The sequence below is a fragment of the Lampris incognitus genome, chromosome 2 (genome assembly GCF_029633865.1).
Source record: "Lampris incognitus isolate fLamInc1 chromosome 2, fLamInc1.hap2, whole genome shotgun sequence".
Taxonomy (NCBI): domain Eukaryota; kingdom Metazoa; phylum Chordata; class Actinopteri; order Lampriformes; family Lampridae; genus Lampris; species Lampris incognitus.
The window spans coordinates 113,336,944-113,409,032 of NC_079212.1; the positions used below are offsets into that span (position 1 = coordinate 113,336,944).

The 72,089-nt window shown below is 42.6% G+C and overlaps 2 protein-coding genes across 2 annotated transcripts; both read left to right on the forward strand.

Moving 5' to 3' along the window:
• The first annotated feature begins 3,678 nt into the window (after nt 1-3,678).
• LOC130107020 (immunoglobulin-like and fibronectin type III domain-containing protein 1) lies at nt 3,679-31,615 on the forward strand. The gene is made up of 16 exons (XM_056273412.1): nt 3,679-3,697; nt 3,843-4,026; nt 4,523-4,636; nt 4,953-5,121; nt 5,388-5,660; nt 11,245-11,369; nt 11,803-11,944; nt 12,184-12,477; nt 28,191-28,370; nt 28,528-28,656; nt 28,780-29,088; nt 29,507-29,592; nt 29,688-29,880; nt 29,986-30,282; nt 30,926-31,252; nt 31,397-31,615. Exons 2-16 carry the CDS (start codon nt 3,874-3,876, stop codon nt 31,399-31,401), a joined length of 2,796 nt encoding a protein of 931 aa, XP_056129387.1. The 5' UTR covers nt 3,679-3,697; nt 3,843-3,873; the 3' UTR covers nt 31,402-31,615.
• A 10,571-nt stretch (nt 31,616-42,186) lies between these two features.
• On the forward strand, nt 42,187-51,951 carry igfn1.3 (immunoglobulin like and fibronectin type III domain containing 1, tandem duplicate 3). The gene is made up of 23 exons (XM_056301231.1): nt 42,187-42,238; nt 42,498-42,620; nt 42,714-42,853; nt 43,012-43,111; nt 43,214-43,255; nt 44,000-44,045; nt 44,215-44,401; nt 44,538-44,648; nt 44,822-44,972; nt 45,101-45,373; nt 45,959-46,522; nt 46,627-46,751; nt 46,852-46,993; nt 47,417-47,710; nt 47,842-48,138; nt 48,268-48,447; nt 48,681-48,809; nt 48,908-49,216; nt 49,327-49,412; nt 50,306-50,498; nt 50,902-51,198; nt 51,462-51,788; nt 51,947-51,951. Exons 1-23 carry the CDS (start codon nt 42,187-42,189, stop codon nt 51,949-51,951), a joined length of 4,173 nt encoding a protein of 1,390 aa, XP_056157206.1.
• Nucleotides 51,952-72,089: the final 20,138 nt, after the last annotated feature.

Below are 72,089 nucleotides of genomic sequence, written 5' to 3' on the forward strand. Positions count from 1 at the left end.
TACGACGTGTGTTGGTCACATCATTTCCTTCTCGAAGTTCAATGCTCCGTCCTAGAAAAAAAGCAGCATTCTCCAGTGCAGAGTAATAGTCTAAACTTGATTTTTGATCTCTGTCAACATGTCTGGTTACAGACGCCGTTTCAGACGCACCATGACTACCACCGAGGCGTTGCAGTATTTACAGGTGTTGGACAGCGGCCATGTTAAACTACAAAATAGTGTAACGATCACGGATGAATAGGCTCGGTAGCACTAGCTAACGGGGCGGACCCTTTAGTCGACTAGTTAACGTTGTCACCCGTGTATGCGGGAAATCTGGGTTCGCGTCCCGGCTGTGGCGGTTCCCGGACTGCCCCCCGAATTCGCTACACTAGCGAATTCGGGGGGCAGTCCGGGAACCGGGACGCGAACCCGTGTCTCCCACTCCGCCAGCGACAACGTTGACTAACGGGTCGGACCCTTTGGTGGACTGGTTAACGTTATCACTAGTATTAAAATTGTTAAATGTTCATTTCGGTGTGAGTCGTTTCTTAACAGACACATGCAATCCATTAATAATCTCAACTGGGTATGTCTCTTGACAGAATATAGAGTTTAAAAACCTTGGGTCGTTCTAGTAGTTTTTAAGTTTCGTTCATTGTTTGGGACTGGTTCAATATTTATTTTCGGTTCTTTTTTTACATTTCACGTTTTATAGCCCTTGCTACCTGTTTTAGATTAGCAATATGTTTTCCGTTTTGTTTTTCAGGTAATATTTTCACTTTAAATTTTGCTATTCAAGTTCTCTGAAGTTTAAATTGTTTAAAAATGGTATCATAGTTGTTAAAATGTTAATTTTGGTGTCAGTCGTTTCTTAGCAGACATACTAACATATGCAATGCATTAATATCTCAATTTGGGCATTTATCTTGACAGAATACAGAGTTTAAAAACCGGCCGTCAATTTGATCGCCCATGGTCGTTTTAGGTAGGAGCGAAATCCCGGTCGTTCTTGTATCTTCTCTGTTCCATCTAATAAAGATAAAAAACATAAGAAAGAAAATCTTCACTTTACCATGGAGCATAGCTTTCTTTACTGAAAGAGAGGCATTGAAAACGGAAGCTGTCCTTGGTAGAGAAATTCCTAGTTCATCAAAGTGTTTTGTTTCCTATTTCAGGTAAACTTGCCGTGTTTAAAGCCATCGTAGTCGGCACTCCAACGCCCACTGTAACATGGGCCAGATCAAACGGAGAAATATATTTTCACTCTGAGACATGCATTGAAAAGTATGACCCGGCGTCTCATGAGCATACACTTGAGGTAAGTATTACAGCAGCATCCACTGGAGTCAGAATCAGTCTGTTCCCCTTTGTTATGTCATATCAGGAAATGACTTCATGGGTTTACTCATTAAGATATTTGGACATAACAAAACATTCTGAGGCGTCCGGGTGGTGTGGCAGTCTATTCCGCTGCCTACCAACACGGGGATCGCCGGTTCGAATCCCCCATGTTACCTCCGACTTGGTCGGGCGTCCCTGCAGACACAATTGGCCGTGTCTGCGGGTGGGAAGCCGGATGTGAGTATGTGTCCTGGTCCCTGCACTAGCGCCTCCTCTGGTCGGTCGGGGTGCCTGCTCAGAGGGAAGGGGGACCTGGGGGGAATAGCATGATCCTCCCACGCGCCACGTCCCCATGCTGAAACGCTTCACTGCCAGGTGAAAAGAAGTGGCTGGCGGCTCCGCGTGTATGGGAGGGGACGTGGTGTTCTGCAGCCCTCCCCAGATCGGCAGGGGGGGAGCAGCAGTGACCGGGACAGCTAGGACGAGGGGGGGGGGTACAATTGGGGAGAAAAAGGGACAATCCCCGCACACACAAAAAAAAAACATTTTTAAAGTTACATGTAGATTAAGATGATATTCCCTGCGTATTAAAATTTTGATTAGAATGTATAGATAATGAGTGTGAGTGTAGATAATGTCAATAAATTGTATATTCGAGTGGTATTAGGACAGGCTTGCCGAGCCAAAAGTAATACTACGCCAAGAAGTACGCATGACTCGGTTTTATTGAAAATGGGTAAATAAAATACCAATCACTGAGAAATTGAAATTTAACTGAAATGAAATAAACTTTTAATTGTCTTAGTTTCCTAAGGTTTCCCCAGAAGATGCCGACACCTACAAATGTTACGCAACTAATGACCATGGAAGGGCTGTTTGCCCAGTCGTCTTGAATGTTATTGAGGGTAGGATCCCACACTCTTAAACAGTCACAACTGAATTTCTAAAATGATGATTAAATTATCAGCTCTTGCCAGTTTGGCATTAGTTAAAACAATTATTGTTTATTTTCAATGCTGGTATAAAAAATGATGAATATTAACACCGATGTTTCCTTGCAGTTGGATTTCATAAAAATAAGGAGTTTCAAAGGTCCCAAGCGGAAGCTGGTAAGACTCTACACATATTTTGAATGACTAGTTTACACTACAAATCAGAGAGCCGAGAGCCCCCCCCCCCCCGCCCGCCCGCCGTAGATGTCTATGACACAGTTTTGAGTTATGCAAAGTGGATCAGAACTACCGATTCCAACACCTATGATGTAACAGGTAAAGTTCACTGTAAGCCCAAGGCTCACCCCCATACATTTCAGTGAGAGCTATTGCATTGCAATTATATATTTAAGAACTCGTAGCAACTTAAACTTTTTGCAAATGTATTTGGGGAAAACTGTCTACAACAACTCTACACTGATCCAGTGTCATCTCTGGACTTATATGTGGCAATATAAGCTGCAATATCCTGGACTGTTTTTGTTAAACAGCTTATACACTTATTTTCTACAAGGGGTCCTTTGTCATTAAGTCAAAAACGTATGTAATGATTTGAATCTGTACAAGCATTAATCAAATGTCATCAGGTGACATAATTTGAATATCACATGTTGCAGTTTAGTTTGCTGCCTTGCAAAGTGGTGAAGACACCCCAATAAATTAAACTGATTTGAAAATCTGGCGTCGGGCTGGCGTGATGGTCGATTCAGTTGCATACCAACACGGGGATCGCCGGATCGAGTCCCCATGTTACCTCTGGCTTGATCGGGATGTCCCTACAGACACGTGTCTGCGGGTGGGAAACCGGATGTGGCTATGTGTCCTGGTCGCTGCGCTAGCGCCTCCTCTGGTCAGTCGGGGCGCCTGTTCAGGAGCGACGGGGAACCTGGGGGAATAGCGTGATCCTCCCACGCGCTACGTCACCCTGGTGAAACTCCTCACTATTAGGTGAAAAGAAGCGGCTGGCGACTCCACATGGAGGAGGCATGTGGTAGTGTACAACCCTCCCCGGATCAGCAGAGGGGGTGGAGCAGTGACCGGGATGGCTCGGAAGAATCGGGTAATTGGACGGGTACAATTGGGGAGAAAAAGGGGGAATAATAAAAAAAATTGTAAATACATTGTTAATATTACCTAAAGTGGAGATTCCCTTTTATCTAAAAACTCTATTTAGTCCCAGTGGAAAAATAACCAAGTCCTATCTTTTTCATTGGCTTACATATTTACCAACGGAAAATCAAACAGCTAACTGAAATGGTTTATAGACAGTACATCTATTTAAGAATAGATCAGATAAATGCCATGTTACTCTCTGTCTCTAATTCTATTTTTTCCAATGTTTCCTCAGAGCCCATCGAGTTCAGAAAAATACTAAAAAAACGGTGAGGGAAACATTTCCAAAACAATCTATTTCACCTGTTTAAAAGCAATATGGTTTGTCTATGGAAGTAACCTGTGTTAAGGGGGATCTGTTTAGCAGATGCGTGTGCAGTTAGAGGTTTGATGCAAACCCTTTTCATACCTCAGCAACCCTGATGGCACCCGTGAACAGAAGCTAATGGAGCCCATGGAGAAAGTGTGGGAAATTCTGCTTAGTGCTGACAAGAAAGACTACGAGCGTATCTGTATTGAATATGGCATCACAGACTTCCGTGGCATGCTGAGGAGACTCACTGAAATGAAAAAAGAGAAAGAGAGGGAGATAGCACAGGTACCCCCCCCCCATTTTGTTCCAGTCAGCCAATTTCAATGAACTTTTTTGTGAACCGTTATATAAAGTTTTTTTTACTGTCCAGGAAATAGCAACTGGTTCCATCAAGTTAATGCATGGTTCACTAAGTTGTGGTTTAATGTTTCAGCAATTTAAGACTGTGCTGATGTTTTTTTTTTCATGGGTCGTACGTCATATTTCTTTTCTTTTTTTTAGAGGTCTACCAAAGATATAAAGTAAAAGCATTGTGTAATTACTTTTATAAATGAATCTTTTTGCTAATTCATGTTAATGTTTGTAAATGATAGAAAGCAAATTCATTTTTTAAAAATTATTCTTTTTCCATTGTCATAATTATCATTATCATGGTTTTATTTGTACTGCCGGTGGTAGCATTAAATTTGGATTTATTCAGTTTGAACAATAACATTTTGAATACCTACTGAACTCTGCTAAATATAACTGTGTGACATTCATCTGCTTATTTCTACCATAGTTTATTTCACACATCAGTTCATTAAAACCAATTGAAGTCAGCCATGATGACTGTGCAACAATCGAGCTGGACATGGATCTCAAGGATCCCAGTAGCAAGGTTTTCCTCTACAAGGTGAGTGTTTAGCTCCAAAATAGATATCTCTCTCTCTCTCTCTCTCTCTCTCTCTCTCTCTCTCTCTCTCTCTCTCTCTCTCTCTCTCTCTCTCTCTCTCTCTCTCTCTCTCTCTCTCTCTCTCTCTCTCTCTCTCTCTCTCTCTCTCTCTCTCTCTCTCTCTCTCTCTCTCTCTCTCTCTCTCTCTCTCTCTCTCTCTCTCTCTCTCTCTCTCTCTCTCTCTCTCTCTCTCTCTCTCTCTCACTTTTTAATACACTACAAAATGTGAATGTGTCTTTATGAAATCTCGACATGGGTATATTTATAAATGCTGCAGGATGGTGTGATGGTTCCATTCAGTGAAGATCTGGGGACGGAGCAGAAGCATTTTCTGAAACAAGTTGGAAAAAAATATGTTTTCACCATTAAAAATCTTAGTTCACAAGATGCTGGACTCTACTCAGTGGATGTAGAGGGTGTCAATGTGTTCTCCACAGATTTTAAAGGTAGGTTACTGAAGGTCTTTATTCAAAGGATTGTACATATGATGGGAATTACTATTCAAAATGGAGTTACTTACCCAGCATTAACTGTTCCACTACACCATAGCCCGTTAGGTTTATTTAGGTTTGTGTACACTTGAGTCCTGGAAATTTCTGAGAAAATCAAAACTAAAACCCCTACATATACTGTAACTGGTCATAACTGCCCTCCCCATTTTCCATTAATTATCACTTGTTCTTGCTCTCTGTCGCATTTCTGTTTCTTGCAGTTCCCAGTGTTGACTTTGCAGTCAAAATGCTGGAGGTTAAGGCAGAAGAAAGGCAAGACGCCCTCTTTCAGTGTGTCCTAACTGCACCTTTGGATGAATTAAAGTGGTTTGGCAAGAATGCTCCTCTGATAAACGATGAGAAACATGAAATCATCGTGTCTGAAGATAAGCTAATCCACAAGTTGATTGTGAGGGATTGTATGCCTTTGGACGCTGGTATCTATGCAGCTGTGGCAGGAATAAAATCATGTAATGCCTGGCTTATAGTAGAAGGTGAGCGCAATCTTTTTTAGATCTATTTTTGCTCATATTGGAGTATTCAAATGACAACCACAGAAATGTCTAAATGATAGTTTGATCTAATGCAAAATATTGCATCTTGAATGATATAATCAGGCAATTAATATCAGTCATATTTTCTTTATCATATTCATTGTAGTTGACAAGGAAGCTGCCAGCACGGGGAAAAAACCATCTCGCAAAACCACCATGGCTGGAGGCGATAATGATGAGGAATTACTGAAAATAGCTAAGGAACAGCAGGAGAAATATCAAAAAGAAATGGAGGAAAAAATGAAAGCTGCCAAGAAGGTTCAAGAAGAGAGGGAGGCAGCTGACGCGGTTGCCCGTGCCGAGGCAGAATCAGCAGCAAAAGAGACCGCTGAGGCCAAGGCCACTGCTAAGGCTGCAGCCATGGCTGAGGCTAAAACTAAAAGAGAAGCAGCCAGCAAGGATGCAGCAGCAAAGAAATCTATAAATAAACCAGGCGGGGCAGCTCATGGTGCAGCAGGTGTTGGAGCTGCCGGGGCAGCTCATGGTGCAGGAGGTGCAGCAGGTGTTGGAGGTGCCGGGGCAGCTCATGGTGCAGGGGGTGCAACAGGTGTTGGAGGTGCCGGGGCAGCTCATGGTGCAGGAGGTGCAGCAGGTATTGGAGGTGCCGGGGCAGCTCATGGTGCAGGAGGTGCAGCAGGTGTTGGAGGTGCCGGAGCAGCTCATGGTACAGGAGGTGCAGCAGGTGTTGGAGGTGCCGGAGCAGCTCATGGTGCAGGAGGTGCAGCAGGTGTTGGAGGTACCGGAGCAGCTCATGGTGCAGGAAGTGCAGCAGGGGTTGGAGCTGCTGGGGCAGCTCATGGTACAGGAGGTGCATCAGGTGTTGGAGGTGCCGGGGCAGCTCATGGTGCCGGAGTTGCAGCAGGTGGTGGAGGTGCTGGGGCAGCTCATGGTGCAGGAGGTGCAGCAGGTGTTGGAGGTGCCCAGGCTGCTGGTGGTGTCATTAGTGCCGGGGGTGCCGCTGGTGTGGCCTCTGATGGTGCCGGGGGTGCCACTGGTGTGGGCTCTGATGGTGCTGGTGGTGGAGCTGGTGGCGGAGCTGGAGAAGGAGCTGGTGGTGGTGCTGGAGGAGGAGCTGGAGGTGAAGGAAAAGTTGAAGGTGCTGGGGAGGGAGCGGATAAGGACCTTTTAACCTATTCTGATGAAGAAATCGAGGGAGAGGGAAAGGGAGAACGACGCAAAAAACGAGAAAGAAAAGGCCCTCTTGTGCCAGACACGGTGATAGGTAAGAAATCATTTTACCAAAATATATATACTTTGTGGCAACATTTCATTGAATATTCACTTGTCAAATGTCAGTGTTTACTGAGATATTTCTTAAAAAGTATATTATTTTGAATGTTGACTGAGAAAAAAAGGCATTTTTCTTTTTTACTTAGGATGCTATTCTAGAGTTAATACCATATTCACAGCAGCTCATAAGCAGAACAACCCTGAGGCTTATGATTTTAAATCTTCATTCCTTTTGGAATATGTTTAACATGACCTACATGACCAGAATTTTTCAAATCTTTTCTTCATATCTCTTCAAGTCTTTTCCACATTTACTTCCGAGACACTACCAACGAAGAATTTGGTAACATCGCATAAAAAGTCTACTTTTCGGAGGGAAATAAAAGCATTTCTTCTTTTCCCTTAACGGCAGCAACAGATGGTTCTACTGTGATCTATATGTGCATTTTCTGCTTGGGTCTATGTTTTACATGTTGCTCTTGTCGCTGATATTTTATTGCTATGTTTGTTATTTACTCTTTTTCCAGAAAGATTGTAAATACTTTTACTCCAAAACCAATCAACAATTGTCCACTATGCAATATAACATAACAACTTGTAAATCACATAGTGTTAATTTTAAATAAGGCAAGAAAGGTCACAACAAACAACAAGAAAACCACCTTCTTTAATTTTTAACATTTTTGCTCACTGAACACCAGCATAATTTTGCTTTCTAGTCCATATTTTTTGTTGGTCATGAACATTTTATTCATAACATCAGTATGACCACATAAATAAATCAATGTATTTCCCAAAATGTGGAAATCATTTCATATACATTTGGTATATATGATCTCCATTAGGAGATGATATTGATGAGGAGGATCCAAGTGAAAAGAGTGGAAAGTCTGAGAAAACCAGAAAGCGTCGCAAAAAGGGAAATCCGGTGGTCGAAGAAATCGTCGTTGGTAAGATGTGTAAAAGGTTGCATGCTCGTAGCGAAGAATAACTTTGACATCGCCTTTGATTAAAAAATGTAGAGAGCCGCAAAACTTTCTAGCTCTTCTAACTTTCATGCAGACATATTAACATTATGATAGACCAAATTAAAGTACTGACGCATTCCATACATGCGCTGAAATGCGCTGTTGGTTGCTGCATCTTGTCATAATACAGTAACAGAAATGGGCTTCTCTCAACTATGATGAATTACAGAATCCTATGGGAGAGATACTGGAAGAGTGTAATCAAGCTTCAGTGATCAAATTTGTCTGTTCCCTAAGCTCTGAGACAGTGGTGAGGGTTCAGAATTAAGTCAGTTTTCATAGACTCATAAAGAGTAAAAGAGTTTCACAAAGAATTTGGTTGTCAAATTGAGGGGTGAGGGGTGAATTGGCTTGAGGCAACAGTTCTGTTTGGTTGCCTTATAAAAAGGATACCATCATACCGGTTATTTTTATCAGCTTTTTGTGATTCCCAGGATAAGTGACTTGATGATTTATACCACAGAACTAAAATCATTTAAAAAGCCAACAATTAGAATATTAACCTTGAATGCCAAATTACACTGTGCTGGTTAGAGCACGCAACATAACAAAATGTATGTTTACTGCACCTTACTCTACACTACTGTGTTTTCTGAGAAATTAGAACATAATATGGCATGCAAAATACAAAAAAAACCCTATATTTGTGATTATGTTCTGTGTATCCTTTCATGCTTGTAGACATGTTGTGTTTTTATGTTGTAAAAGTTGCCATGTTTCATTGATATGTCAGCATATGTCATGCAGAGGGTGAACAATGGTAAAGTGATGAAGTTGAGTAGATGCAATATGTTTGCATCTTGCTCTTAAATAATTCTTAAAGAAAGTTCTTAAAGAACACACTCTCTCAAGAGCAATAAATAACACAAAACTGTTCAGAAAAAAACAGGACTTGGCCTTTCTTCATTGGGGGAATCCTTATTGCATTCAAATATAATTACCTTCTAAAAAGGCAAGCCAAATTAATATTATGTACAGCGGCTGCCTTTCCTTTCCATTTTAAATCAGACTTTGATTATAAGTTGAATAATGGTGGCACGGTGGCCCAGTGGTTAGCGCTGTCGCCTCACAGCAAGAAGGTCCTAGGTTCGAACCCCGGGGTTGTCCAACCTTGGGGGTCATCCCAGGTCGTCCTCTGTGTGGAGTTTGCATGTTCTCCCTGTGTCTGTAGTGGGTTTCCTCTGGGAGCTCCAGTTTCCCCAACCATCAAAAAGACATGCATGTTAGGGTAAATACTCCTGTCTGTGCCCCTGACCGAGCCATGGCAGGATGAACTGGAGTTGGTCCCTGGGTGCTGCATGGCGGCTTCTCACTGCTCCTAGCTACACAGCTAGGATGGGTTAAATGCAGAGCATAATTTCCTCATGGGGATCAATTAAAGTATCTCAAAAAAAAAATCTCAAACACTTTGGCCACCACCCTCGCTGCTTGCAATGAGACTGACATGTGTTGTTTGTCTTGCTATTTTTGTTGGCTATGTAATTGCTGTTGTCAGTTTTCATTAATGTTGTCCATAAGGCATATCCTAAACCCATCTAAAAACCAGTGACATGTGATTCATGGTAATGATAATATGAATGGTTATGACAATAGGAAGCCATAAAAGTCAAAAGGTGAAAAACAAAAAAGCAAGTGATAAAGGTGATGGGGCAGAAGGTGATGAATCAGCTGAAGATGGTGAGGCGGACAGCAAGTCAGCAGCAGCTGACAATCGTTCACGACGTGCAAGGAAAGACCCGGTGGTCCAGGAACAAGTTGTTGGTAAGACTGAGGGCTGCATTAAATAACTGCATGTTAGGCACAGTCACATGTGAAAGTCATTTGATAAGTAAATGACTTTTTTTATAGGTTTGAGGGTTTAAAGAACACGTGTTTGAACCCTCAGTAGAATAGGCCTACTACATTTGATTTCTAAATGGTTAAGCAGCCTTTTAGAATGATCCGAGATTCCAGCTAGAGTGGCTTTAATCTCAGCTGTGCCTGTAGAAAGTGCTAATCAAAATCTTATGCACTAATAAGTTTTGTTTGTAGTGCAGAGCCCAGTTCTTTCTTGTTTTTGCCAAGATGGTGGGATAAATGCAAATGCGGCAAACAATATTTTAGTTATAAGATTACAGATATAAGAAAAACATTATCTAATTTGATTTCTATGCATTACAGGATAATTTTATTTCAGCAGGCAAATCAAAGGATATATAGAATATCTATGTCCCCGCCTCAGTGATTTCAGTACGCTTGTATGTTTGTCATGTGCACAGGTGTGTCTGTGCTTTGTTTCAACAATGTTGACAACTCTTTGTAAACAATCCTGAAAATTTGAGACAAGATATTGCATTCCAAAAGTGATTGCTCAATGGAATAACTGAAGATTGCCATGAAGCCACATTTTTACTAAATCAATGCAAGAATTGGGAATACTGTAAGGATGTGGAAGGAGACGAGCAATGGATAGCAGGAAGAAAGTCACAAGAATAGGAGAACATCTTATGCGCTGGTGCATAAACTGAAGATGAGCGACGACCCATTGACTTTGGAGAATGACATTGGACATGCAGCAAATCGATAGCTGCACATTAAGTCCGTCTTGCATTCGATTCTTGAATCAATACTGTCTTAACCTGACCAAGGAACCACCAGTTCTAAGTGGGAGTCTGTACCATTGATCAAATAAGATGATGGCTTTTAAGAGTAAGTATAGCTTTGACCAACAGCTGAACTAACAAAGGCAGAGTAATTCATTAAACATTTGGGAAATTACATTCTATAGATCTATTGTAAGGTTTTAGCCCTCCAACCTATGACGTGGAAATGGGTCAACCAACAACAAGCTCCAAGTGCGAAGAGATAATCTATATACTCAAGAGTCAGGAAGACGTTTTCAGCAAGTTTCAAATTGAGAACAATAGCTGATTTCTTGATTGAATTACCAATTTTATTCACTAGAAGTAGCCATTGTTTTAAACACTGTACATTCAAACATCAATATTTACATTTCATCATGTTTTATATAAATCATTGCCACAATAAAATACATGGGCTTCAAAGCAAAATGTAATTGTTGATGTTTGGCAGTGTTAAGAGTTGCGATAAGTTAGTAGACTTTGACCACATGTATACGATGTATACATGTATGCATGAATTTGCTGTAATTGTACTGTTCAATCACTCTTGTACCTAATGCCTCTGGAAATGGAGAAGTAAAAAAAAAAGAGGTATGAAATTCAACAGATGATAATTTATTAACTTAGTTGCTAATAAATCCACAGACCCGGGTGTTCACTTTCATGCTGCGCTTTCTGACTGCAAGGCCATAGTGGGCGAGGCAGCAGAGATTCAGTGCAAACTGAGCCGTGAGGATTGTGAGGGCAACTGGTACAAAGATGGAGAAGAGGTAAGGCTCAAAATCAAAATCATTGTCTGTTTGGTCATGAAGTAACTACTTTTTTTTTTTTTTTTGCTTTGACATGACCAGGAATTCCATTTGGTTCTGTGCTCTCTGTGCCCTTTTCACATAACATAGGAATAAGAAAATAGTCATATGAGTATGAAATTCAAGAGTATTCTGAAAACTAAAAATTATAAAATTTAAATGTTATTATGTTAAGATGTTTAGAAAATTACTTGATAGATTTATTTATTTCTAAACATGATGGTCAGTGTGCAATAATAATAATAATGATAATGATAATAATAATACTTCTATTTATATAGCACTTTTCTAAAACAATGCCAATGCTGTTTTAATAATAGCTATAAAGTGCAATTTCAATCAACAATTTCATGTTTACAGTTGTGTTGCATTAACCTATCACATGTTTTTCCAGCTTAAGTCGTCTGAGGATATAACCATTAGTAAGGAGGGAAGCTTCCACAGACTTAAAATTCACAAAGTCACAGAGGAGCATGCTGGGAAATATCGATTTGAGGCAGATGGCCGGAAAACTGAGGCAGTGATTGTTGTTGAAGGTAAAAACATTTTCCTTCCGAAATAGTGGCACATAAAAGATGTCTCTGAAAATTTACTGAAAATCATTTATTCCTCATCATTCTCTGAATGTCTCTGAAAGGGATTGCACTTGCACTAAAACCAACTTATGATAATTGTCCATTTTACTATTTTGCAAAATTTCAGATGGCATCATTTATTTTGCATAAGTTTTTTTTGTTGCTAATTTCAGTTTTTGTTGTATACTTTAACATTTTAGATCCACCTAGATTTGACACTGAGGAATTGAAGACTTTTACAACTCCGATAACTGTGAAAAAAGGCCAAAAAGCAACCTTCAAATTAGCTTACATCGGACGGGAGCCTTTTAAGGTTCAGTGGTACCACGAGGGTGAAGAACTGTCTGATGAAACAAACATCAAGATAGAGCACACAGATGGTTGCAGCCGTCTGCTACTAAACAAGCTACAGCGCAAAGACAGCGGTGAAATCAAGATAAAAATCAAAAATGAGTTTGGCATTATTGAGGCCCTTAGCCAGCTAACTGTGTTAGGTAAGTATAATCAATTCTCCTTGAAATTAAATGTATATCTTTATGAACTATCCAAAGTTTCTTTATTATGGATTTCCCGACAAATTTGAAATCCTTCGAAATGTTAAGTCTTGCATTGTTATTTGGGAGTAATGTGCATCAATGAATGTATTCATCACAGTGCAATGCCATCTCATCTCCGCTTTTCTATTTTAAAAAAGATAAATCTACTCCTCCAATGGGACCATTGGAGATTGTTGAGGCCTCCTCATCTGCAGTTGAAATCAAATGGAGACCACCGAAAGACAATGGTGGCTGCAAGATAGACAACTACATCCTGGAACGACAACAAGTGGGACGCAACACTTGGAAGAAGCTAGGTGCGATCGGTCCAGAGGCAAAGTACAGGGACGTAGATGTGGACCACGGCAGGAGATACTGCTACCGTATCAGGGTTGAGACTGAAATGGGCATCAGCGAGTTGATGGAAACAGAAGACGTTCAAGCTGGCACAAAAGGTAAACTTTGATCGTTATTCATTACACTATGTTGTATTTATTGGATGTTATTGTGTTTTACATGCATGTTACAGTTATAATTTTATTGTTACGTCATTTGCATGTTCCACTAAAGACCCCAATCAGCAAAAATCAAGCAATAAACGTTCTAGTATTTGGCCACTGTGAGTACTACAGTGTTATCAAATCAGTCTCATAAAATGTATTAATTGATTTTGGTGTTTAATATTTTATAATTAAACTACTAAAATGGATGGAATAATCAAGCCAGTCTCATTAAATCAGTCTCACAAAATCAGTCTCATGAACCAGTCTCATAAAAATACTAACCATTAATTTTGGGGTTCAATAGTTATAACCGAACCATTCAAATTGATGGAATAGTTGATGTTGCAACAATTGGAGTACTTTAATTGGTAGAGGATGGCTTCAGAGAGTACTGACACAAAACAGGACGTACAACGATTTACTTCAATGAAAACAATTTATTAGAACAATCAATAAAAAATCGATTAATACTAATCCGTCACAATCAATAACTGAGCAGCAATGTGATGATCAAGGCTCAAAAATATGTGATAGAGGCTTTTGCCAAGATTGTATGTGTTTATGTATGTGTGCACACGCACGGGTGCTGCCGTGCACTAAAGAGAGGAGATGTGTGAGTGTGCGCGCGAAAGGAGGTATTTGTTAAAGGCTGCTTGCAGCTGCGCAGGCGAGATGGCGCACAGAGAGAGAGAGAGAGAGAGAGAAAGAAGGAGAGCGGGAGAGAGCGAGAGAGACAGAGAGAGAGGGAGAGAAACAGAGAGAGAGATCATTGTTGCTGTTGTGCTGCTGTTTTACGTGCTTTGGCAGTATGTACAAAAACGTATGTCATGCCAATAAAGCAAATATTGATGAAAGTAACAAATGAACAGAAGGAATATACACTCACTGGCCATTTTATTAGGTACACCTTGCTAGTACCGGGTCGGACCCCCTTTTGCCTTCAGAACTGCCTTAATCCTTTGTGGCATAGATTCAACAAGGTACTGGAAACATTCCTCAGAGAGTTTGGTCCATATTGACATGATAGCATCACGCAGTTGCTGCAGATTTGTCAGCTGCACATCCATGATGCGAATCTCCCAGTCCACCACATCCCAAAGGTGCTCTATTGGATTCAGATCTGGTGACTGTGGAGGCCATTTGAGTACAGTGAACTCATTGTCATGTTCAAGAAACCAGTCTGAGATGATTCGAGCTTTATGACATGGCGCGTTATCCTGCTGGAAGTAGCCATCAGAAGATGGGAACACTGTGGTCATAAAGGGATGGACATGGTCAGCAACAATACTCAGGTAGGCTGTGGCGTTGACACGATGCTCAATTGGTACTAAGGGGCCCAAAGTGTGCCAAGAAAATATCCCCCACACCATTACACCACCACCACCAGCCTGAACCGTTGATACAAGGCAGGATGGATCCATGCTTTCATGTTGTTGACGCCAAATTCTGACCCTACCATCCAAATGTCGCAGCAGAAATCGAGACTCATCAGACCAGGCAACGTTTTTCCAATCTTCTATTGTCCAATTTTGGTGAGCCTGTGCGAATTGTAGCCTCAGTTTCCTGTTCTTAGCTGACAGGAGTGGCACCCGGTGTGGTCTTCTGCTGCTGTAGCCCATCTGCCTCAAGGTTCGACGTGTTGTGCGTTCAGAGATGCTCTTCTGCATACCTCGGTTGTAATGAGTGGTTAGTATTTGAGATACTGTTGCCTTTCTATCAGCTCGAACCAGTCTGGCCTTTCTCCTCTGACCTCTGGCATCAACAAGGCATTTTCGCCCACAGAACTGCCGCTCACTGGATATTTTCTCTTTTTCGGACCATTCTCTGTAAACCCTAGAGATGGTTGTGCGTGAAAATCCCAGTAGATCAGCAGTTTCTGAAATACTCAGACCAGCCCGTCTGGCACCAACAACCATGCCACGTTCAAAGTCACTTAAATCACCTTTCTTCCCCATTCTGATGCTCGGTTTGAACTGCAGCAGATCGTCTTGACCATGTCTACATGCCTAAATGCATTGAGTTGCTGCCATGTGATTGGCTGATAAGAAATTTGCGTTAACGAGCAGTTGGACAGGTGTGCCTAATAAAGTGGCTGGTGAGTGTAGACGGACTGTCTACCAACTCTATGTGGGTCAGTGTTCGCAACTGAATAGCCAATAAATTCAACCAATGGTACTTTTCTCAAGTAACAAGCGAAGGTTCAAACAAAAGACAAAATTAAAGAAAAAGTATTTAAAAACTAATGATCGGCCTTTTCCTACATGATTTCTATGTGAATCACAGTGTGTATCTAGATCAGATGATTTCAACAAACAACACTTTTCTCACGTGAGATAATCAGACCAACCACTAAAACTAACTCTGCCACTACACTAATAAGGCTAAATCTTGCCATGGTGCCATCCTTACTTGAGATCACTCTTCCACAAGGGTAATAATAATAATAATAATCATCATCATCATCATCATTACATTTATATAGGGCTTTTCTAGACACCCAAAGCGCATCACATTGAACAAAACAAAAAAAAGAGTTAACAAAACTAAATAAGAGTAAACAATCAGTCCTAAAAGTACATCTGTCGCCATCTTACAACGCTGTGATCGCAACCATTCCCCAGTCCTCTGAGTAGTACACATTGCCATTTATGAGACTGAAGAGGTCACTTAGATGAGTGATGAAAGATTTTTCTGAATAAACGTTGTGTCCATATAAACTGATTCAACTTTCTGTGATTTTCTTACCTGGATTATTGAGCATGCATAAAGACCCTGTATACAGTATTACTGCAACCAATAATATTACAGTGTAAGACAAGATGGTGGGTGGAGATCACCTGTGAGGTTGAACATGGAGGTAGGGGTATTGTGGTCCATGAGCAGCGTCGGTCCCTACATTCTTTCCTTGGTCACAGGGCTGAGATTCTTTCATAGTCCATGAGAGCAACAGAAGGCTGCACAATCCGTGTGTCGGTAGTCCATCAGGGTCTTTCGGCCCTAGTAACATTAACAGTTCATTTAGACTTTGGCATCTGAGTAAAGATAAAAGGCTGTGAGCATCTGGCATTCCTTCTACTTGTGTAAACTAGGTTAAACTAAGCTATGACAAAAAGCAAAACCAAAAAACATTCAGCACTTCAAGATTAACACACGTTTAATACTTGTGTGAGATAAACTACAAAAAGGAAAAAAAAGATAATTCAACATTTCAAAAATTAAACACACTACATGTACGTGGAGATTCATATGTCATTTCATCTACTCATATATTTTCGTAATGTGTGTGTGTGTGGTGTTAGTGTGTGTGTGTGTTAGTGTAGATAGCGGGACCGAAAACTAAAGCACTTATGATCCTAATTGTTTTTTGGAGGTGGTAGGTATTGTTCCAGAGAGGACCAGAAAAATGGCAGAAAATTTAAATTATGCATAATTATGCATAAATATGCATTTTTCTAAAAATGGCTAAAAACCAATTTTTCTCTGCATTTCAGATGATTCTGAGCATCTTTGATTTTTTCACCTATATGACTTTTTTTCTGGGACTTAAATGTTTTGGCATTATGCAAAATATGCATTTTTTTTGCAAAAATGCACTTATGATCCTAATTTTTTTGAGGTGGTAGGTATTGTTCCAGAGAGGACCAGAAAAATAGCAGAAAATTAAAATAATTATAATAATTATGCATAATTATGCAAAATATTCATTTTCTAAAAATGGCTAAAGACCACTTTTCTTGGCATTTCAGATGATTCTGAGCATTTGGGGGGAGGGAGTTGGAGTGGGGGGGGGTTTAGGGTAGGGGGAAGGCGGTTAGCTGGCAGGATGAAGAGGAGGGAGATTTAGACGGGTGGATAACCAAACCGCTACATTGTAGCGGGGTTCTTTTAGTTACATTATATTACAGTCATTTAGCTGACGCTTTTATCCAAAGTGACTTACAATAAGTGGATTTAACGTAGGAAATCAGGAGAACTACGAGTCATCAGAGGTCATAAGTGCATCTAAACAAGCACCTAAGAGCAAAAACAAGGCTAAAATAAAAGCATAAGAAAGATTTTTTTTTTTAAATGAGTGAATACAATAAGTGCTAAGAACAAGTAACAGGGTAGTAGTTCTTAAAGAGGTGAGTTTTCAACCTGCGCCAAAAGATGGGCAGCGACTCCGCTGTCCTGACATCAGTGGGGAGTTCATTCCACCACTGTGGGGCCAGGACAGAAAAGAGCCGTGACCGGGTCAATCGGCAGCAGGGGCCTCTGAGCGACGGGGCAACCAGGTGTCCTGAGGCAGCAGAGCAAAGTGGTCGGGCGGGGGTCTGGGCTTGACCATGGCCTGGAGATAGGAAGGAGCTGTTCCTTTCACTGCCCTGTAAGCTAGCACCAGAGTCTTAAACTGAATGCGAGCAGCTGCTGGGAGACAGTGTAGGGACATGAGAACGGGGTGTGGGAAAACTTAGGGCGGTTGAACACCAGACGAGCTGCAGCTTTCTGAACAAGCTCCAGAGGTCTGATGGCCGACGCCGGGGCAACAACAAGGAGGGAGTTGCCATAGTCCAGCCAGGAGATGACCAGAGCCTGGATGAGCACCTGTGCCGTCTCGTCAGTGAGGAATGGGCGAATCCTCCTGATGTTATAGAGGAGAAATCTGCAGGAGCGAGCAACCAATGCAACGTTTGCAGCAAATGACAGTTGGTCGTCCAGGATCACACCCAGATTCCTCACAGTCCAAGTTGGCGTCACCACGGTGTTGTCAATGGTGATGGCCAGGTCTCGGTGCGGGCAACCTTTCCCCGGGAGGAACATCAACTCTGTCTTGTCCAGATTGAGCCACAAGTGGTGTGTCACCATCCACTCCGAGATGTCAGTCAAGCAATGCATGTCTTTCATAATCAAACATTCTCCATTCAAGATTTCTATAACTTGTGTGGGGGGGGGGGGGGGGGGAAAGGAAATTCAAAATTTCAAGAGGAAAATTAAACAAACCAAGTATGTGCAAAGGGCAAAAAAAATAGGGTGCTAGTTGTGGGGTTGGCAAACCTACTCCTTGGGAAAGTTAATAGGAGAATTTAATGGCAGTCTGTGGTGTGAGGGAGGAGTGGACACCTCAGCGCCTGAAATTGTCAGGGAGGTGGATTATGGAGTCCAGTTTAGTATATAGTGTTTGTATGTGTTTGTACAGCATGTGCCTGCTGTGATTACCCAGGGGTGTTGGCTCTCAGGCCATACAGGCGATCAGTTGCATCTCTAATAAATGGGTTGCTTGGGCAGACCCAATGAATATCTTTGGTGTGGGTGCACATGTTGAAGTTGGGGAAGAAGGTAGACAGAGGGGCTGTTTTGATGTGTATGTGCAAGTTATCTTTACAGAAACCTACATTCAGGACAGACTTCAGTCTGCATATGTTCTGTCTCTCAATGATAAGTTAGTTCAGTACGAAGCCTATTCCCAGGTTTTGCAGGTTTATGAATATGGGAATAGCACTGCCAAGACTACATGCCAGATGTACTAGTGAGATATATATATATATATCACAAGTACACACACACACGTGTGTGTGTGTATTTGTTTATGTATGTATGTATGTATACAGGTGTATGCATGTATGTATACACGTGTATGTATCCATATATATATATATATATATATATATATATATATATATATATATATATATATATGTGTGTGTGTGTTTGTTTATGTATGTATGTATGTATGTATGTATGCATGCATGCATGCATGCATGTATGTATGTATACAGGTGTATGCATGTATGTATACACATGTATGTATACACACACATATATATATATATGTGCGTGTATGTGTGTATGTATGTATGTATGTGTGTGTGTGTATATATATATATATATATATATATATATATATATATATATATATCAATACAGATACAGGAAAAAAACGTTTTAATACATTGCAGTACAGGCCTGTTTCGGGCGTCGCACACTGATCATTTAGCAGCTGATGAGTGCACGATGCATGAAACAGGCCTGTACTGCAATGTATTAAAAATGTATTAAAACTTTCTTTTCCTGTATCTGTATTAATATTCCGCTCCTCATTAGTTGAGCATTTATAACAACACCATTGACGGTTTCGGAAAAAATATACTATAAATATATATATATATATATATATATATATATATATATATATATATATATATATATTAAAATGGTAGTAGATTTCAATATATTCTCAACCATGCGAAAAAAAGAACTAGGTAAGGAGGGCTGACTGAGCTGATGATCTTACTCAGCAGGTCTTGCATCAGACCTCTAACTACATGTACATATATCTGACATAATATCTAACTACATAACCCCTGACAACTTGTCTAGCGCATACAGGGTGTTATTTATACATGCGTTAGTGCAGCGGTCGGGAACCTATGGCTCGCGAGCCATATATGGCTCTTCCGGTGACGGCATATGGCTCCCAGACAATTTTGAGTTGAAAATTATTTTTTTTTCAAAAAAATCAGTTTGGAACTGATTTTAAAATACTTGTGATATTTCTTAATAATACTGTGTCATTTTAAAGTAAACAGAAATTAGTTTTGAAGATAAATTTCACGGGTCACGGGTCACCCGTGGGTCGGGTCGGGAACCAATGGCTCGCGAGCATGTCCGGGTCATTGTAAAGGTGAAGAAATCAATTTTATCAGATAGCCAACTAGTTTATCCGCTTCAACCCTTGTAACGGAAAAGATGGCGAAAAGAAAAAAAGACGATGATTACCGTGCATTCCAGGCTGCGTGGACAGAGGAATTTGCATTTGTGGAGAGAGCAGGATCTGCGGTATGTCTAATATGCAATGATAAAATTGCATCGATGAAACGGTCAAATATAAAGCGGCACTTCGATACGCACCATGCTTCATTTGCATCGAAATATCCAGCGGTGGACAGCAGGAAAAGGGCATGCGAGGAGCTACAGCGGAGAGTGCAGACGAGTCAGCAGCAACTACGTGTGTGGACCAAGCAAGGTGACGGGAATTCCGCTAGCTTTGCGGGGGCTTTGGCAATAGTAAGGAATGGAAAGTCATTCACAGATGGCGAGTATGCCAAAACATTCATGCTTGATGTGGCCAATGAACTGTTTGATGACTTCCCAAATAAAGACAAGATAATCAAACGAATAAAAGACATGCCCCTGTCAGCAAGAACTGTGCACGATCGTAGCATCATGATGGCAAATCAAGTCGAGGAAACACAAATTAAGGACATAAACGCCAGGACATACTTTTCTCTCGCGTTAGATGAGTCAACAGACGTTAGCCATCTATCTCAGTGCAGTATCATTGCCAGGTATGCTGCAGGTGACACACTGCGTGAGGAAAGCTTGGCTGTTTTGCCAATGAAAGGGACAACAAGAGGAGAGGATTTATTCATGTCTTTCATGGAGTTTGCTAAAGAAAAAAAACTACCGATGGATAAACTTATTTCTGTCTGTACTGATGGTGCACCCTGTATGTTGGGGAAGAACAAAGGATTTGTAGCGCTTCTCCGTGAACATGAAAAGAGAGCCATCCTAAGTTTTCATTGCATCCTGCACCAGGAGGCGCTTTGCGCTCAGACGTGTGGCCAGGAGCTTGGCGAGGTGATGTCTCTGGTCATTCGAGTGGTCAACTTTATTGTTGCCCGAGTTTTAAATGATCGCCAGTTTAAAGCACTGTTAGAAGAAGTTCGGAATCATTATCCCGGTCTGCTTTTACACAGCAACGTGCGTTGGTTGTCAAGGGGGAAGGTGCTCAGCTGTTTTGCAGCTTGCCTGAGTGAAATCCGGACTTTTCTTGAAATGAAAGGCGTCAAGCATCCTGAGCTAGACAACACTGACTGGCTCCTGCAGTTTCACTATCTCGTGGACATAACTGGCCATCTGAACCAGCTCAATGTGAAAATGCAAGGTATTGAAAATACAATCTCATCCCTTCAACAAGCAGTGTTTGCATTTGAAAGCAAGCTGGAAGTCTTTCTCAGGGACATTGAAACAGGTCGTCTTCTGCACTTTGAAAGACTGCAACAATTTAGAGATGCATGCTTAGCAAGTGACTCCACTCAACATCTGGATCTCCAGCAGCTAGCTGGCTTTACGTTCAATCTCCTGCAGTCATTCAAAGCACGTTTTGGAGAATTTCGTGCGCGCACTGGTCTTTTCAAGTTCATCACTCATCCACATGAGTGTGCAGTGGACAAAATCGACCTGACATGCATCCCCGGGGTCTCTATCGGAGACTTTGAGCTGGAAGTTGCTGACCTGAAGGCATCAGACATGTGGATGAGTAAGTTCAAGTCACTTAATGGAGAGTTGGAAAGTCTTGCGCGACAGCGAGCAGAGCTGGCGAGGGAACACAAGTGGACAGAAATGAAAAATCTTCAACTTGAAGACCAGCTGATTCTTAAAACTTGGAACGAGCTTCCTGTGACATACCACACAATGCAGCGTGTGAGTATTGCCGTATTGACCATGTTTGGCTCTACATATGCATGTGAACAGTCTTTCTCGCATATGAGGAACATTAACACCAACCTATGCTCACGTTTAACTGATGGAAGCCTCAACGCCTGCATGAAGCTCAACCTCACCACGTATGAACCAGACTACAAGGCCATCAGCAAAACCATGCAGCACTAGAAGTCGCATTAAAAGTAAGACATATTTAATTTATTATACGTTAAAAATACTATATGGCTCTCAATGAAATATATTTAGAAATATTTGGCTTTTATGGCTCTCCCAGTCAAAAAGGTTCCCGACCCTGCGTTAGTGGGTACGGAATGAATGTTTAAATACTAGTGCATGACTATGGTGTTGGTGATGTGTGCCAGGTTAGTGGGTGGAGTAAGAATGCTAACGTTTATCCCCCCCCCCTTTCAGAGTGGGGCCTGCTCAAAAGGTTTGTTCTGATTTATGTGGGCCCGTTTGAATGTTAGTGTCTGGTTTGTCTTTTGACACTCTGATGCAGTATGCAACTGGCGAGAGTCTACCCATGATGTTATAGGGGCCAGACCAGTTTGGCAGGAACTTTTTCCCATGGGCTTGGTGAAACTGAAGTACAGGACTTTGTCACCAATCTGGCACTCATGATCAGCTGTTTTCTTGTCATAGTACGCCTTCTGTCCTTTGACGCTGGCTTCTATATTCCTCTGGACCCAGGAGAATGTGGACTGAAGATGGTGTTGTAAGTCTGTCACAATTTGGTGTGCTGTGAAGGCTGTGGGTACACTCACATCTTCTAGCCTGTATAGAAGAAGAAGAAGTGGGAGAGTCATCTCTCAGCCTGTCATCATCTCAAAGGGTGTGATGTGGAGTGGACCTGATGGCCATCAGCATTGGGGAAAGTTTTACATCCCAATCTTTACCACTGCTGCTGACATACTTCCTAAGCATGCTTAAAATGGTCTGATTGGCACATTCAACCTGACCAGAGGACTGGGGATGGTACATGATGTGGACCTTCGTCTCGACCCAAACATCTCCCACAAAATTCTCATCACACTCGCTGTGAAGTGGTTGCCTTTGTCCGAGTCAATGCACAAGTGAAGGCCCCAATAGTTGAAGACATGGTTCACCAGCAGGACAGCTGTGGTTTTGACGGTGTCGTTAGATGCTGGTAGACACTCAATCTAGTTGTTGAACACACAGGTGATGGTGAGGAGGTATCTGTTACCTCATGAGGATTTAGGAACAGGGCCGACCCAATCCAGTTGGAGATTAGACCAAGGGAAGGTGATCCCTCTAACCTGCAGTGGGGCTTGGTTCAGAGGCTGAGACAGACAGAACTGGCAGCAGACTTAATATCCCCTGACATACTCGGTTATGTCCCTGATCATGAAATGCCAGTAAACAACCCATTGGAGTGTCTTATATGTGTCCTTTGCGCTACTCTGGTCCCCACATTGGGTGTCACGCGTGTGCAACATCATGACCCCCCTATTATCAGTTGGAACAACCCAACGGTGTGTGTTCCCTGGCCACGGGAAATGTACATGAGATGTCCTTTCTCAATCTTCATTGAGAAAGATAAAAAGAGAGTGATCCCTCCTCTGTTGCTCTCCCTGGGGTTTCTTCCTATTTTTTCTCCCTGTTAAAGGGTTTTGTTTTTTTTGGGGTTTTTTTTTTAGGAAGTTATTCCTTATCCGATGCAAGGGTCTACAGACAGGATGTTGTATTGCTGTAAAGCCCACTGAGGCAAATTTGTAATTTGTGATAATGGGCTATACAAATAAAATTGAGCTGACTTGACTTGACTTCCGGCAAAGCCGTAGGTTCTGAAGGTGGTTTAAGTCTTACGTCTGCTGTAGCTTGGGTCCCGGAACGGGGAACCTCTGGGAGTTGACTACAAACTGCTGGATCTTTTGGATCACTGGGTCACTTTCCTGCATAGCAAGCAATTAGGTTAGCATTGCCAGGCTGTCTGCCTAGGATTGTTTGCAACTTAATCAGGATTTTGTCGACTCTCCCTGGCTTGTCTGTGAGTCCTGACATTTACTGTGCAACTCTGCCATTCCTCTTGAAACTCCCTAAGAGTGCCATCCACTGTTCCTGCCTTTGCCCCGTGGTCAGCCTCATCATTGCCCGTTTTATCAAGACCTGGGGTCTGGGAGTGTCCTTTTACTTTTTTTTTCCAGTACATGGTCATGCCGTGATCTGTTAAGATCTTGTCACAAGCCAGCAAAATTCCGGAGTGCTTTAGATATTTGCTCCTAGCATTTTTTATGCCATTCTGTTCCCACGTAGGGAAGTGGGAAATTAAACTATGGCAAGCATAGTTGGAGTCGGAACATATGACTAGCTGCACAATGTCTGTTTTGCTGGCCTGTTACAACACAATGAGCACTGCTGCTATGTCTGCATACTGACTTATCTTTACCCCAAGTCAGTATTGTTGTGGTGCATCAACTGCAAGATTCACCCAAACAATGCCCACTCCTGCTTGTACACTGCTCTCATGGGGGAGTCAGCAGCCATCTACATAGACCTTTGGGAGGTCCTTGTAGACATTTTCATTGTAATAATGATGATTAAAACGAAACAAAGGGATGGTGATGAGGAGATATTGGTCCTCTGGTTCCTTTTTGTAGTCGTAATGGTGGCACTCTGCTAAGCCCTGGCCTACATCAGTCTTGTAGTGCCATCATACATGCAACAATGTGGCTATTGGACACTCTTCCTCCCCTTAACCTCTGGCTGCCTAAGAAAGAGACGGGCTGGTGCCATATCTCTATAACAACTTCTGACCACTCAATGAGGCTGCAGAAACAGTCACGGCCAGAGCGTCCATGGGGTAAGGTATTCATTAGGCCACCCTTACCCAAGGGATAGTGGGTGTAGATCGTTGTAGTGTTCAGGGACTTGTCGTTCTCCAGCGACCCCTCTGGCCCATCTGGGCGCCTGCAGCCAAGCAACCGAAAGCATTCTCCCAACGTCTCCTTCGCGGCTTGAAGGTAATGCAATCCATGCGAGGCTTCAGTTTAAAGGAAGCTGGTGTTACGACTATCTGCGTCCTGTGGAAATGTGAGCCAGGGGAGTTATTCGACAAGAGTTCCGACCATATGCCATTGGGTTAATCGGGTGGGATAAGGGGAAAAACTAGAAATAAATTTATGAAAAAAAAATGAGGCTGCAAAAATGTTCCATGGCCCAAACTGTAGCCAACAGGGCTTTCTCGCAATCAGAAAAATTCAGTTCTATGCTACTCAGGGAGTGACTAGCATAGGCGAAGACTTATCTGTCATTGTCGTACTTCTGCAACAAGCCAGCGCTTTGGCAATGGGTTGAGACGCTAGCTTCCAGAAAGAACACCTTATCCTTGTCAGGATAAGCGAGGCACAGAGCTGAGCAGACTTTCTGCTTCAGCTATTGGAAATCTTGTCCCCCCCCCCTTTTCTCTCCAATTGTACCTGGCCAATCACCCTGCTCTCTGAGCCATCCCGGTCACTGCTCCACCCCTCTGCCAGTCCGGGGAGGGCTGCAGACTACCACATGTCTCCTCCGATCATGTGGAGTCGCCAATCGCTTCTTTTTCACCTGACGATGAGGGGTTTTACCAGGGGGGAACGTAGTGCGTGGGAGGATCATGCTATTCCCCCCAGATTCCCCTCCCCCGTGAACAGGTGCTCCAACTGACTAGAGGAGGTGCTAGTGCAACGACCAGGACACATACCCACATTGAGCTTCCCACCCGCAGACACAGCCAATTGTGTCTGTAGGGACGCCCAACCAAGCCAGAGGTAACACGGGGATTTGATCTGGCGATTCCCATATTGGTAGGAAACAGAATAGACCGCTATGCTACCCAGGCGCCCGAGAAAGCTTGTTCTTGAGCACTTCCCCACAGGAATACTTTGTCCTTTTGGAGGAGCTTGGTAAGTGGTTTGGTGATCTCTGCATAGTCCTCAATGAATTGTCTGGAATAGTTGCAGATGCCCAAGAACCTTCTGAGCTCCGAGAACGTAGTTGGGGATGGTATCTTGAATGGCCTGAACTCTCCCTGTCTAGAATTCAATGCAATTAGTGCCAACAAGTAGCCCAACATATTCAAGGCACCCAGAAGGCATCCTAAACAGATGCCGAACCACCTCAACTGCCACCTTTCGATGCAAAGGAGCAGCGGCTCTATTCCCAGCTCCCTCCGGATGTCTGAGCTCCTCACCCTATCTCTAAGGCTGAGCCCAGACACCTCATGGAGGAAACTCATTTCAGCCACTTGTATCTGTGATCTCACCCTTTTGGTCACTACCCAAAGCTCATGACCATAGAGGAGGGTTGGAATGAAGATTGACTGGTAAATTGAGAGCTTTGCCTTCCGGCTCAGCTCCCTCTTCACCACAACGGTGCGGTACAATGTCGGCATTACTGTTGATGCTGCACCAATCCGTCTGTCAATCTCCCGCTCCATCCTACCCTCACTCGTGAAAAAGACCCTGAGATACTTGAACTCCTTCACTTGAGGCAACAACTCATCCCCAACCCAGAGGGAGCAATCCACCATTTTCCGTTAGAGAACCATGGTCTCAGACTTGGAGGTGCTGACTTTCATCTCGGCCATTTCACACTCGGCTGCAAATCACTACAGTGTGCGCTGGAGGTCGCATTTGCGGATATAGTTTCTTGTAAACTAGTTTAAGTAGCAATATGATTTTGCATCTTGAGCTTATCACTGACATTCATCAATTTGATTGTAAAAGACATGTACTTGCATGGTGACCACAACGTTTCAACATGGCACAATGGTCCTTCAAATTATTTGTTATAGACAGCAGAAGCTATGTAAAGCATTCAAACTTTGAGGAAACATTTTTGAAACCAAAAAAGTGAAAACCACAATATTAAAATTTCAAACATAAACTCTTTGAACTCAGATGATTATGAGTTGATATTGTATACATCATGTAAAGTAAAAAGTTAAAGGTAGATTTTGCAAATTCAAGTCATTGGCAATTTACTATACTTCACTGTATCATCCAAAACCAAGTATTTGATTATACTCATGTCTCATATCTCCATTAATGGATACCACCGAATGTCTGGATTATGATGACAAACATTTCTGTCTATGAAATGTCCAGAGACAATAATATAAAGACAGTGCCAGGCAAAATCTTATCATTCTTTTCAATCCAATTCCATTTTATTTCTATAGTGCTTTAACAAAGTGTTTGTCACAAAGACACTTTACAGACATATATACAGTTTAGAGAAAAATAACTTGGGGCATCTGTTGAAGTGTGGGGGTATCAACATATTAACCCCAACGATAGCAAGGCTATAACAACAAGGCCTACTCATATGATTTGTGTATGACAAATTATGAGGAGTTTTTGTGTGTGCTTTCCTATCATCTCCAAGTATTCCAGCCTGCAAATATATTTGTGGCCATACAAAAACCCCACCCAACCCATACAATTATGAACCATTTCATATTTCAAATGACATCCTCCTCAAAGTTTCACGCAACTGAGGAGTTATCTTGCATGTAGCCTAGCCAGCTAGATAGCTAGTTAGCTACAATTAGTTCATGTGATAGCATAACATAAGGCAATATTGCATGATGTGATGCAAATCTGACAAGCTGCACACTGTGCGAAAGCAAGTGTGGAGATTTTTATTCACAGGGAATCCCATTGGTTATACCATTCATCGTTAATCATTTCCACAACTTCAAAAGACAAAAGCCCTTTGAGGCAAATTTGTAATTTGTGATATTAGGCTACACAAATAAAATTGACTTGACTCACCGGGAGCCCTCACTCAATGTCAACAATACCAAGTTTGGATGCTACAATGTCACAAGACAGGGGTCATAGGGCATCACTTGCTTCATGTTTTTTTTTTTTTTACGGCTCTGGGCCGCCCCATCTCTGTGTCCGACGGAAGCATGCCTATCAAAAAGTAACAAAAGTTTGGATGACATGGTAATTTAATTTGGTCTAACTTTAGCAATCATGGGCTACTCGTATTTAAGCAGCTACAAAAGCAAAAATAAAACAATTATTGTAGTTTTTTTCCTCCTGAGGAGCAACTTAGCCAAAAAGGGCAAATGGGCTGTTACTTGGGCAACTTAAGCACGGCCTTGTGCCCGTCCTTGCAAATCAGTGTATGGCAGCCTCATTAACCACTATCTAAACTTAGCTTTAAACTTAACTCGTGTCACTGTAGTTGCTGTCCCTAATGTAGGAAACTCGACATTTGTGTATGCATTGCATGACATTTTCAAGTCCTGTTATTTGTGTGCCACTCACTGAGAATGTGAATCGGCAGTCCACACCTGTCACGTTGCTTCCGAGACACAAACTACACCAAGCACAGACAAAGAAGCCGTTCATGGCAGAAAAGGGCATTTGGGAGGGGGAAATCAGCTGTTGGACCATGTCTTTTAAGGCCACATAGCTTTTTTCTGCCGTAAATGTTTCAGTGCTATCTTTCAAAATTCATAAGATACCATTCAGTTTTAAAATTGATTCAACACCATCATACTCTTGGACTGGTATTTTTCTCCTACGCAACAAAATATACACTATAGCAACGTGGCTCTCGTGGGCATTTTGTACACAGTGTGTATTTCCATTTGAATCCAATCTAAGTTTTTTTTTTTAATCATAGGCCAGTCTTGTTTTTGTTTTTTGTTTTTTTTTTCTGTATGTACAGCGTACCCTGGACCCCCATCAGCACCAAAGATTGTTAGTGCATTCAAGGACTGCATCAATCTCTCTTGGTCTCCCCCTTCCAATACCGGAGGAACCAATATTCTGGGCTATAACCTGGAGAAACGCAAGAAGGGCAGCAACCTGTGGGGGCCTGTCAATCCGCCTGATGAGATGATCAAAGGTTTATCTGTCAATCATAACTCCCAGACAATTTACCTACGGATCATTTCTAACCAGCTACACAATAATATTTAAAATGTCAGATGCTTTGTTGGTGTTGTTCCCTATATTTGGTGAGGTGAGTGATGTGTTGACTAATTACAATTTTCTCAATACAGGGAAGGGATACGCTGTTAAAGATGTGATTGAGGGTCTGGAGTATGAATTCCGTGTGGCTGCAATCAATAACTCTGGAGCGGGTGAATCCAGTGCTCCATCTGAGTTTGTGTTCGCCAGGGATCCCAAAAGTAGGTCCAGGTGTTAACCATTGTTATTAGCTATTTATGCTATGATAGCCTTTATTTTTTTAACACTGATAATTTATGTATGGCTTCCAGTGCTTAACTTTGAATATGAATTATACACTACAGAGCCTCCTGGTAAAGTCATTGACCTGAAGGTGACAGATTCCACCTACACAACCTTGTCCCTCTCTTGGAACCCACCCAAGGAAATTAAGGGGGTTGAAGATGAAGCTAAGGCATATTTTGTGGAGATCAGACCAGCGGAAAACCCAGAGTGGGATCGCTGCAATACAAATGCCATCATCATGACAACCTACACTGTGAAAGGCATGAAGTCCATGGCCATGTACTGGGTGAGAGTCATTGCTACTAATGATGGAGGGGCAGGAGAGTCACAAGAATTGGATAACTACATCCTAGCCATGCCTCCCCCTGGTAAGAAAAAATATATTTCTTTGAATTAAAGAAAAAAGTTATTTGTACTGTCTCATATCTGCATTGAAACACTTCATTTAAATTAACACTACAGTTTCAGCACCAGCGAAGACAAGTGTTGGATTATTAATGCATTTTAACAATTACTGCAATACCTATTCAGTGAAAAACAATAAATTAGAATTACAATTGTACTCAAGCTTCCTTGCCTTTAATCATCCTGTTATTTTTAAACAGTAAATAGAAGTCTGAATGACTAATAAAAAAAAAGAACCTGTCTTTTTCAGTTTAGGTACAGTATCTGTTTTCCTGTACATCATTAGTCTCAACACAGAAGACTGGCTGGCATTGCACATACCTACATCTCTCTTTGAAGTACAAACATAATTATTTTGCTTTCATACTCTTCTCTATCCAGTGAGGCCACGCTTCACTGATGCCAAAATCAAGAGTTTCATGGTGGTGAGAGCAGGGAACTCTGCACGTTTCAACATTAACTTTGAGGTAGTTTAAAAATTAAAGACTACATCCATAAAAACATGAGTGTGACCGAACAATTTACAAAAATAGAAATGATTTTGGTTTTATACTGTTTGCAGGCCTCACCTTGGCCTGAAGTTACTTGGCTGAAAGATGGAGCGCCAGTGTCCAAAAGGGTGACTATTAGCAATGCTGAGGGTGCATCTCAACTTTTCATCGCTTCCGCTGAACGTTCGGATACTGGCATCTACATTGTTGTTGTCAAGAACATTGTAGGCCAAGAGACATTCAGCATTGAAATTAGAGTCACAGGTGAAATTGACAGAATAGCATGCTTAATGATCCCTAACCCTAACCCTAATCTGCAAACATCCCATAAGATGAAAACCATAATTAAATATTATTTTCAATTACTAGATGAGCCCAAGCCACCAGGTCCTGTAGAGACTGATGAACATGTGCCTGGCACAGTGACCATTTCATGGGAACCCTCTCCAGATGAGAAGCGTGACGACAGGTTGCACTACATGGTGACCAAGCGTGACTCAAACAAAAGAACATGGCATACTGTAGCAGACCACATCTTCAACAACAAATTCACAGCCTGCAACATAATGCCGGGCAGAGAGTACCAGTTCCGTGTCTATGCTAAGAATGACATGGGCTCCTCCAAACCCATTGAATCACCCAAGTGGTCAGTCTCTAGCAAAAAAGGTTTGTGAAAGATATTCTATTAACTCATCTGATAAACAAACTGATACATATTCTCATGCCAGAAGTCTACTGCGGTAGTATGCTTATTTTAATCCTAGCAGAATTCAGTTTCAGGGGTGTCCGGGTGGTGTGGCGGTCTATTCCGTTGCCTACCAACACAGGGATCGCTGGTCTGAATCCCCGTGTTACCTCTGACTTGGTCTGCATCCCTACAGACCCAATTGGCCGTGTCTGTGGGTAGGAAGCTGGATGTGGGTATGTGTCCTGGTTGCTGCACTAGTGCCTCCTCTGGTCGGTCGGGGCACCTGTTTGAGAGGGAGGGGGAACTGGGGGGAATAACGTGATCCTACCATGCGCTACGCCCCCTGGTGAAACTCCTCACTGTCAGGTGAAAAGAAGCAGCTGGTGACTCCACATGTATTGGATGAGGCATGTGGTAGTCTGCAGCCCTCCCCGGCTCAGCAATGGGGGTGGAGCAGTGACCGGGATGGCTCGGAAGAGTGGGGTAATTGGCCGGGTACAATTGTGAAGAAAAGGAAAGGGGGAAGAAAATCGGTTTCAATCAGCATCATATTGTTGTCTTTTCTCTATTTTATAAACCTTATAAATCTTACTTGACAAAGCGTATATCTACCTTTTCCAGAGAAGTTCGTGTTGAACATACCGGAGACTAAGGCCTGCAACTTGGAGCGTCCTCCCAAGTTCATTGTCCCACTGAAAACACACACTGCTCCTCAAGGGTATGAGTGCTACATGAGCTGTGCAATAAGAGGAGAGCCAACACCACATGTGACATGGCTCCGCAACAACATCAGCCTGAATACTAACACCAACTACTACATATCCAACACCTGTGGTGTCTGCTCACTGCTCATACTGAGGGTGGGACCGAAGGACACAGGAGAGTACAAGGTCATTGCTGAGAACCCCCTGGGCAGGGCAGAATGTTCCACTAAACTCACAGTCAGAGGTAAAACTTAGATCAAGACGTTTCTGCCTTTCAAAACTTCTTGCTGTACGTTTTGCATTGATATATATATATATATATATATATATATAAAAGTAATGAACACCAAGCTAAAATGCACCTTTCCTTTTTGTCTTTTTTTTTCAGAATAAATCCACACGATGAAGATGGCTATGTCCTTTTCAAATAAAATAATAGAGGCTCTGTTGTTTGTGTTCAAGTGATGCATTCTTTTGAAAGCCATCTTGTCATCTCATGCATATTGTCATGTAATTTAAATACTCTCTGGTATGTGTTTTGTCTCACAGCTAAAATGACTTAACATTTTGATGCATCAGTTCTTTTGATTTGAGTAAATTAAATTATTAAAAGCAACAACAAAGTCTTACACACACAAACACTGCCAGATGGAAAGCAATACACAGCTTTTGTTTTGATTTCCATAGTGCATATCAATAACAGGACAGTGTGATGCTAATTTGAATTAGGAATATGCAACATACGTAGACATTTTGCACAATTCTGCTTCAGAGAATTAAACAAACACAGCAGTCCTAATAGTAGTCATTTGCATTTGAGCTGATATAAACATTCAAATGTCAGGTCTGACTGAAAACGGAGTGGCCAGGATTAATGGGCTTCGAGGCTACTCGATGGTAGATATTTTAAAGTGTTTCGCTTGTAGTTCGTGCATTTTAGGAGAGCTGATCAGACGGTGTACCTTCATAAAAAGGAAATTTAAGATGTCGCCCAACTTAATCTCTCTAATTTCATTGTGATTGTCTAGCTGTATTGGTCATTTGATGTTATTTATTTGTTGCCCCCTATTTATGAATTTGCAATGTTGGTAAACAGATCATTAATTTTACTGATTTTAAATGAAGACACACAAAACTTACTCATATGATTTAATGTACTTTTCTGATGGTTTAAATTGTTTGGGAGCTTGGTGTAAATATTTCAAGCTCGTTCTATGATCTAAATGTTTTTACTTCAATTGCAAAGGCTGCAAAAACAGTGATTACCAGATTGTGCATTCATTTTAATACTAATTAATACACTATTTACCTTGATCGTTATGAGCATAGACATTGCCATACAGCATATTTCGACGTGGCTCATAAATTTCAAAAGCGAGGTCACTTTTTCACTTGCCTGAGCATTTCTGTGAATAATTTATGTCTCGTCTTCTTTAATTACTGCTCTGGGCGTTTTTGGTGGGGTAGGGTTCACACATTAGTCCAAGTTAGGAAACACTGAAAGAGAGACTTTCACCTGTTGCACCCAGCAGTTAAACTCAAAGTAAGTGTGACCAGTGCAGGGTGGCAACTCTTATTCTCAATCATGAATATTCAGCACAATGCTAATTAAAATGCTAATTTGTAATTTTTTTGGGGGGGTTTCTTGTCTTTCACTATAACATACAATAATAAATAAATGAATAATGTTATCTTGGAATTTAATGCAAGATTAATTCTGACCAGTTTTTGTTTTTTTTGTTTTTTGCCATTTACAGAATAATGTAAAGATACAGCTTAAGAGTGAGTGTGAATATTTATGCAATTCAACTTATTTATACATTCACTTTTAACAATGTTTTAAATAAAAACAACATTTTAAGAGTGTTATTCAATTCTAAATTACATTTGTTCTTACACATCACTTCTTGACTTACCCCTCACCTCTTGACTGTCAAATGAAGTAAGATAGTTGGGCAGGACCCCATTACAGAATAAGTCGATGGTAGTTGAGTCCATGGTACTTTCATGGCCCCTTTTGAAAAGTGTTGCGAGAAGAGCCGCACTGCAAAGTTCAAGACGAAGTCCAGTTTTGAGGGAGGAGTTAAAGAGAGCTTCACCCATTAATTGCCTCCAGTGCCCTCTTTTCAAGAACCTATAGCATTATAGGACCAAAGCATATGTCAGTAAACCTATCCGCAGGGGCCACAGTGAAAGAGCACCACACCAGCTTGCAGGGGACATCTCAAAAAGACTTTATTGCCTCTCAAAACGGGAGCCCACACTCAAGTATCAGCTGGAACTCGGCGGGCAGAAAAAAAGAAGTGGTTTTCCTGGAAAAAAAAAGTAAGTAAAATCCCTACTATTTGGGCAAAGACTAATAGCAATGAATTGTATAATATCTGAATCCATATTTATGATTCAGTAAAATGATTCAAAGCAGAGTCAGTGCAATTTATGTGAATATTTCTGTGGTCTCAACAACACCATGTATTCACTTTTAGTTGATGAATAAAATGCTATGATGGTGTATGTATTATGCCTATTGAAAGTGCAGAACAGTTAAAATAGCATGGTGAAAGAAGAGATCTATAAGTAATGTACCTCTAAAGTAAAACTACCAATTGTGCTGACGTCAGAGACATTACTGTCAAGGGACTAAACCCAAGGCAAAGACCAATGGGCATTATACATTTTGCTTTTAACCCTAAAATAATGTTCAGTAACAGAACACTACATAGTGTAATGATATGAGTCAGCGCCTGTGCATATATTCGTACTGTCATAGCGAGTCTCAGCCCACTATGTAAGGGTACAAGGTGATGCTGGGTAGTCACGCAACCTTTGCGACACCATAAAACAGGAAAAGCTGAGAAAGTAATAATACACGCACTGCCACTAGACGGAGCTCAGAGACCTGCGACATGAACCTGACTTTTTAATCGTAAATCAGTTCCCCTGCTGGCACGGCTGTTTTTCATACCAGTCAAATATAGCAGTACGGCACCAAGATGATGCATATTAGAAAAAAGGTTAAGTGAATACTGTAGATAATCCACAAATCAAATTTGAGTTAATAGTAAGTGTTGACAAATCTAATGGACACTGCAATAAATCTGTTGCATTGTAGCTCTATCCATTATGATGGTAGCCGTAACCTCATTTTTAATATAATGTACATTTCTAACTGGTAAGATGAAGTCAAAATACCTGGTTTATTTTGTATCTTACTGATCCATACATAAAATCATTTAAGTTTTATGTACCTAATTAAATCAGTGTCTTAGACACTGTTTGTTGTCAAATTATATGATTTGATGGGCATGGCTACTGTGAAATTTTAACAAAAGTATACAACTTTAGAGCAAGCAGTCATCAAAGTTGTTCCTTTCTTCACAGATCACAGATGATATATCTATATCTATCTATTTATCTCTCTCTCGCTCTCTCTCTCTCTCTCTCTCTCTCTCTCTCTATATATATATATTTCTTTGTCTAGATAATTGTTAAAACATTTTGAGATGCTATTAACTTTATGGGGAGGTATGTTGGCTTGGTGGTTAGCACTGCGTGTTGTGGGTTAAACAATGGTTTGTGAAGTAAGCACATTCAACCTCTATTCATTTCGGTTTACTCTGGTTTCCGTTTTCTTCCAACTGACAAAATTGCATGTCAGGTAAATTAGATACTCTAAATAGCATATAGCACTGTGTGTGTGTGTGGGGGGGGGGGGCTGTGAATGACTGCCATCTGGTCCAGGGTGTCTCTTTGCCTTACAGCTACTGTATACAGAAATAGACCCCAGTCACTGTAACTCTGAAAAAGAGTAAGCAGGTAATGTAAGAAAATGAATGCTTTAATTTTCATGGCACTCAGAAGAACAACTACAATATTAGTTAGATAATAAAAATTTGCTTACAGAGCCAATAGATAGATAGACAGATATATACAGGCAGATAGATAGATAGATAGATAGATAGATAGATAGATAGATAGATAGATAGATAGATAGATAGATAGATAGATAGATAGATAGATAGATAGTCGCAGTAAGCCACCTTACCATTTTGTTGCAGATCATGCAAGATGGTGACTGAATGAAAGAATGAATGCCTTTATTTGTTATTGCACAGCTGTACAACAAAATTAAGTGCCAATCACCAGTGGTACAAAATTAAACAACAATAAAATATATACAAATAGTCAAAATACAAATACAAATACAAATACAAATAAACACACATTTGCAGACACAATCAACATACACTCACTGGCCACTTTATTAGGTACACCTTGCTAGTACCGGGTTGGACCCCCTTTTGCCTTCAGAACTGCCTTAATCCTTGGTGGCATAGATTCAACAAGGTACTGGAAACATTCCTCAGAGAGTTTGGTCCATATTGACATGATAGCATCACGCAGTTGCTGCAGATTTGTCGGCTACACATCCATGATGCGAATCTCCCAGTCCACCACATCCCAAAGGTGCTCTATTGGATTGAGATCTGGTGACTGTGGTGGCCATTTGAGTACAGTGAACTCATTGTCATGTTCAAGAAACCAGTCTGAGATGATTCGAGCTTTATGACATGGCGCGTTATCCTGCTGGAAGTAGCCATCAGAAGATGGGAACACTGTGGTCATAAAGGGATGGACATGGTCAGCAACAATACTCAGGTAGGCTGTGGCGTTGACACGATGCTCAATTGGTACTAAGGGGCCCAAAGTGTGCCAAGAAAATATCCCCCACACCATTACACCACCACCACCAGCCTGAACCGTTGATACAAGGTAGGATAGATCCATGCTTTCATGTTGTTGACGCCAAATTCTGACCCTACCATCCGAATGTCGCAGCAGAAATCGAGACTCATCAGACCAGGCAACGTTTTTCCAATCTTCTATTGTCCAATTTTGGTGAGCCTGTGCGAATTGTAGCCTCAGTTTCCTGTTCTTAGCTGACAGGAGTGGCACCCGGGGTGGTCTTCTGCTGCTGTAGCCCATCTGCCTCAAGGTTCGACGTGTTGTGCGTTCAGAGATGCTCTTCTGCATACCTCAGTTGTAATGAGTGGTTATTTGAGTTACTGTTGCCTTTCTATCAGCTCGAACCAGTCTGGCCATTCTCCTCTGACCTCTGGCATCAACAAGGCATTTTAGCCCACAGAACTGCCGCTCAATGGATATTTTCTCTTTTTCGGACCATTCTCTGTAAACCCTAGAGATGGTGGTGCGTGAAAATCCCAGTAGATTAGCAGTTTCTGAAATACTCAGACCAGCCCGTCTGGCACCAACAACCATGCCACGTTCAAAGTCACTTAAATCACCTTTCTTCCCCATTCTGATGCTCGGTTTGAACTGCAGCAGATCGTCTTGACCATGTCTACATGCCTAAATGCATTGAGTTGCTGCCATGTGATTGGCTGATTAGAAATTTGCGTTAACGAGCAGTTGGACAGGTGTGCCTAATAAAGTGGCCGGTGAGTGTATAACCTGAAACGGTTATTTTTTTAGCACTGATATTACTGAATACCGGATATTTTTCTTTCTTTTTTGGTGCAAGTTTATCACTACTGGAGATTGAAATTCTTTACTTGAGTTTTAATAAAACGAGTATTTCTTATTACAAAACAAAGTAAGAAGCTTTTTGGAATCCGTTGAAATTAAAGGTGCGATCTGCAATTGCTGTCCATCCCACTTCTGTTGTTGTTTTGGCCAGACTTAATAAACATTGTTGTTACTTGTGAATAAGAAAACCAGCCAATGGCGTGTTTCTATTTCCTTTTGAGGTTTACTGGCATCTCCATTTCTTAAACACAAAACGTTGGCCTGATGGCAAGATATATCATGTTTCTTGTTGTCACAATACTCCATATAGCCTTGGAGACCCATGCTATTACAAATTGTATCTTCAGCTAGCTAAACTAAGCATTAGCGTTTTTAGCTACAGAAGGGTAGCACAGGACAACAGACAACAAGATGATCAGGAAAGAAGCTCAAAAAGAACAAAAGGGAAACCTGACATTGCAGACACAAGATGCTTTACCGGGTGCATAGTCTACTCTACCTGACACTCCCATGTAAAGTCTCAATCTCCTGTGTTGCCTTTTCTGAAAGGCTGCCAATTTCAACATCTTAAAAGGTTTGCATGATTGAAATGAATGTTCCTTTACTTTCAAGCAAAAAGATAAACAAAAATACAGCAATGATATGTGAGATGCAGAGAAATATGAAAAATATGATTTAAATGCATGGCTTGAAACTTAGGTACCCTTGTTCAAAATTCATGGTACTGCTTGCATTTTTAGACAAATTTAGTTCCTGATTCGCTAGTTAATTTTTACCAGATACCCAGTTCATTATGTGAGAGACTGTTCATCCTAAGTAAACGACCATACGGGTCGAATTTTCAAGCCCCAAAAACAGGTCATGAAAGCACTTTTGACAGATGCTGGAGCACCCCCAATTGTCAAAGAAGGAAGCAATCGGTGTCCTTGAGATTTTATTCTCTTGGAAACCACGTGATTAGACAAAGACCAACGATTGATTTCCTTGCTCATAATGACAACCAAACCTTAGTCCGAACCTTAACCTAAACATAACTACTACCTAACCCCAAATTTAAACAGCCTCAACACCAAACCTTTAACCTAAACTAAACGCTAACCAACCTTAATCCCTAACTTAACCACTTCGTACATTCAATCAGTATCTGTGGTTGCCATATTTACACCCGCTTTAATGGTTTACACTGCCCCTTTCACATCATAGCCAATGAGCATTTTGGTCATTTTTTCCAGATGTAAAAATCGGTCGTTTACAGATGTGTCGGTTACGCAATCTTCCATAGGTCTATCAGGTAGGTTTTTCTTGTAGATGGAGAAATGTTGATTTTTTTTCTTCGATATCCTGAGGTTTCCTGCACAAAGAATGCACAGGAAACCTCATACCATTCAGAATGGTAGCCCTATCTCACTTTTATTCTTTTTGTGATCGAGTTAAATTCATGTAGCGCTATCTATCCCTTTTAACTGTCAAGGACAACGCTCCTGAGTTCTCTATACAACTCGGTATCCAATAAACTATTGAAGTATGGTAACTTCGCTTTTTATGTGTTTAAAGTATGTTCTAAAGGCTCTAAATGTCTTAGTGTCATCTGGTAACTCCAACTAAAAAGGTTGACTACCCCTTTAAGGCGCTTAAATATGGCATATGACCCCTTTAAGGCAATCTAACATGGTCTAGACACCTCAATGTGTCACCGAGTAACTTATATTAAAACGGTGGACTAGCCCTTTAAGGTTATATACTATGGTCTACACATCTCTGGGTGTCACTAGGTTACTTCCAGTAAAAAGGTGGACTAGCCCTTTAAGGTTGTCTCAACATGTCACTTACCATAGCCTAGACACCACAGGGATAAACACACATGAATAATCCACACTCACAGGTACATAGAGTTATATATACAAATGTATTATGAGTAATAATTATTAGAATGAATGAAAGTAATAAGCCTCAGTGGCTAACAAGCATCTGCATTCATATACACACAAATGAATCAGACCAACACATTAGCATGCAGCTCAACAACCCTATAACTAAGCCGGCAATAAAAACAAAAGAAAGTCAACCCCCAGTTGCAGGCCTGTTTCTTTATCGGGTACGTTGGGACCCTAAACAGCCCTCTTTGCTCCCCTTGGAAGCCCGCACATCCGGCTTGTACTCACAATGAATGCTCCTCTTCGTCTCAGTGCAGCAGCGAACGTCAGGCCGGCAGCCATCCTAGCTGACTGGCTAGTTAGCCGTTAGCACCATCTCACGGTCGAACCGTGCGCTCGCCTCGGCAGCACAACACGGCAACAGACGACTCCTTCTGCGTTCCTCGATGGTCGCATGAACCCACCACTACACTGTAACTGATAATGTTACTTCGCTAAACTAGAAGACGGCCCGACTCACTGTGGGGCAAGCCCCTTACCGCATCCAGTCCATTCGCCTGTCTTGCTGTGCTAACAACGGACACCGACTGGCTAGCTCGCTCCGTAACGTCGCTGGGTCCACATATGGGACTGACGAGTAGTCAGTTTGTATCCCAAATCCACACAAACAGTTCCCGGGATGGGTCTCGGTCAGACACCCGCACACATCACTGTTCACTAAACTTCAATTACATTTCTCTCACCGCAAAATAGCAAATAATCACTCGACATCAAACTGCTCCGTTTTGCTCACACAAGGGACGAGAGACCTCTTTCTCTCCGTCCAGTCTGCTCGTGCTGACGTTTTCCGCTGCCCTCTCAACCAATCACATTCAAGGTAAGGTATTCTCTCCACAGCCAACCAATCACAACAATGGTAAGTTTCAACACTAAAGCAAATGCATTTCACATCGGTAAACAACTGTTTTGCAGAACAATATCAACAATATAATATATTCATATTCAAAAGGTATACAAAATAACAAAAATAGGCCAAACTCTTATCTAATAGTGCAATATAAGATATCTAAGGCCTATAATTTAACCACAGGGTTACATTCATTAAATAGTTAATAATGTTTAACTATAATCCACCAGCCGTTGGATGCCACTGCCTTATTTATAAAGATTGGATGAAATTGATTTAGATAATAAATTCAACAATAAATCCAAGAACAATTAAAAATAAATTAAAACGGATTTAATGCAGTTTTCTGCTGCCACTAGATTAACACAACACAAACACATCTTGATAAGAAATTTTACTTCCCATGATATCCATGCGTAAAGTGCCTTGGTATCATGTTACCTAAAACTCAATGGTATGCTCAATGGTATGTCAGAAGCTTAAATTTCCAAATTCGGAAAAAAAAACCCCAAAAAAATTTCATGAACATCATTAATATATTTTTAAGTAGAAATTGTAATGCCAAGAAATGGCAAACTATATATTATTGATATGTATATTTTAATTTTGCTGTATTTCAAATGTTGCGATTTTTTGTTGTGGGGTGGAGCTGCAAAGAGGAGCTGTACCCCTCCTATCCGAGTCACCACCTATGGATACCTGCAAGACCACACAAACTGGAAATGACAAAAGGTCATTTACTTGCACATTAAAAATGTTGCAAGGTCAGCATCACAGCTGAATCTTTATTTTATTTTTTACATTTTAGAGCTCTCCATCTCTCAAAAAATGGCATTATCTCACATCCACCCCACACCACAAACCAAAACAAAATAGTAGGGCAGAATTGCACAGAAGTCGATAATTCCCCACATTACAGATTCTGCTTTTAAGATAAAATCAGGAATCAGGAAGTTTAAAAACACCAGATTCATTATTTTCAACCATACAAGTTGGAGGTCATTACTTTTTTATTGGCATGCAACTTTAGAGCCACAGAATTGCCTGTGAAATTGTCAGAAATGTATCAACAGACACTTATGGCATGGAAGCTGTGTTTTCCACATAACTTTACTCAGCAGGGGACTATATTTTGGAATAACAAATACAAGTGCATTGCTAAACAGAAAAAAGTGACTTTATTTGCAAAAATTGACTATCACAAAAATTACTTTTTTAAAGTGACCTATTTAAACTTGAAGGTCAACACTTAGTTGTGAAGCATTCCTGGAAGCAAATGTATTCTGCTTCGTCTTTAAAGGCAATACTTTTGTCATCAGACACATTGTTGGTGGTATCTTAGAGCTAATGAAAGCACATGGCAGCAGAAGGTTTACCAGTCTTAACCATTCATTGTATTAAACTAATAAACCCATTAGCACGTTTTTATAATACATGTAAAATAATACCTATTCTGCAATTTTCATTTTATGGATAATGACTCATCCATAGCATGGTTTGCTCCTTTTAAATTTTAGATTAGAGAAAAAACATCGAAATTCTCACGCAATATTTATCCAAAAAACGTGTTTCCAGACTGGCGATTGTAAATAATACATTTTAATTCTGGAATGTTTAACAAGAAATTGTAAGACATTTACCTTGTGGCTTTCCATATAGACTCATATTTTGGAATGACCTAACAGTGTGCAAAGCATCCATAAGAGTAACAACGGCAGTGAACATCATCACATATTCTGAACGTAGTGATTAAACATTGTCCTCAGTGGTTAATCTTTCATTGATGTGAAAATTTCACATTCATACATCTGAGTTCATTTGTCTTCACATATATACGTATATATATATATATATATATATATATATATATATATATATATATATATATATATATATATATATATATATATATATATATAATTTGATTGTTAAACTAGTGAATGTTGCAAAAAAGGGTCTGTCTTTTTTTGGCTTGTTTATTACCCCGTCTTCTTTTTCCATTATAAAATGTTATGTATGTACTTTTTCTTTTTTGTACTGAACAGGGTTGTCTAAGAATTTACGCAATTTTCTTTCCTGTAATAAAAGAAGCCACTTGGCGGCACCTCCTCGTGTGTGATAGATAGTTTTATGGGTTACATGATCTATTGCACACAAAATTAGGAAGGTCGTTTGCTCAAGCCCTCTCAGGGCATGCTAAGTATTCTGTGATCACATGAATTCTTTCATTTACTGACCGGCTTGAATTACCAACCCGGAGAGCATAATATGCTGATCATACAAGTGGTCTACACCATTTGCTTCTTGCACAAAGTAATATATAGGTCTATGCCATAATGATATCTGGCCAAATGTTTACATTGCAGGGTCGAAAGTTGATGGATTACATAATTTCTGACTGTCACAAAGATCATGAAAAGTTCCACGTTAACATCGCATCACACTCCACAGAGGCAGACATTGATAGTTACAGCATCTGCTATGCGGGAGGCCTTGCTGAACTAGGTCACCTGACTGTGAATAAAACAGGTCAGGTTTCTCAGAGGCACCGATAACATAAGTCAGTGTTGTCTAAAACACTGCATTCTATTAAAAATCCAGGGTGTTTTACCATCAGTGTTATCCTTGTTTGACCTTCTGACAAACTGCAAAAGTTTCACTATAAACTATTTGGAGTGAAGTAACCCTTAAAGTAGCAGTCACATTTAGTCACTTTGGTCAAAGTTTTATTGTATACTTTACTGCAGTAGTAATGTGTTGTGATTATAAAACAAGTTAGAACTGTGATTGATTCAGAAATGTGTTGTTGTTTGTTTGTTTTAAAATAACAGACAAGCTGTTGTGTAAATCAAGATGTTTAAGATCCGGAAAACCAAAGATGTAGAGCCAACTGCTCCAGGGCAGGGTGAGAAAACGACAATTTAATTTCTCAATGTTGGAAATCCTTCAATATGTACTTAATCGTTCAATATTGATCATCATCAAAACATATCCAGGTTTGAATCTGAATCAAAATACGTAAAATTACATACACACATACAGAGACACTTATTAGTGTGGAATAATGTAACCTAAATGAGGTTGATTTGCATATCATTAAGAAGTTGCATGCAGACCCATCACAGAAACGTCACCAGTTACTTTTTTTTTGTCATCCATTCCAGTGAATATTAAGAGGAAGTCAAGGGTACCCGGGGTTATGATTACCCAACATGTGGAGGAAATACCTGAGGGAATGAGCACTCCAGATTTCACCCGTAAACCCATCGCCCTGACGATTCAAGAAGGTATGCTACGATGCTAGTAGCCCTCATGGTGTGGTTTCTCTAAAGCTAATCATCAACAGTTATACTCACATGTGTTTACTGTCTTCTCTTTAGGAAAATTTGCTTTTTTCAAAGCAATAGTTGTTGGAAGGCCAGCTCCAACTGTGACTTGGATGAGAAATAATGGAGAAATTTCTGATCCAGATAGATATAAAGTCGTCTATGACCCAAATTCTGGTGAACACCAGCTACAGGTGAGACTCTTTAGACGTACTTGTATGTTAAAGATCAAATGATCATTCAAATAACTCAGAATCAAACTAAAAAGTTATGGACAAATAAATCAGTCAAAATGACAGTAACCCATGAAAATAATGACTGTTGCTCATTCCCATATATCATGTACGTATAGATGCCTGATGTATCGGTGGATCAAGCTGACACCTATAAATGCTTTGCCAGAAATGAATATGGGAAAGCTGTTGTCACCGTTGTCCTCAACGTTATTGAAGGTGCCTAGATTCACTCTGTACATTATTGCTAGCATGAACAGAATAAAACTTTAAACATGTACTACTGTACATGTCTAAATGATGCTTTTTTTCTCGTTTCAGTTGGGTATAAAAAGTGTAAAGCGATGCAACAATCCAGAACTGGTAAACTAGCCTCTCCTTTTTATTGAAGTATAAGTGCAAATGAATTGGGAAAAGGGAGTGTTTTCTATTTCTTCACTCTCTCATGCTAGAAAGTGTGCAATGGTGATTGTAATTTGCATTTTAACAGACACAACTGTAAATTGATTTTGTTGCCTTGCATGTGAAAAAATAAAACTTACAAAGAAGGAAAATGGGGGGCGTCTCAGTAGCCTGGCAGTCTATTCTGTTGCCTACCAACACGGGGATCGCTGGTTCGAATCCCCGTGTTACCTCCGGCTTGGTTGGGCATCCCTACAGACACAACTGGCCATGTCTGCGGGTGGGAAGCCGGATGTGGGTATGTGTCCTAGTTGCTGCACTAGCGCCTCCTCTGGTCGGTTGGGGCGCCTGTTCAGGGGGGAGGGGAAACTGAGGGGAATAGCGTGATCCTCCCACGTGTTATTTATGTCCCCCTGGCGAAACTCCTCACTGTCAGGTGAAAAGAAGCGGCTGGCGACTCCACATGTATCGGAGGAGACGTGGTAGTCTGCAGCCCTCCCCGGACTGGCAGAGGGGGTGGAGCAGCGACCGGGATGGCTCGGAAGAGTGGGGTAATTGGGCAAATACAATTGGGCAGGAAAAAGGGGGGGGGAAATAAGAAAATAAAATAAAAAAGGAAAGTGTAAAGATGTATTTATCATTCAAGAGCAACATATGAATGTTTCACTGAAAAACAGTATTAACTGCATGGATGTTTTACTGTAGCTATCCGACAGACACCAGAAGATTTCAAAAAGGCTTTGAAAAATAAGTAAGTACTTGTAAGCACCATGTTTTATGTCATGTCATGTATGACTTGAATAACTGTATTACTTGACTTCAGTTACAGAACAAATCCATCATCAAGCAGAATGGGAAACAAAGAGTTGAGCATATTAACTTCTGAAATGAAATTATCCAACTGGTTCTCTATGTTGAAGGGTTGAAATTGAACCCAAAGAGGAGAAGAAAGAAGGAGAAATCGATGAACGTTTTTGGGAACTCTTAATGAGTGCAGATAAGAAGGATTATGAGAGTATTTGTGCCCAATATGGAGTCACTGATTTCCGTTGGATGCTGAAAAAACTGAACGAGAAAAAGAAAGAGAGGGAGGAAGAGCAAGCCAAGGTACTTGTTTCAATCTCCACTAAACATACATTTAAGTCAAATACATGTCATAAGACATAATTAAATGAAATGTTTTTTTCTGAGAAAAACAGCAATATGAACATTATTATTATTATGATGTTCTAATTCCATTTAGGTTGTTGAAAAACTATCCAGCCTTAAGTCTATAGAATTGAAACCCTGTGGAGCTGCAGAGTTTGAACTAGAACTGTCACAAGATCCAACCAGCAAAATCTTCATATATAAGGTGAGCAGGAAAATATTATATATTCAAACAATACACTTTAAGTGTTTAAAATGACATTATAAATTATCTAAAGGATAGCAAACACACACGTGCACACACACGCGTGCACACACACACGCGCGCACACACACACACACACACTTATTTTGCATATTCTGCATGTTTCAAAACAGGATGGAGTTATGACTCCCTTTACTGCCGACACAGAGGTTAAACATGGACTGAGGCAGGTAGGAAAGAAGTTTGGCTTCAGCAATGCTGAGGATGCTGGACTGTATCTAATAGAAATCGATGGAGTGAAGATCTTCTCAACTGACATCAAAAGTAAGCTAAAGCATCAATTCTATATGCACACCTCAGCATACCTTGATGCTGGCTAATACTCCAAATATCTTTAAACTACTTTTCAGCAGAGAAGATAATGATTAAACAAAGTATTATTGTTCCAACAGTTCCAAATATAGATTTCTTGGTCAAGATTCAAGAGGTGAATGCATTGGAGAGAGAGGATGCTGTGTTTGAGTGTGTCCTCTCACATCCCATGGCAAAGATTCAGTGGACAGGAAAAAATATCACACTGGAGCAAGGGGACAAATATGACATCACCGTGTCGGAGGATATGTTGATTCACACACTGGTGGTGAAAGACTGCCTGCAGTTAGACAAAGGAATTTACTCCGCTGTGGCTGGACTTAAATCCTGCAGTGCCTGGCTTGTAGTGGAAGGTATGAGTTCGCTGTGGTAACAAAGTTACAGAAAATTGCATAAACCTGTAGAAACATTGAATTAAGTCAGACTGAAATCATTAATTGGACTTAATTGCATGTTTTAAAACATTGATAACACCATGATAAAACATTCAGCAATTTTTTTTTATTTTCAAGTGACATATATATGTATGTGTGTGTGTGTGTGTATAAACACCTTTATCCATAACTGTTGTCACTGTCTCAAAAATTGTGAAGGAGTGCTCTAGACTTTGTTAATATTCATGAGCTGAAAATTATAAGTATTGTTAGAAAACATGACCGTTTCAATTTTGGTCTGACTTTGTGGTGGTGCCCAACTGACTCACACACCTTCAACCTGACAAGGGAGGACTAATAAGTGAAATCAGCTCTTGTAGCATTGGGTGGAAAGAAAATCTGCATACACACAGCCGTCCATAGCGCATAGTTGGGCACAACTAGTAATTGTAAGACACACTGAAAAAAAATCTCAACAACTTGATCCAGTATCAATATCTTGTTAAAGAAATAAAATATACATTTTGAGCTGTTCTTGTTTTTTTTGGTTTTTTTTTTAACTAGCTGACAATGATCCAAACATGCTTGGTAAGAAGAAAACCCGGAGAACCACTCAAGCTGGTGGCGGAGGATCCGATCTGTTGAAGATTGCCCAGGAGCAGCAGGCTAAACTGCAGATGGAAAGAGATGAGATGATTGCAAAGGCAAAGGCAGAAGCAGAAGCGGCTGCTGCAGCGGCTGCTGCTGCTGCTGCAGAGGCCGCAGCAGCTGAGGCTGCAGCGTCTGCGAAGGCCACAGCGACTAATGCTGCAGCTTCTGGGGGGGGCGCAGCTAAGGGTGCGGCTTCTGCGAAGGCTGCAGCTGCATCAAAAGCAGCCAGACCTGCATCAAAAGCAGCCAAACCTGCTGTGACTGGAGACACAGGGAAGAACTTAAAGCCTAGTGGCGGGCCTGACTCACAAGCAGAAACCCAGCCAGAAGCAGGACCCCAGCATGACCAGGTGGAGGAAAAAAAGAGCGAGGCAATGCCCACTGATGAACAAGCAAATGAGGATGAAGAAGAGGCTCTGGTTGAGCAGAAGAAAAAAAGAGTGAGAACAGGCCCGCTGGTACCAGATACAATCATTGGTGAGATAGATCATTCCACGATAACTCATTTCTGAGTACTTCTGAGTATTGTTGTGGTCCGATAGCTATGGTCCCTATGAACAAAAATGCCATCTTGTCTTTAGACCCAGGGGTATACTTCACCTGTGGACTGTCAGATGTAACTGCTGTGATTGGTACTGAAGCTGAACTTGTCTGCAAGTTGAGTAGTGAGGATTGTAGTGGAGTCTGGTACAAAGACGGGAAAGAGGTGAGGGACATATCATAGTGTGGACAGAATGAATATGGTTATTCTACCTACAACAGTATAAGGATGTGTGTGTGTGTGTGTGTGTGTGTGTGTATTTCAGATAACATCAACAGAGGATGTCTGTATTGTAAAAGATGGAGCATTCCATAAAGTACTTATCAAAAACTGCAAAGAAGAAGATACTGGGAAGTACAGATTTGAAGCTGATGGACGCAAGACAGAGGCAATGGTAACTGTTGAAGGTAATGCAATCTCGTTTAAGATGGAATAGATTAACTCAAGCATAACAGGAGTTTGAACTGTATCTATAAACATGGGGTAACACTTTATTTTAGGGGGTAGGAAATTACCTAGTAATAAGGTGGTAATCATCATGTAATTTCTTAGAAATTAGGTTGAAATTACCTTGTAATTTGCTAGTAATAAGGTGGCAGTTTTTACAGGTAATTTTAAAGCTAACCCTAACCCTAGCCTAAATTACAAGGTAACTTCAACCTTATTTCTAAGAAATGATGTGATAATTACCACCTTATTACTAGGAAATTACTAGGTAATTTCTGACCCCCTAAAATAAAGTGTAACCAAACATGGATATTAAATGTACAGTATATATATATGGGAAGTACTGTGTAATCTTAATTCCTTTCTTTTCTTTATTACTTCAGACCCACCAAGACTCAACACTGATGACCTAAGTGAATTCTCAAAGCCTCTCATCATCAAAGTTGGCCAAAATGCAGCCTTCAAGTTATCCTTTGTGGGTCGGGAACCAATGAAGGTCCAATGGTACAATGAGGGCGAGGAACTGTTGGATGACACAAATATCAAAATTGAGAAGTCTTCTTCACACAGCCGCCTTCTTCTCACCAAATGCCAACGCAAAGCCACGGGAGAGATAAAGATTAAAATTAAAAATGAATGTGGAACAACTGAGGCCCTCTCCCAGCTAATTGTTTTGGGTATCTGAAATTATATGAATACAATATTTTTTTTTTGTTAATGTTAGGTTAAAATATTAAACAATGATATTAAGCATAACATCACTGTATGTAGCATACTAACTGCTCCCTATTCTTGTGTTTGATCTTAGATAAACCGACCCCACCACAAGGCCCCGTGGATATCATTGAAAGTTCTGCAAATTGCATTGATTTTAAATGGAGGCCTCCAAAGGATGCTGGTGGCTGTCCTATTACCAACTATATCCTGGAGCGCCAGCAAATTGGTAGAAATAGCTGGAAGAAACTGGGAAAGATTGGTCCAGACTCAAAGTACAGGGATGTGGATGTGGATCACGGAAGAAAATACTGCTACCATATCAGGGCTGAAACTGAGCAAGGGATCAGTGAAATGATAGAGACTGATGACATTCAAGCTGGCACAAAAGGTGAGTCTTCTTGTTTATTTACCTATTTTTGGATTGAACTATCTCTAATAAAAAGAGCTTGCGAGGTTGGAGTGTGTAAAGGAAAAAAAAAAAGAACCGTTAGGACATTTCTATTTTATTATCTGCTAGCATACCCCGGACCCCCAACAGCACTAAAAATTGAAAGTGCCTTTAAGGACTGCATCAATATCACTTGGTGTGCTCCTTCCAACACGGGAGGAACAAACATTTTGGGATACAACGTGGAGAAACGCAAGAATGGCAGCAATCTGTGGAGTCCTGTCAACTCACCTGATGAGCCCATCAGGGGTAGGACTTTTTAGTATTATTAAGTTTATTTTGTCGGCATTTATTTGATAAACTCCAGACTTGAAACTAACATTTACAACAGATCTCAAAGCAACACAATTTATGTATGTCTATTTAATATGGGCACGGTTTCTTGTTTGTGATTTATTTTCTATTTATTCAGTTTCAAATCGATTAAAAAAGTTGAGACAGTATTGTTTGATCATGACAATATCCTTTTATCATAACAACAGAAAAGAAGTACGCAGTGAAAGATGTGGTTGAGGGGATGGAGTATGAGTTTCGGGTTGCTGCTGTCAACATCTCTGGTGTCGGAGAGCCAAGTGCACCTTCAGAATTTGTTATCGCTAGAGATCCAAAGAGTGAGTTTTGGGTGGAATATGACAGGATTTTTATATCATTTCAGGACTTTATACCATAAAGATTAAACAAAATCTCTGTGATTTGTTTACTCTTTCAGAGCCGCCCGGTAAGGTTATTGACTTAAAGGTAACAGACTCCACTTACACGACTTTGTCATTATCATGGACCAAACCCAAAGAGGAGGAAGGGGTCCAAGATGAAGCCAAGGGATATTTTGTGGAGCTCAGATCAGCAGAAACACCAGAGTGGGGTCGTTGTAATACAAATGCTATCATAATGACCTCTTACACTATTATGGGACTAAAGTCAATGGCCATGTACTGGGTAAGAGTAGTTGCCACCAATGAGGGTGGAGATGGTGAACCTCAAGAACTGGAAAACTACATTATTGCAATGCCGCCTCCAGGTGAGTCCACATATATCAGTTCACTATTGTCAATGGTCAAAATACATTTACCCTTTTTTCCCTCATCAGTTTCCTGTAATTTCCTCATCAACGCTCCACATTGTTTACAGTGAGACCTAAATTCACTGACCGCAAAATGAAGAGCTTCATGGTAACGAGAGCGGGGAACTCGACACGAGTCACCATCAACTTTGAGGTTTGGTATAATAATCAACAAACATCTTCATGCCAAGTTAAATTTCCCCTCTCTCTCCTTCCCTGCATAAAATGTGTTGCTTTGAGATCTATTGCAAATGTTAGGGACCACAGTATTGTTAATCAAGTAAAGGTTATTTAAAGGGAAAATACACCGATTTTCAGCCTTATTTCTGTCTATCTGTGACAGGGATAGCATATGAAAACTCCTGCATTTGTTCCTGATCATTTCTGCCTCTCTGGGGAGGCAGTGAAACTGAGTTTTTTCTGGCCGCCGAGTGAAGTATCGTGACCGGAAAAACTACAGCCTAGTAGGGTTTCTAATACTCTACTCTAAACACAATGTTCAAAAAACACATTCTCATTCTTTCGGCTAAGCTACATTTCCAATGGTGGAAAAGACGTCCCACAACGCTAGCGCAGAAGACTTTATGGACAATGTTACAGAAGCTTACGCGCAATGCATTCTGGTATGTGTAGGTGCTATGGGAAAGATTCTGAACAGGGGAACGACAATGTCTTCGTTGGCATCGTATGCAGTGAAGATTTTATTGCTTCAATCGACTAGATCACTCATCAGTACCGATTACACATAATGGATTACTATAATAATAGATTATATTTATTACCCAAAGCACTTCACAGTGAAAGGGGGGAACTCACCTCAACCACCACCAAAGTGTACAGCAGCCATTTTATGTCAGAACACTCACCACACATCAGCTTGAGGTGGAGAGGGAGGAAAACATTGAGCCAATTATACGGGGGGATGCTTAGATTACATGCACAAAACCACATGCACAAAATTCCTTTAATGACACGTATTTGTATAACCTCCAGAAAAGACAAAGTGTAAACCAAGGTCTTACCATTGAACATCCTATTTTCTGGCAGGCTTCCCCGATACCAACCATAACATGGCTTAAGGATGACATGCCAGTGTCCAAGCGTGTGACAGTGAGCAATGCAGACACATCGTCACAGCTCCTCATCCCTTCTTCAGAGCGGTCTGACACAGGGATCTATACAATCCTTGTGAAGAACCTTGTTGGCCAGGAGACCTTTAGTGTTGAGATCAGAGTAACAGGTGAGTTAGTGAACAAACAAATAATCAAACAAATAAACTTATGTATAAAAACTTAAACCTTTACCAAGGCTGTAAGAAATTGTGGCCGTACTTGATACTATTAAGAATGCTTAGAGATACCTATTAATGCCTACTTAGAAAACTTCTTAGATGCCCCAAACACAGTTTTGTTTCCGGTGTAAGAGTTAATATAAACAGACAAGAATGCCAACAAAATGAATCTTGTGGCTTTATCTATCTAAAAAGTATTGTGAAACCAAAGTGGAAATTATGAACTGACAGACAACAGTTTGTGAATCCAGAGTCAAGAGAGCCTATACTCTTTCCCTATCCATTTCAAAGTTAAATTCTGGGGTTTAAACATGTTGAACGAGGCCTAGCAATATTTTTAATCTGTTTATAGATGATCCCAAGTCTCCAGGCCCTGTGGAGCTGGAGGAGAACGTACCCGGAACAGTGACAGTCTCTTGGGCTCCATCCTCAGATGAGAAGAGAGATGACAGACTGCACTACATGGTTACCAAGCATGACTCTGTCAAACGCACTTGGCAAACTGTGGCTGACCATCTCTTCAACAATAAGTTTACTGCCATCAATATCATGCCAGGAAGAGAGTATCGCTTCCGCGTCTATGCCAAAAATGACATGGGGATTTCCAAGCCCTCCGAGTCACCAGTCTGGGAAGTAGACAAGAAGAGAGGCACGTTTATAAATATGTGTGTTCTTTGAATACATGGGAAATAAAACAACAATAACAGCATTTTGATGCTAATATTGCTTGCAAAGTCTTACAGTGCTCGTCTTGAGGAAAGTATATCATGGAGGAATGATATAAAAGACTAAAGGTCTTACCATTAGTTTTTTGTATATCATAAGAGGAGTGCAGACGATATCCATTCATTCATTCATTGTTTTTGAAAAATAAAATGTCCATGTTTTTATTTTTTTCTCTCATCCATCCAGAAAAATTCAGGCTGAATTTGAGTACTGCCAAGGATTGCAGCTTTGAGACACCACCATCTTTCTCAGTCCCACTGAAAATGCACACTAGCCCTGAAAGCTATGAGTGCTACATGACTTGCGCTGTAAAAGGAAACCCCAAACCTCATGTTACCTGGTACCGAAATAACATCAGCCTTAACACCAACACCAATTACTACATCACCAATACCTGTGGAGTCTGCTCCTTGGTGATACTGAGAGTTGGGTCCAAGGATAACGGAGAGTATATGGTCACTGCAGAAAACTCTCTGGGCAGAGTGGAGTGCTCAACGAAACTAACTGTTCAAGGTAAACCCCCAGTACAGCTATTGATACAGAGGTGGACTAGTGTGCCAAGTGCAGGTAATCTAAAATGTTGTGTTCTTGTTGATTTAACAGCTTCATCTCACCGCTTTGGCTATAAGTTAAAATGTTTTTTCCTCTTCTTCTCCCTCGTTCTCTTTCAGATTAAGGACATGCTTGGGACTTCACTAAAGACACCTATTAAGATTTAGACTATTTGTGTAGATAGAAAAACAGAAGAGAGACAGACAGATACATGCATACATACATACATATATACATACATACTTATTAGGTATGCATTTTTATTGGAAGTAGACAAAGCACTTTGACAAGACACACATGATTTAAATTCAGTGATGTGCAATTTCAATAAAGAGTTGTTTTTGATTTGTGATTGCTACTGCTTATATCCTTTGATGTTTCTCTAGGATTGGCAATTTGCTAATTATACTGTGGTTAATACATGATAAAAATGTAATGCAATATCATGCAATACACTTTTACTTCAGAGTGCACTTCACAGTATGTTTAATTATTGATACTCATCTCATACTAAATGTACAGTAAATAAATTGCATATACCCGAAAACATTGCTCTGATGATCTGCTTTCTCTTGCCTTTACTAAGGCTGATTCCAGTCTTCATAACTAATCAGGTGTTGTTTCAAATGCCCGAAAATGTACATGTCGCCGGTGAATTACGTCTATTGGTGGTGATTCTGTGTTGTGTTATGGTGTTGTTGTGATAAAGAGGCAAGAGGCTGTACTGGGTCTCTGGTTCTTTGGTAAAGATCTGTGATGGTAAATAAAAATGCACAAAAGCATCAGCTGTGTGTATTTGACAGACTTGGATCCCCTCCTGTTCACTTACAATACGATATAATCTTAATAGCTAATTTGACACAATGCAGTTCAATTGCATAGGCTATATAACATGAATCACATAAAAATACTAAGTATGACCATGAATAGTCAAGCATCAGAAATATGGGATAGAAAAATATGAAAAAAATAAATTAAACAATTAAACAATGGGTAATGAGATTCAATTAATTAACAAAAAAAACATTTCATTACTTAAACCAATACAAAAATAGAAAATCATAGTATCAATTCATATTCATTTAACACTTCCAAGTTTAGATGCACTAAAGTTACATTAACAGGCAACGCTATAATGTTGCCATAGCAACCACAACAGCTAGCTCCAAGTTATATAGCTAACTTGTGTGAATGAACTATAAGGCTACGAGGCTACAGCATTTCATTGCACAGTAAATGGATTCAGAAACTAACACAGGGAAACATATTCATACCTTTGATGGTAAATACAAATATACAAAAGCATCACCTGAGTGTGTGTGACGGACTTGGCTCCCCTGATAGATTGAACAGAATAACAGAATAACCGAGAAATGACCGCGAATACCGTGGAGTTTCTTATGATAGCTAGGTTGATGAACTCAACATGCTAACATTAACCCTTCTTCAACGTTCGGCTGCACCTGTTAGGGGTCACCACAGCGGATCATCTATTAACATCAGCCCGTTTTCTCCAAAATGAAATTCATTAAGAACTTGGTCGATAGTATCTACACATAATTAATTGGAGCGACCGGGGAGACGGTCGTCGCTCCGACTGTCAGCGCCTTTGGTGAACGCTGGTATTTTCAACTGTGCACAATACAGGCCAACCGTATCTTAGCCACTGAAGCCTCTATCTGCAAGAATGACATCTACTGGTGACAATTTCTCAAGATAGCCAGTTTTCTTGTCGCTTGTGCGTCCACCTCAGCCATTTGACGCAAAGGATATAACACCCTGTGGTGTTATTGATGTCAGGTATTTTAGTGTTGTGATGCTTGTACTGACAGTATGTCTGTGCACGAGCTCTCAAGTTATTTGGCTTCTCTATAAATATTTCAAAACAGTCAATGATAGAAGTTCAGTTGCTATAGTTATCCTTGAAACAGATGGGCAGACTGACCTGAATTTGTTCTTTTGATGGCCAAAATATAAGTGGTGACAGTCTAACATACATGACATCTGTACTATTACATATTCTGGCAACACTTGTCTTAGACATATGAAATAAATTTTAAAAAAAATATAGAGAGGTAAATTGAGCCTCATTCTCATAAGTATTAACAGAAAGCTATGAAAGGAAGTCAGTCTTGGACTAGCTTTCAGAAATCCTGACCGAAAGGTAAAGACAACCATTAATTTAGCATAGCTTCGAAGGCCTGCGAGTTCCAGTAACATTTCATCATTTCTTTTAAATGCCTCTTCGTTAAAAGAAAGCAGATCAACTTTGTCCTTTAGACTATGAACCTCTGCTCTAAGTCAAGCACACTCATTTGTTAATGCTTTGACTGTAGCTTTGCAGGCTGCATTTGAGCATGGCTCCACGATGCCTGGGCAATGAGTGGCTTGAGAGTAATTGTGCTCACAGTCTGCCTGTACTCCCATGGTGTTGTCGGTGTCATCGCTGGTGCTGGAAGGGGCCACAGTCTCATGGTCAGTGTTACTGCTACGGGCCAAAGTCTCAGTCCTTTTCCGTTTCATGCTGGGTATGCTCAAACCTACTGTTGGCATAGACGTTTTTCTGCCACTGTCCAGCTGAAGTGTGTGCAAACAGGCTGGGTACATAATCAGGGCTCATGGGGTTGTAATTTTTCTTCCTAAGCAGACAGAGAGGCAAGAATTGTAGAATATTACATGTGCACATACCATCAAGATATTGACCAGGGGGCGTGGCCGGGACGTCGAGGATGTAGCACACGTTTCTCTATTGCTCCTGAGTTAGTGACCAAATTTATATATTTAATCTCGCTAAATCGTGCATGTCTTTGGTGGTCAAGCGTCTAAAGAGTCCCTTAAACGATTCACACTATATTTGAGGACTTTGAAGGTGAAATGACATCTAATCGACCGAAAACGGAGTCTGCAAGAGCAGGCCGCAATAAGCCTGCGCCCTCTCCTGAATCTGATCCGCTCCCAACATCGGGTGCTACAGCTAGTGCTGACAGCATGACAGTACTGACCGCGGAAATGCTACAATCCATGATGGGCTCCCTCAAAACCGATATTTTCGGTAAGATTGACACTTCAGCTACCACTCTCAGATCAGAGATGATACTGGTCAAAGACGAGCTTAAAAGATCTATCGAGAGGATCCAGAATAAACTCGACGCACATGGAGTCGTTTTATCAGAGCTGGAGCGCAGTGCTACAGATCACAGCACTCGGATTACCGAGCTAGAGGCGAACGTCGGCTCACTAACAACTAGGGTGACATACCTGGACAACAGATGCGAGGACCTGGAAGGTAGAATGCGGAGGAACAACATCCGTCTTCTGGGAATACCGGAGGGAGTGGAGGGCCCGCGACCGACAGAATTCGTAGCCGGGCTGCTTCAGGAGCTGCTCGGCCTGGATGAGAAGCCGCTGCTAGACCGGGCCCATCGCACCCTGCGGAGCCGACCCCGGGAGGGTGAACCTCCGCGACCATTTGTCATCAGGGTGCATTTCTTTCACGTCCGGAACGACATGCTGAAGAGATCTGGAGATGCGTCTCCTCTCCTCTACAAGGGCAGAAGAGTCTCGATATTTCCGGACTACACCACGGCTGTGGCCAAGAAGCGGGCTAGCTTCGGAGATGTTAAGCGCCAGCTGCGCGCCTGTCCCGGCGTGAAATATGGTCTCATCTACCCTGCGGTTCTGAGACTGACCCTGCCGGACAGCTCCACACACAGGTTTGAGGACCCGGCTGTTGCGGCCGATTTCATCAAAAACAGGGTGAAAAAAGCTGTCATGCCACCGCCGGGTCTGTAGCTCAAAATATCAGTTGGCTGGTCTGGTTAGCAGGCTAGTTAGCGGGCTGGCTGGTAGGCAGATTAGCTAGTGAAGTTGGTCTTGCAGTGCTCATTGTTGACATTTGAACGCAGCTGTTTTTTTTATTTTCAGTACATGTTGGAGAGTGAAGCTAGCCTTGCAGTGTTCATTGTTGACACTTGAATGTAGTGGGTTTTTTATTTTTATTTTCAATACATGTTGATGAGTATACAGCGGACTACTCACATTAAGGTGATATAATGTGGAGATATATTTTATTCCACTTACATTACTGCCTACTATTTGTGTCATTCTCATTTCATTTTGTTTTGATCTGAGCTGCCTGCACTGCCAGTATTTGGTTGTTTACATGGTTGAAGTTCAATTTTGCCACTTTATAGATTTTGTACCTCTCTTAACTGAGTTAGTTTTCCTCGGGTCCTAATGTTATTGGAGACCGACTTATGCACATTTGCTTTATTCTAGTTCAATGGTCACAAATCTCAGGTAGCTAAGAGTAAGCTAGCTAAGTTGGTATGCGTTGCTCTAAAGGTTTTTTGTATTTAGGGGTTTGCTTGCATCTCAGTTGGGGAGATGCTTCGGCAAGAGGGATTTTGTGGGAGGGTTTTTTTCCTTCTGTATTTGTGTTTTGTTTTCTTGTGTTTTGTCACTTGTTTTTGTTTTTTGAATTTGCACTATTGAGGTCAGCCAAAATATTTAATTTGCATTATGCCTTGTCCTTAACATGTACTCTCTCTCTTAAGACATGACTCAGCCTGACGTAGCTCATCCTGCTGGAGGGAATGGTTTTAATTTTCTCACTTGGAATTGTAGGGGCATTAACAACCCAGTTAAACGCAGTAAGGTTCTCCACCACCTCCATCAGTTGAAAGCTCACATTATCTTCCTCCAAGAAACTCATCTCAAGGTACCACAACACTCAATACTTAGGTGCAGATGGGTGGGTCAGGTGTTCCATTCCTCATTTCAGAGTAGGTCAAGAGGGGTGGCTATCTTACTTCACAAATCAGTACCTTTTACATGTTCTAATGTGATAGCTGATCCCAATGGTAGATATGTAATTGTCAGTGGTAGGTTATTCGATACGAAGGTGGTTCTTGTTAATGTTTATGGTCCTAATTGGGACAATGGGGATTTTTTCAAATCGGTTTTCTCCACACTCCCTGATATGTCCTCCCATATGCTGATCATAGGCGGTGACTTTAACTGCTGGTTGGACCCACATTTGGATCGATCCTCCACTAAATCTACTACTTTATCAACCTCAGCTGGGGTTGTCCGTACCTTTATGTCTGATTTCGCTGTTTCAGACCCTTGGAGAACATTTAATCCATCTGGGAGGGCATACTCTTTTTTCTCTTCGGTACACCACACTTTTACGCGCATAGACTACTTCCTTGTAGATGATAGACTTCTCCATTCCATATCTTCGTGCTTATATAATCCAATTGTGGTTTCGGACCATGCCCCTGTCACTATGGGAGTAGTCTTTCAAACAGCTAATAATCAGAGACCGCCTTGGCGGCTTAACACTCAAATACTCAGTAGCGAAAATTTTATTAACTTTGCTTCGGCCCAAATTGACTTTTTTATGGATACAAATAGAACCCCAGGTATCTCTGCGTCTACCCTATGGGAAACTTTGAAAGCTTATCTTAGAGGTGAAATTATTTCCTACACCACATATGAGAACAAACTTAAAAAAGATAAATTGTCCATGCTAACACGCCGCATTGCCCAATTAGATAACGCATATTCCGTTTCACCATCTCCAGATATTTATAAGGAGCGCTTAACTTTGCAAGCAGAATTTGACACTTTGCTAACAGATCAAGTTACTGAGCTGCTTGTCAAGTCTAGGAGCACCTACTATGAACAGGGAGACAAAGCCAGTAAGTTATTAGCACACAAGTTGCGTCAAGTTTCATCATCACATCAAATTCCCAAAATTCATACATCATCCGGAATATCATTAGACCCTAGGGAGATAAATGATGAGTTCAGAAGTTTCTACCAGTCTCTATATACTTCTGAAGGTGATGCTGATTTATCAGAATTTGATGACTTCTTCCACTCCCTTGATGTACCTTTAGTCAACCAGGATTTGGTTAAAGAATTAGAACAACCAATCACTGTTGAAGAACTGTCTAGAGCTGTCAAATCCCTTCAATCCGGGAGAAGCCCAGGGCCTGACGGTTACTCGACAGAGTTTTATAAAAAGCTTCTCCCCAAAATAGCCCCTATTCTAATTGAAATGTATAATGAAGCATTTGTTAATGGTATTCTTCCACAGACTCTCACTCAAGCGACTATCTGTTTAATTCTTAAAAATAATAAAGACCCTCTTGAATGTGCATCATATCGTCCAATTAGCCTGTTAAATGTTGACTATAAGATTTTAGCCAAACTTCTGGCAACACGCCTGGAAACAGTTCTCCCATCGATTATCTCTCCTGATCAAACAGGATTTATTAGAAATAGACATTCATTCTTCAATCTTAGGCGACTATTTAATATCATGTACAATTCCTCTGACACCAACACCTCGGAGGCCATTATATCCCTGGACGCGGAGAAGGCGTTTGACAGGGTGGAGTGGAAGTACCTTTTCTATACACTAAATAAATTCGGCTTTGGTTCAAAATTCACTACTTGGGTAAGACTTCTGTATGCGTCCCCCCAAGCCTCTGTCAGGACTAATAACACTCAGTCAGGCTGTTTCCCTCTGCAACGGTCAACACGCCAGGGTTGCCCTCTAAGCCCTTTATTGTTTGCTCTCACCATAGAACCCCTTGCAATAGCACTTCGTTCCAACCCTCTTATCAAAGGTATAGTTAGATACGGACATGAGCACAAGGTGTCTTTATATGCAGATGACTTATTGCTATACACATCTAATCTTTCTGTTTCTGTTCCTGCTGCCCTTGCTACTATTACATCCTTTGGTCATTTATCAGGGTATAAACTGAATCTCAGTAAAAGCGAATTGATGCCGCTTAATGTGACTGCGGAAAAATTCCCATTACATACCTTGCCATTCAAAGTTGCTCATAGTTGTTTCACTTATCTTGGTGTACAGGTCACGAGTCGATTTGAAAACCTTTTTCGGGCCAACTTTTCCTCGCTTTTAACCCGCACTAAGGATGATTTTGAACGCTGGTCAGTGATGCACCTCTCTTTAGTAGCGAGAATTAATTCTGTTAAAATGAACACACTCCCTAAATTTTTATATCTCTTTCAGTGCCTACCGATTTTTCTTCCCAACACATTTTTCAAAAAAATAGACGGCCTAATTCTACCTTTCATATGGGATAAGAAGACTCCTAGGATACGAAAACAGCTCTTGCAGAGACCCAAGTCAGACGGAGGTATGGCGCTACCAGATTTTAGATTTTATTATTGGGCGGCTAATCTTAGGGTCATTCAGTTCTGGTTGCGAGGTGGAGAGATGTCCCCGTCCCCAATTTGGTTAAAGATGGAAGCTGCTTCGTCTGTACCGGCATCATTGTCTTCCCTCGCTCACTCCTCCATTACAGGCCCTTATTCCTCTTTCACCAAGAATGTGTGTGTCAAAACAACATTGAGGATCTGGAATCAATTTAGACGCCATTTTGGGTTTCGGACAACCTCTCTTTCTGCTCCGATGGCCTCAAACCCTGCTTTTGCCCCATCTATGGTTGATAGTGCTTTCTCAATATGGTCTAGTCTTGGTATAAAAAGGTTTAAAGATCTCTACATTGACAATACATTTAGTACGTTTGAGCAACTAGCAGTTAAATTTGGTCTTCCCAGGCATCATTTTTTTAGATTTTTACAGATCCGGAGTTACGTCCGCAATTTGGATCCTCATTTCCCCACCCTTCCTGGTGAAACACAGTTTGACACCTTTCTTACCCCGCTCCCCACTCTGAAAGGTACCTTGTCAATAATTTATAGACAAATTTGTTCTTTAAGAATTGCCTCACTTAATGACATTAAATCCTCATGGGAGGAGGAACTGGGGGAGGGAATATCTGATGGGCTGTGGGAGAGGGCACTCGGAAGGGTACATACCTCTTCGGTCTGCGCCCGACATGGTCTCATTCAATGCAAAATCATTCATAGGGCTCATTGGACCAAAGCGAGACTAGCGAAAATTTACAAAGACATAAATCCTAACTGTGTGAGGTGTAACCAGTCTCCTGCTAACCATGTGCACATGTTTTGGTGTTGCTCATCTCTTGATGGTTTTTGGAAAGATATTTTTAGCACACTTTCAGAAGTATGTGACACACAGATCAAGCCAGACCCTTTTATTGCGCTATTTGGGGTGCCCTCGCCCACATTGCAACTGACCAATATTAATAAGGATTTTATTGCCTTTGTTACCCTGTTGGCGAGACGATTGGTTTTGCTTAGTTGGAAATCCTCTGCACCCCCTTCTCATGCTCTTTGGATTAAGTCTGTTTTAAATTGTATAAAGCTGGAAAAAATTAGGCACACCCTCAAAGGGTCCCTAAACAAATTCTGGGCAATGTGGACCCCCTTCTTTTCTTATGTTAAGCGACTTCATTTCCCTGTTATTCCAGAGTGATGTGTGTGTATATATATATGCATATTTTTTCCTTTTTATTGATGTCCTTGTTGGATGGAGGTGGGGGCGTGGCAAGCTCCGGTGATGAAGGAGGTAGGGTGTATGTGTACATGATGTCTGTGAGGGACTGTGCTGGGTTGGCTGGCCTGCGGACAAGTGCATTGGAATATGTGTACTTGTATTTATTTAGTTATTTTTATTTATTTTTTATTTTTTTAATTATTTTAGTTAATTTGTTTTGATTTGATTTGATTTTTTTTTCTCCTTTGAGGGTGTGTTTTTATTCCTCATTGTATTCTGGTGTGTTAGTGTATTGTTGGATGTGTTTTGTGTTCATGCTGTACAACTTACGAGGACAATTATTTTGTAAATGTTGATTATGCGGAAAATTCAATAAACAAAGTTATAAAAAAAAAAAAGATATTGACCAACCTGAGCAAGGCAATTTCCCTTTCATCTTTTTCTCTCAGACATTTTTCTCTCTTATTCACCTTCATGCTGCAGGTAAGTACTGTAATGTATATTTAACAAGAAGGGTGATCTCAGCACGCATCTGCTGATTGACAATCCGGTGCTTCTCAGTGAGGACAAGCATCAAGATAGAGAGGGACACTGGAGCAACCCTGGCAGTTGAAGCCTTTTTATTAAGGTGCAAGTGAAAGAATGTGCTAAAAGGGAGCTAAAAGATATAAATAATAATTAGCTAAGTTAAAGGCAAACGTAACTTACCGGTGACAAAGTGTTGACTGCACAATCTGGAGTTAGAAATTGGCTGCCAGTGGTCCTTTCTGATTGAAGCCAGCCATTTATTCTGCCGATCTAGCTCCTTTGGGATTGAATAAAATTGTAGTCTGGGGTTTCTCTGACGAATGTTGTTACAGCCAACAGCACAACATATCCCGGGCATATTGTATGAACTTTTTTGTGTCTAGAGACTCTAGAATCATAACTAGTCTACTCTGGCAGTAGTGGTTGTGCAGCTGTGACCCGGACACAAAAATGGCGGCGCTAAAACACAGTGATGTCACAGGGTATCTATGAACTGTTGTGCTGTTTGTTTTAAGGTTGAATGTGCTACATGCACTAGGCTATGTGACGTAGTTCCGCTTCAAAACAGTGCTGTTTGTACATGTCCACTCCATTTGTTTACATCGCGTTAGCACTGAGCTAGCTAGCTAGCTAGCATGACAGTTTGCTCATCATCATGAGTCTACCCAGAAAAAAGTTCAAGACTGAACATTTTCAAAAACAACAAAATAAATACTCTGAGCATTGCTGTGTCCCACTTTGTTCGGCTAGCTCCAAGTTTAACGGCATACTAAGGTTCCATGGCTTTCCAATCCATCCTGACCTGAGAAGACAGTGGCTGGTAAACATACGCCGGGATCATTTCACCATCACCTCTCACACTAAGGTCTGTAGCAGACACTTCTCCACTGATCAGCTCATAGAGCCAACAACCCTTGATGGTCGAAGAAGGCTTGTTAAAGGTGCTGTACCGACGCTCTTTGAATGGAATGGCTATACTGTTGAGACACCATGGCGCAGTGTGTGGGAGAGAGCAAAACAGCCCGTTGATCCAGTCCCTCCTGAGGAGCATCACGATAGCACAAGGGATCACGGCTACTGCTCTGTCCCTGAACCGTCTGCACTGGACATGCCATTGTCATCTATAGAAGGCAAAGACAAAGAAATTGCAAACCTGAGAAAGCAATTACAGGAGTTGCGTGTCCAGCGTGAGTTTGGGTCACAGCAGTTTGCAGGCTCCGACGCCGACATCCGATTCTATACCAGGTAACTTTAGGTCCAAGTTGTATGTAACTGTTAGTCTAACGTTAGCTAACTGTTTGACATCAGCCATTAACATTGGACATAAATTAAATTATAAAAATTCTGTCGTCAGTGTAGCCTAATGTTTGTTTACTTTTGTCATTGGGAACCATGTGCTCCATCCACGAGTTATACAGTGTGACAGCTGACAATGTTTCTATATATTTAACGATGATGCATTGGTGGTTAAAATAGTCTATATGTTACGCCCCTGTAAGGGGGAATAGAAAGAAACAAAACAAGGACATGATGTTCCTGCAGTCAAGCCCGATGTTGTAATGCATTTTCCAAAACTTTCATATGTACATGTTCACCAAGCTTCTCAATAAACATTGCATTGTCCCTATAAACAATTTGAAACATAGTGCACTGTCCCTTTAAGAAAGTACACAATTAAGAAAATTGTAGTATTGTCAATTGTCACAATGAAAAATACCAATATTGTCTTTATATTAACTTAAACAACACAGAAAACGCATTGGATATAAATCAGAAAAATATCTGCATTGGACATTTAACCAGAATAAGCAAAATATATTTACAGTATCTTAACACGGCATTAGAAAAGGAATATATTTACAGTAGCTCTAAACTGACTTCTAAAAATACTTTGAATCATCACCTTGAACGGACTTAGAAAATTACCTGTTGCACCTTTAAAATAAACAGCATAATATATGTGCATTGTTCCAATACTAGATACTAATGTTATGCATTTAACCTGAGAAGAGCTCAATCTCAATTAAACTTAAACACAAATAAACGTAATTTTGCATTTACACATTCAACTGATATATTTCGTAAACTGCAACACTTTAGCATTGCTGTTGTAACCATATCATGTAAAATGAATGAAGAGCAAACATGCTTTGTCATACTTCCTCACTAAATGGCGACCATTATGTTTCTACTACGCTGCTGTCTATGTAACGCGGCGAGCTAGCATGCTAAAGCATAGCAACATGTACAGATTAGCCAAACTTCGTTCACATGCTAAAGTTACTGCAGACACGGATATTTTACTCCCTGCATGTTCCTTATAGCATAGAAAACATATATACCCCGTGAAACATATCACAACTATCGTTCTTACCTGTAAGGGGGACTAGAAAGAAACAAATCACGGACACGGTGCTGCGGCAGTCAAGCCCGATGTTGTAATGGCCGAACGCAGACAACACTTTATTCCCCTACTGGTCTAAACAAGGCATTAGCAATCGACAACAGATCACAGGCTAATGACTAAACTTGGCGAAATAAGGAAACACTGCAAAACGTAACTTAAAGTGTATTTTCCCAGATCTTTAGGGAATGTAAATTAGAATTAGACTGTGCATTTTAAACACATAGGTTATATCGTTTAACCCCCATCTTTTTACCCTCTTTTACCAGGAATGTCAGAGCAATGGATTACAGATAACCTGGTCTGCAGATCAGAGTGCATTTTAACTCAACAATTTTAATTCATCTTTTTATACTCAGTGCACATCTAGTGGATGTTTTTTTAACGTATATTTTTCCCATTCAGTGCATTCAGAATTACAGCATTTTAATAACCATTACATATACATGCTGTCGCGGTTTTTCTATAGCCCGGGTAACTATGGATGGAGGCGGGGACTTTTAGGTGCGACAAACCGGGCTTCACCACCGTTAGCTAGATAGCTGCGCCAATGCTAGGGCTAGCCTGCTAGTTAGCTAGTTAGCCGTGTGCTAATGGGTTAGCAAGCTCACCTTGGGACCAGGGCTGGTGATGGAACAGGGCGGCTGAGCTCTAGGCGGGGCGGGAGATGGATGGCTGCTCTCCGGGGTGCGTGTCTCTCTCTCTCTCTGTACTCTGGCTCCGGTGTGACCGGGTGAATGTCTCTCTCAGTCTCTCTGGGGAAGCTCTCGGGGGTAGTCAGCTAGCTACAGGTACCGAGGCAGTCTGCTGCTAACACTACCACTGCTAGCCACCGTATCTACTGTCTAGCCCAGGATACGCTAGGTTTCCCTGCTCTATCCCACGCTAAGGTGACAGTCTACGATATGGTTACTAAACAGTTCTGGCGCTTTGTCTCTCCCGCGGTGTCTAATATAGTTGCGTCTGTGACAGCGCGAGCTAACCTGTGATTGGTCCTCTAGCTGCACGAGCCCAGTGCAACATTCCAAGTACATCCCCAGGCATTTCCCACTACACTGCCCCCCTCCAGCACTGTTGAGTCCCTTCAACATAAATGAACAACAGACTACAAAGATCAGTCTGATTAATCTAACACGATAAACGGGACAGAACACCCGCGAAATGAACTAGGCCCGGAACAAAGGGCGTCAAACAAATGTGGGTGGTCGCTATCCATACTGGACTCTTGTGACTAGCCTAGTAACCCCCAAGTCAACTAGTCACGTCCGTCAAAGTTAGTCTAGGAGCCAGGCGGGCCTCCGGACTGGCCGGCCCCGTCTGGTGGTGTACGGGAGATGGGACTCAGCGGCGTCGGCTTCGTCTCCTTCTGGGTCAGGGGCGTTGGACTGCCCGCCCGGAGCACAGGCTGCTGTCCCACGACGTTGGGTGATTGTCGACTCGCCTGAAGAGTAGCTGGCAGCAGTGTGTTGGAGCGGCTGGAACCGAGCCGGGGAGCCTGGTGTGCTGGGTCCTCCATCGTCGTTTGCGTGGAACAGGTCCTCCAGCCGGAGATCAAGGTCTTCATCGATCTCCTCCTGCTCTGTCACTCCTTCGTACTCCTCTGTTCTCTGCGCCCCCGGCTCCTCCATGTCAGCAGCGGGAGGACCTCCTTCAGGTGTTTCCTGCGGCCCTATGGCTGGTGCTGGAGCAGACAACAGAGCATGGCGCCTCCGCTGAATCCAGACCGGCACGTCGTCTGAGAGGTAGGGTAGCAGTCGATCGTGGTGGAGGACTCTCTCCTTACGACCTTCCTGGACTCTGTACAAGACGTCTCACATCTTCTCTGTGATGAGGCCGGGACCTCTCCACCGTGGCTTCAACTTTGGAGATTGACCCTTCTTCCTGGTGTCGTCCCTGACATACACTAGATCTCCAGGGTGAAATGTGCGTTGTCGAGCACGTAGGTCGTGGTCCTTCTTGTTCCTGAGCTGGGCAGCACGGAGATGCTGGCGCGCCACTTCGTGGGTGTCCCGCATGTTCGCCTCCAGGTCAGCAACGTACTCGGCTGGGGAAGTGCGATGAACGTTGGCTTCCTGCACCCTCAGGGTGAGTCCTTGCGGCTGGTTGACTTCTCGCCCAAGCATCATCCGGTTTGGTGTGTAACCCGTACAGGCATGGGGTGAGCTGCGGTAAGCCCCGGTGAGGAGGTGGAGGTGTTGGTCCCACTCGCTCTGGTGTTTCCCCATGTAACAGCGGATCATTTGCAGGAGAGTTCGGTTGAACCTCTCGACTTGACCATTCGACGCAGGATGGTAGGGGGTCGTTCTGGTCTTGGCCACCTGGAGAAGTTCACAGAGCTCACGAAACAGGGCACTCTCGAAGTTGCGTCCCTGGTCTGTGTGGATCTCCAGGGGTACTCCAAACCTGGAGAGGAACTCCTGTAGCAGCTTCTGAGCGGTGATCTCTGCAGTTTGCTCGGGGATCGGGGCCACCTCCACCCAGCGCGTGAACTGGTCCACCATCACAAGGATGTATCGGTTCCCCATCTTGGATACTGGGAGCGGTCCAACCACGTCGATGTGAACCCTGTCCATAGGAGCGCCGGCCTGGTACATCTGCAAGGCAGCTCTGCCTGTTCTTCCAGAGGATTTACACGCCTGACATTCAGGACAGCGTCGGACGAACTGGTTCACACTGTCAGTCAGACCAACCCAGTAGAACTCTCTGCGAACTCGATGGTAGGTCTTCTCACGGCCCAAGTGACCGGACAGCAGGGCGCAGTGACACAAACGTAGGACCTCTTCTTGGAGCGCTGTTGGAACAATGAGACGGAGGATGGATGGCGTGTCAGCTCCTTCGTCCCAGCGGTAGTACAGGACTCCATTTCGCCTTTCTACTTGCGTCCAGACCAACCAGTACTTCCGTGCAGCAGGTCCTTCCAGCGCCATCTCCTCCTGTGACGGTAGCTTCCCCTCATCCTTCCACTGGTGCAACTTCGCTAGCACGGCGTCTCCCCTCTGGCGCTCCGCTAGCTCGTTGGTCGAATACTGGGCTAACCAGTTGATAGCAGGTGGTTCACTCTCTTCAGCACCATTCTGATGTTCATTGACAGGTTGTGACATCGTTAGGCCTCCTGCCTCTCCTCCTGGAGCCGATGGTGGAACGCCCTCTTCTGCCGCTCCGGAGGTGTTCTCTTCCGAGTCAGTTCGACGGATCGCTAGCGGGACCACATCATCCACATCGTCGCTGAACCTTGCCCAATGGTGGTGTTCACGGTGACAGTAGGAGCAACCTCCACAAGGCAGCGAGTCCAGACTCTCCCCAGCATGATAGCAGTCACAGGCGGGTTTGGGTGACCTGGACAGCGCGTCCGCGTTGCTGTGCTTGACTCCCGGCCGGTGTTCGATTTTGAAGTCGTACTGGCTCAGCTCCTCGATCCACCTCGCCAGCTGGCCTTCTGGGCTCTTGAACCGAAACAGCCAAATCAAACTGTTATGGTCCGTCCGGATGATGAACGACCGGCCCAACAGGTAGTGGCGAAACTGCCGTGTGAAGCGGACTACAGCCAGAAGCTCTCGGCGTGTGACGCAGTATCGCTGCTGTGTGCTTTGCAGATGTGCACTGGCGTAGGCTATGACCTTTTCTTCTCCTGCTTGCATCTGTGACAGGACAGCTCCGACGCATGTGTTGGACGCGTCAGTGTCGAGCAGAAACAGTCCATCTCGAGTGGGGTATGCCAGAAGAGGTGCCGTGGTGAGTCTTGCCTTTAACTCCTCGAAGGCTACTTGTTGTGTGTCGCCCCACTTAAACTCCTCCCCCTTTTTCTGAAGTTCGTAGAGGGGGCTGCACAGATGGGCAAATCCTCGCACAAACCGTCTGTAGTAGTTACACAAGCCGAGAAAAGCCTGGAGCTCAGTGAGGTTTCTTGGGGTCCTCCAGTCGTTCACAGACTTCACAAGCTCCGGGTTCGGGCTGACTCCGTCTCCGCTCACGACATGCCCCAAGAACAGGACCTCCCTCCGCAGCAGGTGGCATTTAGATGGCTTGAGTTTGAGACCGTACGCCCGGATGCGCTCCAAGACCTTCCCCAGGCTCTGCAGACCCTCTTCGACTCCACGCCCCAGCACAATGATGTCGTCGAGGTATACAAGCAGGTGTCTCCACTGTAACCCTCTCAACACCACCTCCATCGCACGTTGAAATGTGCCGGGCGCATTGCACAGCCCGAAGGGCATTCGGGTGTACTCGAACAGCCCATAGCGTGTTATAAAGGCTGTCTTTCCACGATCATCCGGGTGCACTCCAATCTGCCAATATCCACTTTGCATATCTAAAGTCGAGAATACAGTGGCCCCCTCGAGGGTGTCCAGACACTCTTCGATCCGCGGCAGTGGATATGCATCTTTGAGAGTCAGGTCGTTGAGTCTTCTATAATCTATGCACCACCGCACACCTCCGTCCTTCTTTCTAACTAACACCACTGGAGAGGCCCATTCCGAAGTGGATGGTGTAATCACTCCGGCCTCTAGCATGCGCTTCAGGTGCCGCTCCTCTTCTTGTTGAAAGCCCAGGGGCGTGCGCCGAGCCGGTTGTCGGACAGGTTGGCCTTTGCTAGTGTTGATTCGGTGCTGGACCGCATCGAAGCGCCCCAGGTCCGCGTCACTGGCCGCGAACACGCCCTGGTGTTCAATCAGGAGTTGTTGCAGGGCCCTCCGCTGATCTTCATCCAACCCTTCACTGGCGGACTCATACAGGGACGACAGATGGTCGGGCAGACCCATAGTTGGTGACGACTCCATCCGTCGGACTGTGGCTGGTTCATTTTTTCGGCTCATGTCGTCCTCTTGTGGGGCCTGAAGCTCCTCTTCCGCCTCCACTAGCACGCCGAGGCAGGCTCCTTTCTTCAGCCTAACTTCTTTCGGCATCAGGTTACACAGTCGCACAGGGACGTGTGGGGCAACGTTGACCAACACACTGCCAGATGAAACTCCCTCGGTGAGGCCAGCAGGCTCCAGGACGGCGGAGATACCTGCCTTGGGGCTTTCCACCACACCCCAGACGTCCTGCTCGCTCTCCGCTGATAGTGTCAAAGAGTCCTGCAGCAGTACGCGAGAGATGGCGTACTCCCCCACGGACGTACCCACGATAACTGTGGCCACTGGCTCCCCTTCGACGTAGACCTGGCCTCCCCCGGATACAGTGACATGAGCGGCCAACATGAGATCTAGGCCCAGGAGGAAGGGGTCGTGGATGGGCGCGGCGAACACATCCCATTCGATGGTCTTGGGGCCCAAGCGGATGGTCACCCTATACTTCGGGGTTTCAGCCATGTCTTTACCCTCTTCAGCGTTACGCAGAATGGCGATTCCGACGCTCGGCTGGTCGGCCAGATTTAATCGTTGGAATGTGTCTCGGGACATCACCGTGGCTTCGGCCCCTGTGTCAACGATGCACTTCAGCTGCAGGCTGTTCACGGTGATGGGAATGACGAGACTGGGTCCATTCCCCGAGGCTCGGCCGAGATTGACTGATGGCTGCTCGCTGACCTTCCTCGGAGCCCTCGGGCTTGGTGACCGTGAGTTACACTCTCGCTTGAAATGGCCCTCCTCTCCACACTGGTAACAGGTCCCTTTGCTGCGGGAACTTGGGCTCGGGGACCGCTGCGCGCGTTGCCCCGTGTGCGCGTAGGTAGCCCGCTCAAGCGTCCTTCCCCGTTCCACTCCTACTTGTTCTTTGGCCATGTACCGCTCGATGTTTAAGAGCACCTTGTTAATGTTGTCGATGCCACTGGCCAGGGTCTTGAGCTCGGGGGTGCTCATGCTGTCTCCTACCGGCGGAGGACTTGGAGAGCTATCGCGACGCCGCTCGTCTTCCCATGCTACTCGCCGGATTCTCCCTTTTCCTTCAACCTCTCGCCCCAGCGTCGCTTTAAAGTCATACTCGCGTGCCTCAACCTTCCTGATTGCTTCAGCTAGTGTTTTGGGTTCTGCCCCCAGGACTTCATACGCGATGTTTTGGTTCTTCAGCCCGCGCAGAAAGGCTTCTGCAGCGTAGGCCTCCTGCAGTGTAACACCAACCTGCGGGTATGCCAGTGTGACAAGTCTCCTCACTTCCTCGCCAAACTCATAGAGGGTCATCTCTCTGGCCTGCTTAACCTCGCTGAGTTTACGGCGCGCAGTTCCCTCAGGCAGCTCTTTACCGTAGCGGCGGCGTAACTGGGTGATGAGCGCGTGGTAGTCATCTTTTATCGGAGCCGGCTGCGCGATGACAAAAGACATGGCGTTGTCCCTCAGTCGGAGATACAAGGCGTCCAAACAGGTCTCGTCGGTCCAGCCCCTCTTTCTCGCCATCCGTTCGAATGGTCCAACGAAACTATCCCAGTCGCCCTTACCATCAAAAGTGGCGAGGAGCTTGATGTCATTTTCGTGTCCTCGGTCAGGACCTTGTGAGCTTCGGTTGCCGCTCCGACTTTGAAGGTCTCCTGTCTGGCTCTGTTGACCTCTAGAGGAACCTACCTGCCCTCCAACGCTGTCATCCAGCAGGTTTCGGCCGCCGTTGCTGTCCAGGGACATTTGGCCACCCTGCATCCCGTCGGGGGGTAGTACTGCAGTCGCTCCATTTTTTCCACCATGACCGATCGGAGTGCTGGTAAGTGGTGCGGGCTCACTGGGTCCATTTCCTGTATAGCGCAGGGCTGCTGGGGCCGCTTTGCTGCTCGGCCTGGCTGGCGTCTCCTCGTTGCGCCGGTCGCTCAAGTTAGCCACTGCGGCCATAGCTGCTGGCAACAGGTGATCAGCGCCGTCTCGCTGTCTGGCCCCTGGGTTCTCCCGGGCCGGGGTGAACTGCGAGAGTAGGCTCATGTCTTGCACCGTTCTGCTAGTTCGTTCTCCGAGCACAGCCCCTGCCGACCCTACACCACTATCGCTTTGAGGGCTACTAGGAGAAACCCCTTGCTTCACTACTTGAGCGATGGGCGACAAACCGGGAGGCTCACCTTGGATATCTGAACGATGACGGGCCCAATCGGTGCGCTGAATGGGAGGTGTGGGGGGACGAGATCGCTTAGCCACCGCTTCCGCTAGTCCATCGATACGCGCTGTGAGGGCCTCCATCTGCATCTCTATCTGGCGTTGCATCTTAACCTGGGTCTGGCGTTCCATGTTTTCCATCTGGCGTTGCATCTGAACCTGGGTCTGGTTCATGGTTTCCATCTGCGCCAGGAGGAGCTTCATCCAGGCGTGCTCTCCGGGGTCTTCGGTCCCCACACCAGCACCATCCAGACTCAACTCAGACTGTTCTTTTACATTTTCTTTGTCCTGTGACATTTTTATTTTTCCACTGATTTACGTGACTACTGAAGAAATTACAGTGCTTCACAAAATGGCTGACTCACTCAGTTGCTAGCTAGCTATAGCGATGCCGCCAAAAAGCTGCTAAATGCTGCTTTGAAATGCTGCAGAATGTCAATGCAAATTAGCTAGCGCCACTGGACGTCCTTTTGTGCACTTTCAGGGTGAAACTCGGTGAAAAACAATATCCTCACAGTGTGAATGGCGTTGAGAAACTAATGAGTCTTTTTATTCACTTTTTCGTTGGGGTTCCACTTCATAAAGAAGTTTCTTATTCACTTTTTTCGTTGGGGTTCTACTTCACGAAGAAGTACAAATGGCTTCTTGCTAGCTGGGTTAGCTCACAGTGTGCAGGCTGAATTATGCCGCCATGTGACCGGGGCAGGATCCTCCGGTGTTGAGATTATGGCGAATCCCAACCTTTTATCCCACTTCTGACACCACTTGTCGCGGTTTTTCTATAGCCCGGGTAACTATGGATGGAGGCGGGGACTTTTAGGTGCGACAAACCGGGCTTCACCACCGTTAGCTAGATAGCTGCGCCAATGCTAGGGCTAGCCTGCTAGTTAGCTAGTTAGCCGTGTGCTAATGGGTTAGCAAGCTCACCTTGGGACCAGGGCTGGTGATGGAACAGGGCGGCTGAGCTCTAGGCGGGGCGGGAGATGGATGGCTGCTCTCCGGGGTGCGTGTCTCTCTCTCTCTCTGTACTCTGGCTCCGGTGTGACCGGGTGAATGTCTCTCTCAGTCTCTCTGGGGAAGCTCTCGGGGGTAGTCAGCTAGCTACAGGTACCGAGGCAGTCTGCTGCTAACACTACCACTGCTAGCCACCGTATCTACTGTCTAGCCCAGGATACGCTAGGTTTCCCTGCTCTATCCCACGCTAAGGTGACAGTCTACGATATGGTTACTAAACAGTTCTGGCGCTTTGTCTCTCCCGCGGTGTCTAATATAGTTGCGTCTGTGACAGCGCGAGCTAACCTGTGATTGGTCCTCTAGCTGCACGAGCCCAGTGCAACATTCCAAGTACATCCCCAGGCATTTCCCACTACAATGCAAACACCCTACCCAAATGTTGATTTGGGTAACATACGAGATGACAGGATACTTGTTACAATTAACATGATTTCGGTGACTGTACATGATTTTATTGAGTGTTAATTAATGGCCTGATGGATGTCTTTTGTGAATAGATTTGCAAGCTATGACCTGCTGACAGTGGCGCCCCCAAGGGGTGGCCAGGGGTGACCACGGCCACCCTGATACTATTCCTGACCCCCCCAGCCACGAGTCGCATATGCAGAATATTCTTCTGATTATGCATACTATGCTTCTATCTGATATTTTACATTAGGTGCTGTTCATTTAAATCAATAATGTATATTTTTCTTAACTCTCATATTGACAGTTTTCAACTAGCCTATACAGTATACTACAACAGCATCATAGAATTCCTGAAATTCAGTCATGGCTTTTGGTTCTGGTGTGCCACCCCAAGATTTTCAGTGGCCCCATTTGGCCACCCCTATGAATAATTTCTGGGGGCGCCGCTGCCTGCTGATGGCGTTTTCGTTTTTGATTGAGCCTTCCATTTATAA

What these genes read in the sequence shown, in the direction of transcription:
- igfn1.3 (XM_056301231.1), top strand. Translation starts at nt 42,187, where the DNA reads ATGTTTAAGATCCGGAAAACCAAAGATGTAGAGCCAACTGCTCCAGGG. An exon ending in CGCCCTGACGATTCAAGAAG is followed by an intron (nt 42,621 to 42,713) that starts GTATGCTACGAT and finishes TCTTCTCTTTAG; the next exon opens with GAAAATTTGCTTTTTTCAAA. An exon ending in TATCGCTAGAGATCCAAAGA is followed by an intron (nt 48,810 to 48,907) that starts GTGAGTTTTGGG and finishes TTACTCTTTCAG; the next exon opens with AGCCGCCCGGTAAGGTTATT.
- LOC130107020 (XM_056273412.1), top strand. Translation starts at nt 3,874, where the DNA reads ATGGAGCCCATGGAGAAAGTGTGGGAAATTCTGCTTAGTGCTGACAAG. An exon ending in GGCAGTGATTGTTGTTGAAG is followed by an intron (nt 11,945 to 12,183) that starts GTAAAAACATTT and finishes TTAACATTTTAG; the next exon opens with ATCCACCTAGATTTGACACT. An exon ending in GCCTGATGAGATGATCAAAG is followed by an intron (nt 28,371 to 28,527) that starts GTTTATCTGTCA and finishes TTCTCAATACAG; the next exon opens with GGAAGGGATACGCTGTTAAA.